A 68086-nucleotide genomic window follows, 5' to 3' on the forward strand; every position below is an offset into this window, starting at 1 on the left:
CCGTTTTCTGTGCTTGGCCTCTCCCCGTTTTGCCGGGGCACTTTACACAGAAGTGGCGGTCCAGGAAATAATGCCATGTCACATCCCCTCCACCCACCACTTTCCTCCAGCGATGCGAGAGCCTTGGCAGGGTCGCAGCGGAGCCGCCCTGCCGCCCAGGGGCTGCAGCAGCCGTCGCGGAGCGGCCGGCAGACACGCCGAGCTGGCCAGCTGCAAGATGAGCCTCAGCACCACGCCGGCAGCCGGCGTCGCCCAGGCTTTCTTCTGCCTCCTGCTCTGCATCCCCTGGGGCAGCTCCTGCCCCCCCAGCTGCCAGTGCACGGAGCGGGCAGGGGCGAAGGCCGTGCTCTGCAGCTCCCGGCACTTGGAGGAGATCCCCAAGGACATCCCCAGAGACGCGGTGTTCCTCAAGCTGGACGCGAACAGCATCACCAGAATCCCCAGCAACGCCTTCAGGCACCTCTCCCACCTGGAGGAACTCGATCTCTCCAGGAACGCCATTGAGAAGATCGACAGGGCAGCTTTCAAGGGGGTGGCTGCTGGGCTGCGGACCCTTGACCTCTCCAGCAACCGCATCCGCAGCATCCCCAAGGAGGCTTTGCTGGCGCTCAACGCCAAGCTCCGGCTGGCCAACAACCCCTGGCACTGCGAGTGCGCCTTGCAGGAGGTGTTGTGGGAGGCGCGGCTGGACCCCGACTCCGTCCAGGACATCACCTGCCACACGGCCCCGCGCCAGGAGTACGTGGGCAAACCGCTGCTCCAGGTCCTGGACGCCGGTGTCAACTTCTGCAGCGTGCGTCAGAGGACCACGGACGTGGCCATGTTCATCACCATGTTTGGCTGGTTCGCCATGGTCATTGTCTATGTGATCTGCTACGTCCGGCACAACCGGGACGACACCTGCAAGCATGTGGACTACCTGAAGTCCCTGCCGAGCCCCCAGGGCCACGCAGAGACCACCAGCACTGCCCTGTAGCCCAGGATGGGGCTGCCCCCTTCCCAGCTCCTTTGCAGGGAGCCAGTGACAACCTGGTGGCCTTCAAACCTTCTCTGGGGGACTTTCCAGTGCTTGCTCCAGTCACACAAAGGAGTTCTGCTGACTTAGAATCACAGAGTAGTTTGGCTTGGAAGGGACCTTTAAGGGTCCTCTAGTCCAACCCCCTGACATGAGCAGGGACATCTTCAACATGGGGAGGACTTCGCCCCTTCCCAGTGATGCTGGACCAAGTGTGAGCAAATGACAAGGGGGATGCCGGGGACACATTACCCAGACCTGCCTATGGCTCCGGGGAGGAATCCCCCTCTCCAGGCCCCTTCTCCCCTGCCAGAGCTGGGCTCGCAGGGAAAGCAGCCCCAGGCACCTGCTCGCGGTCCATGTGGTTTGGAGAGAACAAGCCCTTGGGGGGACATGGATGGCGGGTGGCTCCTGTGAGGCTGGGAGGTCCCTGGAGCAGGGGGTGCAGAGGGATGGTGGTTCTGTGCAGTGGGGACACACCGTCCTGGCTCCAGGAAGGAACTGAACTTGCTGGGACCAGGACATCAGCCCCAGCCCCCCGCAGCATCTCGGCAGCCTCTGCCTGCCACCAGTACCCCCGGGCCGAGCTCCCAAACCTTTGGTTTCCCAATAAAGCTCCAGATGAAGGAAAGCCCTCAGGGTTTGTGCTGCATTGAGAGTTGGGCATCCGGGGTGGGCGGTGGTGCTTGATGGGTTTGTGCTTGTCCTAATTCAATCTCTCCCACAGCAGACAAGCCTAAATTCAATGTTCCAGTTTGATTCCTGTTAGGTCACATCCCCTCCAGCCGCCCCACAGCCTCCCGCGAGCAGGGGCCAGCTGGCCAAACGGTACCTCTGCATCTCGTCTGGTACAACTCGCCTTATCTTGCCCTTCCTCAGGGCTGAATTAGAAATGCAGCTCATGGCTCAGCACGGCGGAAGCAAATCAAGTTGTGCAAGCAAGAAATGGTCCTTCCCAGCAGAACCAGCTGCAGCTGTGGCTGGGCAGGGGGAGGACTGGGGCCTGGACCTCAGGGAGGCTCTGGCCATGACCTCTCCAGCCCATTTTTGGGGGGCTGGCACCTCCTGTGGGCTCACCAGCCCCAGCAGGACACTCAGGGCTGGGAAAGGCTGAGCGATGACCTGGGCTGGTTGGGACGGACAGGGAGTCCCAGGCAGGGGGAGGCAGATGGGCACCCTCCCCCCGGCACCCCATTGTGCTCAGGGCCACCTCGTCCTCATGGACCACCTGTGGCCAGTGACATGGACCTGTCTTGCTCGGGGGTGGCTTGTTGAGGGGAAGCCTCTGCCCGGGCAGAGCAGCTCAGGTACCCGCAGCTCGGGATGAAGTCTGGGTGCACACAGTTTATTACAGCTCTGGTTAAGCAAAAGCGTCTCCCAGATCAAGGCAAGGAAAAGAAAAGAGGCCACGGTTTCACCTAGAGCAGTTTGGGTATTTCCCATGCCTACGGTAGCTGGATTGGTTCCGGTGCACAGCAGGCTTGCTGGGGAGTCGCTGACCTCATGCAAAGATGTGCAAGGACCAACATCGGTGCCTGTGCGCTCCTATGGTTTGTACAATATACACACATCACTCGGTGAGGATAACCAAACCAGCCACGGCGGAGCGGGAGGCTGTGCAGGCACCCATGGCTGTGGGATGGGGTGGCGAGGCCACCGAAGATGCACACGAGGCGTGGTGTGCAATGTCAGACCAGGTGGGTCCTCAGCAACATCATGGCCCCAGGTGCTGGGCCGCCAGAGCTGAGCCCAAAGCCGCCTTTTTCCCCAATTTCTCACGTGCCATTTCCTCCCCCCTGCCATGCACCCACCCCGGCAGCACACGCTCTGCTCAGTCTCGTTCCTCCCCTGGCTTTGTGCGAGCTCTGGCCACAACAACGGCTGCTCTGGGTCCCTCCTCCTGAGACTACCAGGGGTCCTGGTGAGCGTGGGGAAGCGCCCGGGCTCCAGGTAGCCTGGGTAGGACATGACTTGGAGCATGGCAGGAGAAAAGAGCACAAAAGCAGGCTCCCAGTCCCTCTGCCACCCCCCAGACAGGGCTGCAGGGACCCACGGAGCTCCCCTCCTCCTCCTCCTCCCTGTCCCATGGCGCACACAACCAGCCAGCCGCAGGGCTGATGCCACAGCCATCCCTGGGCTCTGTGGTCCATCTTCACCCTGATGTGCAGCACACCCCGATCCCGGTGATGAGCTGAGCGTGTCTCAGCCACCTCAGGTGGTTTTCAGTTTGAGCACCTTGGAAAGCGGCTCCTTGGCACTGGAGTAGAGGAGGTAGGAGCCCTCGGCGGTGTGAAATGCCTCCCAGTCTCTGCAGCCGACGGTGGGGAGGTGGTGAGCTGCTACGAAGCCTTCATAGCCTTGCCACCTGCACGGGAGGGCAGTGGGCTCTGGGGCACGAGGAGAGCCGAGCCGTGGGGCTGGCATCTCCCACCTCCCCACCATGGGCCAGGGTGGGATGTCCCTCACTGGGGCTTCTCATCCAGGGTACTGGTGAGGGGCTGGAGCACAAGTGTGATGGGAGCGGCTGAGGGACCTGGGGGGTTCAGCTGGAGAACAGGAGCTGAGGGGAGACCTTCTGGTCTCTGAACTGCCTGAAAGGAGCCTGGAGCCAGGGGGGGTCGGGCTCTGCTCCCCAGGAACAAGCGCCAGGAGCAGAGGAAACGGCCTCAAGTTGCGCCAGGGGAGGTTGAGGTTGGATGTGGGGAACAATTTCTTCCCCAAAGGGCTGTGGGGCATTGGAACAGGCTGCCCAGGGCAGTGCTGGAGTCACCAGCCCTGGAGGGTTGGACAGACGGACATGAGGTTCTCAGGACATGGGGCAGTGCCAGGGGTGGGGGAATGGTTGGACTCAATGATCTTGAGGGGCTTTTCCAACCAAAACGATTCTATGACTCCTGCCCAGAAACCCCTCCAGACACAGGGAAGAGCCCAATCTGTCCTCCCTAGGGAGATACATCAGCACCCACAGAGGTTGCCCCCGCACTGGGTTCCTGTCAAAGTTGTTCATGCTGGAAACAACCACTCAACCACACCCTCCTCCCCCAGCAGTACCTGTAGATAATACTGTTAACGGCAAAGGTGAGGCCATCGAAGGAGTTTGCTACCACGAGAAAAGAGTCATCTCCCACCGAGAAGAACTCCCAGTCCAGGGCGCTGGGGGATGAAGCAAGCAGAGGGGCTGGTGAAGGTAGCCCCTCCATGGCCAGCCAAGGAAGGGGCTGAGTGTCCACAGGGCTGAGCCCACCCCACACCAATCCCTGCCACCCTGGTGATACACACAAAACCCTGCTCTTCCCACATTGTCCACCCTTGTTCACAAATTTGGGGTGTCCTCATAGCTCCTGCTGGGGTTCAGTGCCAAGGACCTGTCACCCATCATCCTCCCCACCAGTCCGGGTCCCCAGCAGTGTGCAAGCCTGCAGGAACCCTCCTGGAGACCCGCAGGGTGCTCAGGGGAAGGACGTGGGCTGAGGAGCACCCTGACTCTTTGCACAGGTACCTGTAGGTGAGAACGTCCTGGAATTTGACAAACATCTGGGCAGTGATGTTCAGCTCATAGATGGAGGAGTTGATGGCGTAAAAGTTGGAGGGTGCCGGCATCCCACTGTCATAGCTGTGGCTGTTTGCAACTGCCAGGAAGACTCTGTCCCCGATATGAAAGACCTCCCAGTCAGCAGCACCAAAAGTCTATGGGGAAGGAAGCCACATGAGAAGCTGGATGTGGACAAGCCTTCGCAAGCCAAGACCTGCTAGAGGTGCAGCAGGGAAGCTACCCTCTCCTAACGCTCTCCAAATTAAAAATAAACCTTGTTTGGTCAATCCCTAGAGGACAATCAGTGGGAAATTATCACCAGCTTTCCAGAGGACTGAAGATAATCTGTTTCTGTAACTATTTCCTGGCTTGTCTAAACCCAGAGGGGGGACTGAGGAGAAGATTTGACCAGTGGCCTAACCTTACCAGGATAGACTGGAAGAGCTGGAATGAGCCACTAAGCCAGATGTAGATGTGCGAGTAGATCTTAGTGGACGTGCCATTGAATGTGTTAGCCACAGCCAGGAAGGAATACGGCCCGATGGTGAAAAACTCCCAGTCATAGGCTCCAGAGGTAGGGATGGTCTGGTTGGTTTCGAACAAGCCCGTCCTGGGGTTCCACCTGTATATCACACTGTCTATGTTGTGGTTGTTCCCTGGGGGAGACAGACAGACAGATGTGCACTGTGAGGAAAAGGAATGCCTGGCTCCTGTAAGAAGCAAGACCCAGAAACAGCTTCAGCTACACAACTGTTTGCCGGTAGGTTGCAAGGCTGTTTGCTAGTGACCAACTGCTCCACAAGAAGTAGCCAAAGAGGTGCTAGAGCCTCCAACCCTACCTAGAAACTCCATCCCCCTTGATCACGCTGGCAGCTTGTTCCCAAGCACGCGCTGGTGGTGTCACAGCAGCCCCTGGCACAGTGTCACCCCACAGGCACCGTGACGCAGTCCAAGGGTGGCCAAGCTCTGCTCAGGCAAGTCCCTAAGGTACCAACACCATGGGCTGCTGTCACCCTTCACACATTTGGGAGGGCGGCACAGCTGGAACAGCATTTTACTGATGTTCTTCAGTGCTCCTTTGCTAAGTCCCTGTGGTCAGCTCCTGAGTGCTGGAGCTGGCCAGGGACCTTCCTGCCACTGCACCAACTCCAGAGCGAGGAAGGGGGCGCCACAGCCCAGAGCCTGCCCCACGCTGAGCCCACTGGCACCAGAGCACCTGCTCCATCCACCTCCTGGGCTCTAGACAAACATCTCTGAGACCACATCTAGAGAACTGTGTCTAGTTCTGGGCGCCCCAGTTTGGGAGAACAAAATACTGGAGAGAGTCCAGTGGAGAGCTCCAAAGATGCCGAGGGGTCTGGAACATCTTCCAGCATCTTTCAGATGAGGAAAGGCTGAGAGAGCTGGGGCTGTTGAGCTGGAGAAGAGAAGCTGAGAGGGATCTGATCAATGGGATCAATATCTCAGGGTGGGTGTCAGAGGATGGACCAGACTCTGTTCAGTGGTGCCCAACGCCAGGGTGAGGGGCAACGGGCACAGACTGAAACACAGGAGGCTCCATCTGAACATGAGCAGAAACTTGTTTGCTGGGAGGTGCCAGAGCCTGGCCCAGGCTGCCCAGAGCGGGTGTGGAGTCTCCTTCTCTGAGACATTCAAACCCGCCTGGACCGACCTGTGCGATCTGCTCTGTGACCCTGTGTGAGCAGGGGTTGGGCTGGGGGATCTACAGAGATCCCTTCATCTGTGCTGCCGCACTCCGCTTGGCCCCACTGTTGTTTCTGGTGGCTGAGCAGCGGCAGGACCACGTGTCAACAGGTTTACGGGCAATCTTTATTGCAACGGAAGACACTTTGGTAAGAAGAGCTGCAGGGAGCACTGGGTGTGTGGGACAGGGCCACGCGGATAAGTGGCATCTCCTCAGGGACTGACCCTCCACCACCTGCTAAGGGGAACATCCGCGGTTTGGCTTGGCCACGATGGTCTCAACCCCTGAACAATGTGCATGGCCCTTGAATCACTCTTCTGCTGCCACTGCCATGGGAACACTCTTGTCCAAACTGGCCCTGGTGGGGTCTAACAGGTGACACCGGGAGTTTCTAGCCCAGCTCACAGGCAGTTGGTGCCCAAGTGACCTGTCACCAGCTTTGAGCCTGGTGCCGGAGGAGCTGACACTGCATGAGCCACCCTGAGGGCAGGGACCAATCCCAACAGCCCAGCATCTGAACACCCCGAGCATCCTGGAGAACCGCGGCTGTGGTATTGACCCATTGATGGACCCCATGCAGAGGGCTGCACACCCCAACCCAGAACAACCCATGGCCTGGGAGGGCACAAGGCCACCAAGGCCACCAAGGACCACCAACGCCAGCCCCATGGTGCAGGCAGAAACCCAGAGGGGGACTGTGTCAGCCACTTCCCAGAGTGCTTTTCTCTCCCCAAACGAGGGGGTCTGCAAGGATTCAGGCTTGCTGAGGGACACGGTGCTCCGAGCTGTGCGCGCTGACTCTCTGGCTTTGCCCCACGCTCTGGCAGAGGACACACAAGGAGCTGCAGGGTTTCCACAGCAACAGGAGGATGCTCTTGAGCAGAGTGCCTGCAGTACGGTGCTGTGGTTCCCGGTGTCACCCAGGGCCACCTGCCCCGGGCTGGTAGGGAATATAAGGGCTGGGTACCTTGTCGGTGGTTGACCACAGCGAGGAAAGCCTCTCCCTCGATGACAAATGCCTCCCAGTCCCTAGCGCTGTGCGTGGTGATCCTCTGGTATGTGATGAACTTCTCTTTCCTGCGACTCCACTTGTATATTACAGAGAACTCCTGACCCCTGTCATTCTGCTCAAAATTAGCCACTGCTAGGAAGATCTGAAAAACAACAAGCCAGGACATCTCAGTTTGCTGCTCTTGAAGGGGCGTGGACAAGTATGGGCAGGGTGGAGATGGGACGGATGGGGGTTGTGGGGCCAGGGAGCAAGGTGGCTGGTGTGGGGCACGATGGCCCTGGCTGGCCGGGGTCCCTGAGCAGCCCTCAAGCAACACAGTGCACCCAAAATGGAGACAGGGCCTCGGTGGCCCATGGGGGTCTTTGTGCCTGGCAGCAGAGCTGGGACAAGGACAAAACTGCAGCCGTAGCCTTGTAACAGCAGGAAGGGAGAGCCAGGCTGAGCCATGGGGACAGCGGGACAAACACAGGAGGGAGGGAGGGAGGTCCAAGCTACCAATCCTTCCTCATTAAGGAAAGGTTGTTCAGAAGAAAAAAACTGCAGATATAATCATGATAATGACAATGATGGCAATTCTCTGAGACAAAACATTTTCCAGAGCAACAAAACCCCGCTGTGAGCACCAGGAACACGCGTGCAGCAGCAGAGGTCGGCTTGCACGAGGTGGGAGCATCCGAGCTCACGGGAGCACACGGGGTGATGTGCTGTCTCTGTCACTCCGAGTGTTTCGTGTGGAGTGGCAGAGGTTGTGCCCCAGTTTGGGGCACAGGGACGCAGCCCACAAGCAGAAAACAGTCAGTGGGGGTGGTCTCCGGTCTCCTGCCTCCTGCCCAGCGCAGGATCCTGCCAGCACAGCCTGGGGCTCAGCCGCCCCCAAGAAGAGACCTTCCAGGCTCTGTGGGGCTGTGCTGGATGCACACGCCCCCAGGAGGGAAGGTGCATCCCCAGGGAGCAAGCCCTGGTCCAGGGGGTCCCTTCAGGGCATCTCCAGAAATGCAGCTTCAGAGGGAACAGAAAGGCTCGAATCCAACCCTACAGCTCAGGAGGCTGCAGTCCCCTGTGGTCCCCTGCCCTCCATTGACAGGACCCCAGCATTGCCCTTGGGGGCTCTTCCCCCCATCCCAGCAGAGCAGCAGCAGGTCCTGATGCAGTAATGAGGTGCTGACACCTCCAGAGGTGCATCCCCCCTGCAATGTGTGCCAGGGATCCAGGCGAACTGCAGAGTTCTGTACCGCTGCGGGTGCAACGTCCATCTGCTCATCAGCTCCGTGCAGAAACATGCCGAGCGCAGGCAGCTGAACCTGCCTCTGTCCCCAGCCATTCTGGAGCACCAAGGCCAGCCCCGATTAGAAAACCTGTCCCCAGCTGGGCAGGAGAGAGGCCATCCTGCCTAGAAAGTCTGAGTTAGTTTTCCTCAGCCAAGACCTGAAGCCAAATGCAGAGCACATGAGCCTTCGTGAGTACCAACAAGGGTGCTTTGCCATGCAGGAACCACGGGGACCCCCCTCTGGTGCTCTTCTCTGCCCCCACAGCCATGACGGGTGTGTTGTGGGTCCAGACTAACACTGGGGAGTCTCGAATTGGTTCCCATCAGTGGATAAACAAGATAGAGAACAAGTCTGATGAGAAGCAGCTGAGTGACCGGGGGGGTGGTTAGACTGGAGAAAAGGAGGCTGAGGGGAGACCTTCTCATGGCGTCTGCTGGGAACCGCAGTAAAATCTGCTTCCCGGAGGGGGTCAGCCTGTGTCAGGGAGGGGGGCTACATGTCCAGAGCAGGCTGGACCGCAGCCCTGCACGATGCACGTCCACACGTGAAGGACATTTTGACACTGGCACTCACTACATCTAAAGCAGAAACAGCTAGAGCCTGCTAGAAATTAACCTGAACACGGGAGGATGCAGCTCCAGCTTTGGAGGCTGAGCTCACAGCCACCCTGGAGATCCCTGGAGAAGAGATCTGAGCACTTTGGACACACAACTACCTCCGCTGTGAGCATCTGTGCTGAAAATGGCTTGGGGGATGTACTTGTGTCATGGCACATATGGTAAAACAGGGAGGGCTGCCCGCTGATCAGCCCCAGGACAGACCCTCACCGGCTGAACACGTGTATCAGCGTGACCACATCAAAGGCAGGAGAAAGATTCACCCCCTAAACCCTGCCCAGGACTCAGGGCTTCAGTGTTGGGCAATTGCAGTTTAATATACTGAAATATGAAGGCATTGAAATAACCCTCTGGGCAGACTCACCTTCTTTCCTATGGTGAAATACTTCCAGGACTGAGCTTGGTAGGTGGGGATGTTCTGGTAGGGCACAAACTTCCCATCAGTCCACTTATAGACGGCCGATCCTGGGGGGGTGTACCGGTTGGCAGTGGCTGCGAACAGTCCCACCTTTGGGATGGTGAAGACCTCAACGCCCATCGTCTCAGAGTTGGTCACCAGGTTCTGGTATTCCTCCACGTAGTCCAGCCTTTGTTTGACTGGAGGACCACAAAGAAAGAGGGGCGAGGTTAAAACCAGATGACTCTGCCTGGAGAGGCTGCACAGCACAGCTGGCTCCACAGCTGTGTGGAGCTTTATGAGGGGAAATGAAGGTTCTGGTGCTGCTGGTGGTGAAGGGTCAAAACCCAAGGAGGTGGTAGAAGGCTTGACTTGGTCTTGTTGGGCAGCACATCCAGCCCCATCCACCCCAACGGCTCTTCAGCAGAGCGCAGGGCTGCAAAACATTCTGCTGGGCTGTCTCCTCTGGGAGGGGGGAAGAACAGCACACCATGGAGTTTTTGGGTTGATATATTTATCCTAAAAAGAACAAGGAGGAGGAGACCTACAGCCTGTGCCACTGAGACCAGCTGGATTGACCTGTCCCCAGCTGCAGCAGCCCTGCAGCAGGTGTTTGCTCGGGCTGGAGTCAGCATGAGCTCTGGGAGAAGCTGGAGAAGACTCACAATTAGTGAGAAGACACAATTAATACCAGAAATTAGAAGAGAAAAGCTGAGGCTGGTGCCAATGGCAGATGAGTGGGCACTGGAAGGGACAAATGGAAGGAGAAGAGCTACAAAAAGGGCCAGTGTTGGTGGCACCAAGGGGCAAGATCCTAGGACAAGGTCTTCTTGGGAAAACAAGGACTTGGTGCCAATCCTGATGACTTCCAGAGGTGGGTAAAGATGGGGAGGGACTCCAGCCACTGCCAGCTCCTGTGAGGAGCAAAATGGCTCATCCAAACCCACCATGGGGGTGCCAGAAAAAGAAAAACCCCAGGAGAGGGGGCAGGGACAGCTCGGTGACAGCCATGTCCCATCCTCCATGTCCTCACCAGGGGTCCTGGGCAGACCTCTTAGAGAAAGTGGGAGAGCAACAGCGGGTGAAACCCATTTCATCATCCAATAACGTCCATCCCTCCAGGCTCGGGTTGCTTTGCCACCTCATTGCTCCAATGTTGCCTCACTGCTTTCTGCATGAAGGCCACCAGAGATGCGATGACATGGGGACCTGCCTCCCATCGCTCCCTTGGTTATCTTTGGCAGCCAATCTGTCTTTCTGCTCCTTCTTGCCCATCGTGCAAATGCTTCCGCACCAGGAGCCCCTGTGCTGTAGGGACACTGGGGCAGGGACCCCCCAGCACCCAGACAGGGCTCTGTGGGCTGAGCTGTCCTGCTTGGACAGACCGGGAGCTCGTTCCTGACCAGAGAAGCCTCATGAGGGACAGACAACACGGACAAGGTGGGTGGACAAGATGAGTGATCGGGGAGCTGGATCACAGAGCTGCACGGGAAGCGTCAATGTGGGCACTGAGAGCAAAGCAAAGCCCGGCCAGGCAAGCGGGAGGCAGGGGGACACCCCAGCCCCTTCATTCTCCTGTTGCCTGACTCAGTTCCCACCCCAAAGGTGCTGTCAAGGGCAAATCTCTGCTCCTCCTCTGCTCACCATCCCCGAGAGCACATCACACCCCAGTACCTTCCAGCATGGACACCCAGGCGCTGCCGTTGCAGAGGTAGAGCCCTCGCCGGGAGGCGTTGAACCACAACTGCGCCTTCTCCCGCTTGGTGCAGGGGGGACGAGACCCCAGGGTCACCTTCGTGTTGCTCTCTGGGCACGGAGAGGAGCAAGGACACATGGTGGAGGAGCAGCGAGGCCCATCCCTGTGCACACAGTGAGGGCTGGACATCCTGGTCCCATCCTGATGACAGGGAACAGGGGACACAGCAAACCAGCACCGAGCCAGGGAGGCACCATCCGGGCAAGCCCTGTGGCTGACACCAGGGGGGCCCTGACTCTCCATGGGGGTTTTGGACAGGGATCCCCCCAACATGGGGACACCCTTCTGTTCCTGCCCCATGCAAAGAGCTCTCCCCAATGAAAGCAGGAGGCAGCAGCTGAGCCTGTGCTGCCGGGAATTACTGACCGTAGGGGTATTTCAGCACCTCGTTGCTCGCTGGCTTCACAGGGACATCCTGGAGGACAGCAGGGACAGAGAGCGTTGCTACTTTCAAGTTCAAGGCGGTGCATATCCGAGGAGTGGCGTCGGCTCCTGGCAGCAGGACGAGCTGTCTCAGCAAGCCCTGGGGAAGCAGGAGCAGCAGGATGTCAGTCCAGTAAGAACAAGAAATGGAAAATGCAGGTGATTTACGCTCTGATTTCCCTGCTCACTGCCCTACCCCCTGGGCTGTGGAAGCCTCCATAGGATTCACACATGCTTATCAGATCCTCATTACATGCCCAGCCTGCCAAAATCTCCATCCCAGGCAATTTAACAGCTGGTGCGAGGCGAATATTGGCAAGGGGCTTGTTAACTGCAGACGGCTTTCACCACCTCCGCTTTCCACTGCTGCCCAGAGCAGGCACTGCCCCAACTTTCATATCTGTGAGACCGTGCCATCAACTGGCTTTCTGCCACCACACTGCTGACAGCGTCCTCTTCAAAACACATTTGTCCCACAAAGCACCAGTCGCCAGCGCTGCCCCTTGCACACCCAGAGCCGGACGGGAACCGAGCCTGGCAGCAGCACCCATGGCCACCTCTGCTCCCCACAGAGTCACAGAATGTCAGGGGCTGGAAGGGCCCTGGAAAGCTCATCCAGTGCAATCCCCCCATGGAGCAGGAACACCCAGATGAGGTTACACAGGAAGGTGTCCAGGCAGGTTGGAATGTCTGCAGAGAAGGAGACTCCACAACCTCCCTGGGCAGCCTGGGCCAGGCTCTGCCACCCTCACCTCGAACAAGTTTCTTCTCCTATTTAAGTGGAACCTCCTGTGTTCCAGTTTGCACCCACTGCCCCTTGTCCTGTCACTGGTTGTCACCCAGAAGAGCCTGGCTCCATCCTCCTGACACTCCCCCTTTCCATATTGATCCCCAGGAATGAGTCCCCCCTCAGTCTCCTCTTGTCCAGCTCCAGAGCCCCAGCTCCCTCAGCCTTTCCTCACACGCGAGATGCTCCCCTCCCTTCAGCATCACGCTGTGGCCCAAGCCCCATGGCCAGCCTCGAGTGCCTCCGCGCAGCCCCATGCCATGGGGCACCTACCGTGAATGCGCCTTTCCTTCTCCTCCGGTTGCCCAGGTAGAAGCTGGCTCTCTTCACTGACAGAGAAGCTGGAAACGGCGTCTCCGTCACCCTGTGTGTGGGCAAAGAAGAGACAGGGGACAATTTCATGGTGTCTGCTGGTGGCTGGAGGAGACGCTGGTGGAGGAGCATTGTCCTGCCAGGGAGCTGGCACCTCCCGAGCCTCCCACTGTCCCCAACCTACACGTCCTTGGGCACGCTGCAGTCCACCGTCAGCGAGAATGACTGGCCGGAGACAGCCAGGACCAGCGTGTGCCACTGGTTGTCGGAGAGGGAGACGTTGGCGAAGGTGACGCGAGTCTGCCAGCTGCCAGCGCGCTCGTGGCTCCAGAAGATGAAGTGGAGCTTGTTGGTGGCATAGCGCAGCCCCACCAGCACCCTGGGGCTCTCCTCCACCATCAGCGTGAAGATGTACTCGTTCCTCTGCAGGAGGACACGGACTCTGCATGCCGCACGCTGCGGGGCCGGGCTCTGCCCGCTCCGTGCCCAGCTGGCGGCGCTTACCTTGGCGGGGACGCTGAGGACCCGCAGGGTGACGATGATGGAGAACTCCTCGGGGAAGCGGTGGCAGTGGATGAAGAGGCGGGAGGCGGGGAAGGCCAGGGCGCGGGGCTGCGAGGCCGCCAGCTGGAACCCGCGCACCCCCTGCGCCTCGAACACGCGGAGGGCCGGGGCCAGCCCGCCGGCCGGGACCACCTCTGCCAGGATGTCCAGTGGGCGCAGGTCTGTGTCAAGACACAGCAGAGCACGTCACGGCGGGGGCCATCCCCCTGTCCCCCCTGGCTGTGGGGTGCTCTGCCCCCCCGGGCTGCCACCAGCTCCCGTGGGATCCATCAGCAACCACAACCAGAGCCAGGGGAGCGGGCAGGGAGCTGGTGCCTGGTCGCTGGGAGGCCACCCGTCCCTGTCCCCAGGGTGGTGGGACACGGCGCTCCCTCCTCCAGCCTCAGTCCAAGCTTTCCCAACCCAGCACACACTCCCCTGGCAGGCACCAAAACTGCTAATTAAATAATTATCCTCTCCCCAGAGGACAAAACAACGTGCCCAGCCCGAGGGCATCGGCTGGGTGAAGAACAGGCACGGCAAAGCCGTCCCCACATCACCATGCCAGGGCTGCCATCGCTCCAGCGTCTCGGCAGCCGTGGGGAGGGCTGCACTGCAGGGGGGGCTTCCCCAATATCTCGTCTTGTCATCCTCGCAGCTTTTCTTTTTGAATTCTTCCCTGGTGGGATTGCAGTGTCGGTAGCAAAGGGCAGAGGGGTTTGGTGATGATGCCCAGACGATGAACCAGCACTGGGCTAGACTGAAAACCCCTGACTCTGTCCCATTCCCGGTGAGATGTGGCTTTTGGTTATTATTTGTACTAATAAACCTCGGCTGCTGGGGCACAGCGGGAGAGCTGGGAGCTGGACCAGCATGTGCCTGAATCCAAACCAGCTGGAAAGGGGGAGCGCTTCCCCTGGGCACCCCCGCTCAGCCCAAACCCAGATGGGCAGCGCAAGGAGGAATCTGCTCACGTGGCTCCAGCCGCCTGGAGCAGCGAGACCGGCACGGTCCTTCCCACCCTGCCACCTCTGCGTCCCCTGCCCGCCCTGCCACTGGTTTAAGCTGCTCCTAAAGCAAAGCCTTGGTGGGGAAGGTTTAACTGAAATGACTTATTTCAGAAACGCACGACTCATGGAATCATAGAATCACAGAATAGTTTGTGCTGAAGGGCCCTTCCCAGCTCCCCCAGTGCCCCCCCTGCCATGAGCAGGGACATCTTCACCAGCTCAGGTTGCTCAGAGCCCCGTCCAGTCTGGCCTGGGATGTCTCCAGGGATGGTTCATCCACCACCTCTCTGGCCAACCTGGGCCAGGCTCTCACCACCCTCAGGGACAATAATTTCTTCCTCGTGTCCAGCCTGAATCTCCCTCCTTTAATATAAAATCATCACCCTTTGTCTTATCACTACAGACCCTTGTAAAAAGTCCCTCTCCAATGAAATTCTACAGTTAAATGACTGGTTCCTGTTTTTCTCAACAAAAAGCACAAGTTGTATCCAGGCTTGGACTTGCAGAGGGGTTCAGGAACCCCCAATGGCCCCCAAGGCAGCCAGGATGAGCTCAGCTGGGACTGGAGGCTGCAAGGCGGCAAGGGACCAAATCCTAAAACCAACCCCAGATCCCTAAACTCAAAGCTGTGCATCCCAATCTGCCCAGAAGGGACATGGGGACAGTTAAATGTGCTGATGCTGGAGCCTTGACACCCCCAGGACCCCTTAGCTGAGGCTGCTTGGGGACAGCGGGGATGTCCCCAGAGACCGGAGCACCTTGGGGAGGAGGTGATGGGGAAAAAATCTCCGATCTCTCCCAGCTTTCCTTCTCACCATCATCTGGGCTGTAATAACATGTAAATACAGGTGCCATCAAACTGAGACAAGCCCCAAGCATGAGGAGCCTGGGCCCAAGCACCCCAAAATCGGGGCTGAGTGTCACTGTCCACGCACGGACCTCGTGGATGGGAAGAGCCCCGAGATGGGGATCCTCTCCGGCTCGGGCGCTCTTGGCGCTTCCCCGCGGGAAATGCCGTGGGAGCTGCAGCTCCTCGGTGGGGGGTGCTGGGGGGGCGGTTTTGCTGCCTGGAGGGTGGAGGGTGTGCCCGGCGGAGCGCAGGGACCCCGGGGAGTTCCCTGCTCTGCTCCACTTCTTCCAGCCCTTCCGCTCCCCACACGCCGGTCCCCGGCGCCAGCAGAGCTCGGAACGGCGCTTGTGCCGCAGGGACGGGACGCAGCGGTCCCCGCGCACCGCTCCCGTGCCGTGCCGGGGGCTGCGGGTGCACGGACACGCATCGCAGGGCATCGCGCGGTGCTGGCATCCTCAGAGCCAGGCCACCAGAACCTTGGGTGCCCCCCGAAACGGAGCATGGCTTCTGGGGCATCCCGTCACACACGGGGCTCGGCATCTGTCCCAACGCCGGCGTTGACGCCACGCTCCGGCACAACCCCCCCGCCGGCCCGCGCTCCTACCTGTGCAGTGTCGCCAGGTCCTGCCCCCCCGGCCCGGGCCCCCGGCGGTGGCTCCATGGAGGAGGACAAGCCAGAGCAGCAGCGGAGCCGACATCGGGGGGCCGGCCTCAGGGGGTCCATCCACCGGGATGCCCCCGCTGTCCACTCCTCCGCGCCCGGGCAGGCGCCGCTCGGCTCAGCCCCCCCGGGGGCTCTGGCATAGTCTGTCGGTGGGACACCCCCCAGGGACGGGCCACGCCGGGTGCTGCTTCAACGCTTCGGGGTGCTAAGCCCCGGGTCTGCTGTCCCCACGCGTGGGCATCGTCCCTGGGGGCACGGCGGGGGCGGCGGGCGGGCGGGGGTCCCGTGGGGCGGCTGCGGAGGCAGTGCCGGCTGCAGCCGGGGAGCAGACATTTAAATGAGAAGTTGGTGGTGGGAGAGGAGGAGTCCAGGCTCCTTGGAGAGCTTTTATCTTTTGCCCAGCCCTCTGCAAGGCGGCTTTGGGGAGGGATTTTTTTACACTTTTTTTTTTTTATCCTTTAATTTTTGGTGATTCATTTTTCCAGCATCACGTGGGAGTAGGTGGGACATTCACCCTTGCCTGGAGAGACCAAGGTGGGAACCTTCCTGCTCCTAGAAGCCTTGGCCTTTCAGGAGCACCATCCCAGCCTGTACTGGGGGATCCTCTGTTCCCTCCCGTCCGCTCCACCCTGCCCCAAAAAACAAACCCCAACACTCAACAAGGTGCATTTTTCTCTCCCAAAATGGCCTCGGTCAGGGGATGCACAGCGGCTGCCACGAGTGAGGCTCCAGCGTGCTAAGCGTCGGTTCGGAAACCCCTGAGGAGACACAGCAGTGGAAAATCTCCCTGCGCACAGCAAGCTCTGCGGGGCTTCTCCAGCCGCAAAACAAGTCACTTCCACTTCCCGAACAATTGAAACGGGTTCCCATCCCCCCAAAACCTTCCCGCAAGGCGAACGCTGGAATAGAAAGCGGATGGCTGGGACGAAATGCCAGAAAATCGTGTCACAAACCGGGAGTTTCATCAGCAGGGAACAGCCAGCGCCGCTGCTGGGCTGTCCGCACCCCTCGCCGGCCCGAAACCCACCATGCGGGGAGCGGGAGGGCGCAGCCCATGGGGTGCGGGCACATGGCGGAGCCCAGCCCTGCACCTCGCTCCCAAATCCTGCTAGGAGCTGCCACCAGAGACACCCAAAAGGCATCAGTGCCCCTATCTCAGAGTCAAACACCCCTGAGGGCCGGAGGGCGGCTGCGTGTCTCTGGGGATGCTCTGCACCACGTAGGGCTGCACAAAGCTTCCCCTCCCCACAAAGCCTCTTGTTGGGGCTCTACCAGGATCATGCTTAAGCAGAGCTTAAGTGGAGCTTAGTCTCCGGAGAGAGCTGCAGATGCGAGGCACCGCTGGCTCCCCATCCCCACCACTACGGCCACCCCCCAAACCCAAGTGGCAGCTGGTGGTGACAGTGAGGGATGCGCGATGTGCAAACCATCCCACCTCAGCCCCTTGTGCTGCTCCCCACGGTCACCAGCTGGGAGCAGCCATGGCGCTGGGACCCCACGCCGTGCCTGCCGCCCCTCGGACCAGGCGGTGGAGAGGCCGGTGGACGGGAGGGCGGCTGGCGCGGAGCGAGCGCAGCCACCAGCGGGGCCCGGCCTCCCGGCAGGTTGGCACTGGGGACGGCGGCACAAATGAGAATCAGAGCGTTTCCCAGGGCCGCACACATGTGTCAAGTTAAGCGTGGCTTTGGGAGCTGGCAGCGCTGTCCCGAGCAGGGGGCTCGCGGAAATGGACGGATTTGGGGAAATCTCCTGCTGCGAGGGCCCACGCGGCTCCTCGCAGGGAGGGAGGAAATGTCCTGCTGGGGAGAACGGGTTTTCCAAAGAGGACACGGCCACCTTTGAGTGGTTCCTTGGCCAAAAAGCTGGATGGTGGGGACATTTCTAGAGCCCAGGACACAGCCACGTGTGTCCCCTCCAGAAGCAGGGGGATCTGGGAACTTACCAAAGCTCCCATCGATGAGCATGATGTCCACGCCAGGCGGACTCAGCCCAGCACAGCGGGCTCAGGCTGCTTTTCAGCCACGTGCTGTCAATGAACCGTCTCCTGGTGAGAACAGGGACATGGATGGTCTTCAAGGATTTTCTTCATCCTTGGGCTGGGGACCCTGGCATGGCAGAAGGTGGTGGAACAGCTTTGGGCAGTGCCTGGTGCTTTTCTCCTTCCCAGGAGGACCTGATTGGGGAACCGACCTGTGATGGGATCCGACGGGGGCCCATGGCTGTGGCGTTGGGTCTGGGACCTGCTCTGTGTGCCAACGACACGAGGAAGCAGTTTGCAAAACATTCCTGTGTGCACAAGCGAGCGCAAGAGGATGAAATAAAAGAGACAAACAGCGAGACGTTTGCCTAATTCGCATGGGTCGTAAATAAAACCATGTGGCGGCTCTGAACAAAATGATCCTTGGATTTCCACCAAATAGGTTTGGCCATCCCTGGGTTAGAAAAGGCTGAGAAACCCATCTGTAGACAATACGTTTCAAGCAGAGCTTCCATGTAGAGGACAGTGTGAGGAGGGCACCTAATCAACACCAGGGCCAGGCTGGACCCCGCACACAGGGTAACGTCTCTGCTTGTCCAAGACTGTAACTCACTCCTTATTATTTGCAGACACAAAGTCATGTTTCAGGACTCGTTATGCCCTATTCATTTCAGCCTTTATTCCTGACGTCTGCAAGAGCTTTCTCCCACCAAACACAGCACGGACCCCGGCACCAGCCATGGTGAAGCTCCGAGGGCACCGGGAACGGGGCCTTCCCCGGGATGGCTGGATGGAGAGGAACGGGGACTCCGTCCCCAGCAGCTTCCGAGGTTCCTCCCTCGTCACCTCCGTCCTTTCACCAAGGCTGAAAATCTTCCCCATGTTTCCTGGACCCACTTCAGCTCCCCGAACCCAACGCATTGACACAAACTAAGGTCACAGCAAGAAATCTCCACACCAGGAAACCTGTCAGCGTCCTACAAGAAGTGTAAATGTCCACAACCCCATCGCCTTTCAAAAACTTAATTCCCAGAAGCCCAGCTGGCAGGCTCTGAAAGGGCCCCCCAAAAGTGGCTGCTTAACTTCTGCCAGTACAGAATCACAGAATCATTTAGGTTGGAAAAGACCTTTAAGATCATCAAGTCCAACCATTAACCCAACACTGCCAAGTCCACCATTAACCCATGTCCTGAGAACCTCATGTCCATCTGTCCAGCCCTCCAGGGATGGTGACTCCAGCACTGCCCTGGGCAGCCTGTTCCAATGCCCCACAGCCCTTTGGGGAAGAAATTGTTCCCCAGATCCAACCTCAACCTCCCCTGCACAACCTGAGGCCGTTTCGTCTCATCCTGGTGCTTGCTCCTTGGGCAAGAGACCAACTCCCTTCACTGCAACCCCCTTTGAGGCAGCTGTTGAGAGCAATCAGGTCTGCAACAGTGATAATGCTGAGGGCCTTTGCAGGAAGGCAGGGAAGGGTGCAAAAAGTAGGAGCAAAAAGATGAGCTTTAAGGCAGCTGAATATGCAAACCTGAGGGCTCCGTGTGGGGACCCGTGAGCAGGAGGGTTCGGCTGAGCAAACCCTGTGCCCAGTGCCGCAAGTGTCCCAGCAGCCTCCAGCTCTGGGACAGGGACACCGAGAGGAATCTCCCCCCACCTTCGCCTCACAGCCCTTTGATCCCGGCAGTGAGCACAGGTCCCAGCTCACAGCAGGTGGGAAATGGCAGAAAAAGCCAGGGCAGGGAAGCCTGGAGACTTGTCTCCACATGCTTGGGCCCATCAAGGACACAAAAGGGACTGCATGATGCTGCTGGGACCAGAAATGATCCCATGGCTGCCCAGTTAGGCACTGGCCAGCATGTTCTCTCCCAGCTGAGACCCACGCGGGAGCACCCAGGGCAGCAGGAAAAGCTGTGGGCAGCACCAGCCCCTCACCAGCAGAGCCCCCAGCAATCCTGCTCTGGGCCGGGCCAGCTCCTGGCTGCTGCGGCAGCGGCCGAGCGCCTCGTGGCCAGAACTGCAGCTCCAGCGCCGCTCTGCTCTGCAGCCGTAACAAAAGCCTCTCGCCCCACGACGGAGAGAATCACAGGCCAATTTTATGCGTCGCCCGTGCGACAGTGTAGAGCTTTCATGATTCAATTAGCGATGATGCAGGCTCTGAGGAGCCGGGGAGGGCGGCAGAGCAGCCAGCACGCAGGGGGCTCCCCGGGCGCGGGCAGCCACGCTCGCTCTGCCCACCCGCCAGCAGCTCCGTCCCCTGCGCCATCCGGGGCGGGAAGGGAACAAAGGCGGAGAACAATTGCTATTGTTTCTCAAGACTTTCTTCGGGCCGGTGCTGCTGCCCAGCTACTCTGGCTGTGGCGCGGTGGCCCCGCTGCGCTCAGAGCTGTGCAGACACCAGCAGGGACACCGTCCCCATCCACAGGCTCCTGTCACCCAGCCCTCGGAGCCTGGTCCCCGCTAGCACAGACAGAAGGAGGCAGCATCCTCAGCAGGGTTACCCCAGGCACTGCAGCTCCTGCCCCACTGCCCAGCACCATTGGGTGTCCCCAAGATGCTCAGGACATCCAGCCTCCCGCAACCCGCTGAGGCTCAACACCTGTGGTGGGGAAGAGGTGAGCTCAGCCCGTGGTGACAAGCAGGAGGGAAGGAGAAAATTGAAGCAGACTGTCCCGGGGAACCTGGCTTGTACTCCCCTTCAGTGGTGCTGCACAGCCCTGGAGAGCAGACCTTGCTGGCAGTGAGACCATGCATGAGTAGGACAAGCATCCCCTTGATTGCTTCCTAATTACAGCAATCCATCCTGTAGGTCAGAGAGGTTCTCCTGCCCCTGTACTCTGCCCTGGGGAGACCACACCTGGAATCTTGTGCCCAGTTGTGGCCCCTCAGTTCCAGCAGGACAGGGAGCTGCTGGAGAGAGTCCAGCGCAGCCACCAAGATGCTGAAGGGAGTGGAGCATCTCCCGTGGGAGGAAAGGCTGAGGGAGCTGGGGCTCTGGAGCTGGACAAGAGGAGACTGAGGGGGGACTCATTCCTGGGGATCAAGATGGAAAGGGGGAGTGTCAGGAGGATGGAGCCAGGCTCTTCTGGGTGACAACCAGTGACAGGACAAGGGGCAGTGGGTGCAAACTGGAACACAGGAGGTTCCACTTAAATAGGAGAAGAAACTTGTTCGAGGTGAGGGTGGCAGAGCCTGGCCCAGGCTGCCCAGGGAGGTTGTGGAGTCTCCTTCTCTGCAGACATTCCAACCCTCCTGGACACCTTCCTGTGTAACCTCATCTGGGTGTTCCTGCTCCATGGGGGGATTGCACTGGATGAGCTTTCCAGGGCCCTTCCAGTCCCTGACATTCTGGGGTTCTGTGATCCTCCCCCAGCCCAGCCCCGCAGCAAACAGCGATTGCTGCCTTTGAAGTCTGGACTTGCAGAAGCCACCACAAGGCTGCTCTGTATCACATTTTGCAAGAGCAAGGAGGGATTAGAGGCAGGAGGAGACAGGTGAGGGTGGTACAGGGGCTGCTGGGGGACAGGGAGCCTGGGTCCCACCCCCAGGGTGCTCAGCATGTGGCATCACCCCTGGCTGATCCATCTCCATGGGTGCTGCAGGGGGACAGAAGTGTGTCTGCAGAAAAAGGGTTTATGCAGAAAAAGGGCACCTGCAGAAGAAGGTATCTAACGCATGAGAAGGAATCCAACCTGAGTCTTATTTGACAGGGATTGTAATTAATTGGTAAAATAAATCAGATGCTCCCTGGTTACTGACCGGGTTTAACAGGACAGATGCATCAAAGGGTAAAAGTGAGGCTTGTGTAGGGACAGTTCAGGCAGGTGGCTTCAGCAACATAAAACCAAGTTTCATTGAGAGCCCTAAGACCTTAGCGAGGCTCTCAAACACCAGCACTCCCAGCAAGGCCATGCCCAGACTGCAAAGCAGATCTTGAGCCAAAGCAGGATCTGGCCCAGGACAAAATGACCTAATGACCTAATGACCCTAATGACCCTCCAGCCAAAGTGGATCTGAACACCCCTGTCCTTCTGTCACCCCTCATTCCACGCAGGAACTGGGGAGCAAAGCCCAGCTCTGGCTCAGCGAGGTCCCTCCTGAGCCAGCCTTGCAGCACATGTGTGCACAGCAAGCGGGAGGATCTCCAGCCCCAGAGACACGGCGCCACAGCAAACTCCTCGTGCCTTGGCCACTGCCCTGCGTTCCGCCAGCTCCCGGATGCATGACGTGGGGAAGCCGTACAAAACATAAAGCCCTGGGGATCATCTCTGCAGTTCAGTGTCAGCTTGGAGATGCACAAACCTCTTGGCCTTCAAACACACCTGCCCAAAGAGCACCATTGTCTGGAGAAGAGAAGCTCCAGGGACACCTTATTGTGGCCTTTCTGGACTTAAAAGGAGCCAATAAGAAAGATGGAGACAGACTTTTGAGCAGGGCCTGTTGTGATAGGACAAGGGGTGATGGGAGATTCAGGCTGGACATGAGGAAGGAATTGTTGTCCCTGAGGGTGGTGAAAGCCTGGCCCAGGTTGGCCAGAGAGGTGGTGGATGAACCATCCCTGGAGACATCCCAGGCCAGGCTGGACGGGGCTCTGAGCAACCTGAGCTGGTGAAGATGTCCCTGCTCATGGCAGGGGGGGCACTGGGGAGCTGGGAAGGTCCATTCAAGGTCCCTTCAGCTCAAACTGTCCTATGATTCTGTGATGTCCCCAACACCTATTGGCTGCTGCTGACCAAGCTCGGAGGGATCCACGCGCTGATCGATGGCAGAGGACAACAGGGATCCCAGTGAAGCAGCACGCCAGGAGAGGAGCCCACGCGAACCCATCGCGGGCAGACTCGGCAAAGAAAACCCGATTCACCTAACGTCATCATGCCAGCCCAAATTTGGGTTCAATTTGCCAAACCATTTTGGCACGGGAAAAGCTGTTTTGGGACAAAACTCCCAACGCGGCCGTGGGTGGAGAGCCTCCCCGCGCCGGGCCCAGCATCCAAGTGCGTGGGTGTCCCCCGGCGTGTTGCATCCTGCATCTCTGCCGCTTTGAACCCACCTCCCGCATCACCTTGCAGCCCCCAGATGGGTCCCACAGCCCCGTGAGCCCTGTCCCGGGCACCCACCCTCCTGGACACCCCCAGCCCCTCCGGCCGGGGTGACCCAGCTCCTCTCGGAGCTGTGACAGCAGCACGGAGCCACAACCTCTCCCTGCACCGCGCACACACGACTCCCGCCCCCATCCCCTGGTTAAAGACACTCGTCCAGCGCCCCATGCACAAAGGGGACTCAGCCCAGGACTGGGCTCATCTCCACACGCCCTTCAGGATCGACGTGATGAGACAGACCCCCTCACAAACGGCTCCCCGAGAGCTCACGCACAGGCTGCTGACAGCCGCGGCTACCCTGTAATAACCCACCCTCTGTATCATTACCATTAATTATATATTAACACACCCCATAATCTGCAAAGTTCCATCTGGGGGGTGTGAGCCGCTTTCCAGAGCCACCTGGGCTGGTTTTCCTCTGGCTCTTACAGGATGAGGATCCAGCTGCAAGGATGAGGGCTGGGTTGGGCACGACGGTCACGGGAGCTGGAGTCACAGGGACACAAGGGTCCCCCAGCGCCCCGAGCACGTTGTGCATGACGACCAAGCATTCAGCATGGAGCAATTCCCTCCCCAGCACTGGGTCTCGCCCCTGCAGCACATCGTGACCCCAACAGGGCTTTCGGTGACATCGCGTGGGACCTGGCTGCACAAAAGGTGGCACCGGGAGCCCTCGCTGGGGCTGCTGTTCCAGCAGCTGGTCCCAACCAGACCCTCAGATGCCAGAGGGATTCTCCCGATTCCTGCCCTGTCCCCGTGCCACCCCCAGCTGGCAGCAAGACCCCCCGCGTCCCTCACCTCGCGCTGCTCCCAACTTGCTGCAGGCAGAGGGATTTGCTTCTTCTGTCGAGGGAAATTTCAGAGAAGTGACACGGGGCAGCATCACTTCCCACATCTCACCCCTCCATGCCAGGCCGCTGTCCCCCAGCACACGCAGCCCTCGCCCCACACCACGGCGGCTCCTGCATCCAGCTTCTCATTGAGCTGCCCCTCAAAGCTGCACCGATCCCACAGCCGAGACCACCCCAGTATAATCCCATCCCTGGAGACACCCCAAGCCAGGCTGGACGGGGCTCTGAGCAACCTGAGCTGGTGAAGATGTCCCTGCTCATGGCAGGGGGGGCATTGGGGGAGCTGGGAAGGTCCCTTCAAGGTCCCTTCAACCCAAACTATTCTATGATTCTGTGATGTCCACAGCACCTATTGGCTGCCATTGACCAAGCTCAGAGGGATCGATGCGCTAATTGATGGCAGAGGACAACAGGGACCCCGGTGAAGCGGCACACCAGACCATCCCAGCACGGGTGGCACCAGGGATGGACATTTACGGGCCTTTCTCTTGAGTCTCATGGGGCGAAACACACTCAGCACCCTCAGCGACACGCAAGAGAGAGCAGAGCTCTCGCTATTTCATCTCGCAGGCCGCACGCACCTTCCAGCCACGATACAGCTCCAGTCAAAAAAACCCAACACAAACCAGCTGGAAAGGAGCCTGGGGCTGGCTCCGCCAAGCTGCAGCCCTTTCATGTGGCTCCAGCGCCGCTCGCGCTTTCAAAGTACCGCCGGCCTGCACACAAAACACAATTAGCAAACGTCTCGCATCCCGCTGTGTGTGTTCTGACACTGCCCCATTTGCCGGGGAAAAAAAACCCATGCGTGTGGATGGATGTATACACAAAGGCTTTAAATAGGACCTTGCTTGCATTTTTGCAGCTTTGTTTAAGGGTGTTTGGTTTAATATAAAAGCCTAAAGCAAATATAATGCAGAGAAAGGGTGTTTTTCGTCTTTAATACTCTAGCTGCGTAACACCTGCAGAGCTCCACCACCCCCCGAGGAACAGGTTCCGCAGTGTTTCAGGCTGGAAAAAGGCAACTGCTCAGAAAAATGTTGCTACCGGGCAGTGTCCCGCACGCTGGTCCCTTTGGGACGGCGGTGCCAGGTTTAAGCCTTTCAATACACACAAACACTCGCTGAGCAAACACAGCTCAGGACAGTCCTCCTCACCTCCACGTGGCAAGGTTTAGTCCTCAGAGACGGATTTCTGCTTGGCTTCTCTCACCTGCAATGTATGCTCACCAAGCGGCCTAAAACACCCGCCTTAGCAAGCCTGGGACTTAAAAAGCAATGATTCTCCTTCTAAGCACAGAGATTTGGGGGGTATGGGAATCCTCAGTACGAACTGGGCACCTGTCCTGCTCAAATCCAAGAGCTAACATCAGCACATTTGGAGTGATGTATTAAAGCTCATGATTCACCCGTTGCCACAATAAGACCAGGTGCAAAGGTCTTGTTATGATCCACGTAAGATGCAAACTGCATCACAACTGCCCGATTCTCAGTTTTCTTTGAATTCTCAAGGCATTGCCATCATTAGAGACAAGACACTTACCTGGAAAGCCCTGTGTTTTCATCGTGTTAGAATAAACCCTTCGAGTCCTTTAGATCAAGTCAGAACTGGCCACTCTTGACCAGTCGGTTACCCATATAAAACACTCACTGCGACGTATTTTCATACAGCTATGAAAGGAGAAAATAGAATCACTTTATTTTCAGGATACAGACCAAATCCCACCATAAAATAACGAGTGAGCACACACGAATAAAATACCCCGTGCCAAAAAAGAGCCCGTTTCTGCCCTGTGTGCCAGCGCCGCTTCCCGGGAGCAACACCCCGCGACTCCAAAGTGCTCCCAGTTCACACCAAGTGCTCCATCTTCCTGTATGCCTCGAAATACTAGTTAGGTACAACACTACTTCATCACCTCTGCTCCCAAGCTACGTCAGTGTCCTGCTCCCATCCTTGCGCCAAAGCAAGAAGAATTCCTTCTGCAAGGAGGTGAAAGAACCAGCGAGCTGCAGCAGTTGAGAGGCAGAACGATGGCACGCTGCGACGGCGAGACGCAAACACCGATGAGCTCGTTGTACACACGCACGTCTTCACCTCCGGAAAGCTTTCTGCACGTTGCAACTCCTTCTATGCCATGTGCTTTTCACACGATTTAAAAAAAAAAAAAGCCCTTCTCGGATTTAGCCCATTTAAAGCTGCCAATAAGATCGGATTCCGCGTGCTAAATGGGCATGTTATTGCTTGTAGTAAATGGGAGAAGATGTGGAGCCACACGGGCGATTCGCTCGCGAAGCACAAAGGTCACCGGTGGCCCCACGCGGTTTTACAGACGGGTGGTTGCGGCTGGCACCTCCCGCACCCCCCACACTGCAGTCGTACCATCCTCTACAAAGCACAGGCGGCGTCTTCTCCGAATCGTATTTAAATGCGCAAGAGCAGTCAGCGTAAAGAAGCGTTACGGTTAATTTTACGAAGTTCATCGCGTTAGTCTTCGCTGGTTCACTTGAAAAGCAGGTGATCTGTGCGGTCACGGCAAAGGCCAGTGGTGCCAAATCCTCGCGACGCGCACATCCAGAGAAGAGGAGCCGATGCTGGTGCAGCGATGTCCCACACGCTCGGCGCAGCAGACACGCTCTCACGGGGTTTTCAGGCTGCCGATGACCTGCCTTGCCCACGGCGAACCCAATCAAAGCGTTTAAGAATCCAGTCTTAACATCTCACACCTCTAATTGAGCGTGAATTTTACAATTAAGTGTCTTTAAGGAGTAATAAAGCAGCTCTTGGGATTTCTTCCAAGCGAACACTGACTCAAAGGCTCAATACAAACTCACAGCGTTCCGTGGGAGCTCCAGCCTGTTCTAGACCCTCAGCCCGTCGCTGGTAACAACTCTCTAGATCTTCTCTTGAAGTTACATCCTGCACAATCACTTTCTTCGCTGACACATCCCACCTATCACCTTGTTTTATAGCTACCTATTCTCTTCAAATCAGTTCTGACTGCAAGCGCTGTCCTTAATACATCGAGTATCATAAAACTGATCTATTATTTCCTGCCTACTGGTGCTCCAGATGCAATGCTACCTATAAAAACACACAACTAATCCTTGCAGGAGGTGATCAAAAGCAGCTCTGTTCTCAAACAGCAGATTGGCGAAGGCGGGCTGCAGATTGCAAAGTCTCCAAGTTTTCCATGCCATGAAGTGAGGTAGCAACAAGCAGCCTTTGAAACAGCATTGTCTCCATATTTTTCCCTAATATTAAATCCCTTTTCCACACAATTTAGTGAGTGAACTAAAGGCTTCTCTGGAGCAGCGGAAAAAGAAAGGAGATGGCAAATAAATAACAAATGATAAGAAGAACTAGGCCAATAGTTTTGCAAAGTTTTCCTTTTTGGTACCAGCACTGAGCACTGCTCGTTTTCAGGTGGAGAGAAATAGAAAACACCTCAGTCTCTTTGTGAGCTTAAAGTCCAAGTGACTTCTGCACAATCTGCTTGGCAATCTTGTTAAATTGTTCTCTGTCTTCCCGCCACATCTTGGAGGCGTCTACATTGGCTCCGCTTTCATCGTTTGGCTCTGAAATGAGAAAGACTGAAAGGTAGGTGGGCAGGTGACCGAGCCAGACCCACGCGCTTTTTCTGAAATGCCCCCGTGGTGCCGCTTCCCCCGCTTGGGACTGAAGAAACGCCACCAAAAACCCCCCCGACAGCCGCTGGATTCCCAAATGGTCCCATTTAACTGGTGGGAAGAGAATATCACAAGGTAAGACACAAGAGCGCAATTTCTTTTGCTCACGGCCCCAGCAGCCGAGCGCTGGCGCGCACATGGGGTAACACAATGTGGCACCAGAAGCGCCATCAACGGGTTTTCAAACTGCACGCTGCTTCCTGCAAAAGGCTTTTTTCTGGTTCTGCGGCTTCACAGACACAAAGCCCTCCCGTCCAGGCCACCCAAACAGGCTCTGTCACTCTTTGGGATGGCTTGTTCTATTAAAAAACAACAAAACAAACCAAGGAAACCCATAGAATGCTTTCATTTCTGCAACGTCTTTCATCTGAGGATTTCCGAGCGCCTCACAAAGCGCATTAAGCCCCTGCAGCTCCAGCGCTTCTTTTTGCACAGAGGTAAACGGGATTCCTCAGGTTTGTGGCCGGCATCCAGCGGGACAACCCTCACGGGATCACTCGAGTCACTGAGGCAGAACACATTCCACCCAGTTTGCTTCTCATACTGGTCCAAACCCAACCCAGACTTCTCAGGCTCACGTCTGTCTTGACACCCTTAAAAACCAGCAGACATGCAGGTCACCCAGCTTGCTGAGCGTGGGCTCACACGATCTGTGGAGCCAGAGCCTGAGATGCGCCGACCACTGATGTTTTGGACTAATTCCCCCAAAAGCTGTGGGGGAAACAGGACGCGCAGGCAGACAACAGGAAAGAGCAGGTGGGTTTAGGTAAGGCTGCCCCACAAATGCAGCTCTCAGCGGCCAGGGAAGCCCAGCGAGGTGCTGTTTGTAACCTCCCAAGAGTAGGTTACTATACTGAAGCTCAAATGGTCCCATGGAAGAACCTGTTGCTCGCTCTTTGATCGCCTCTGCTGCTTCTAAACCCTCTAAAATCTTTTCTTGCTCAAAACTGATTCTAAGGGAGCTGGCTCTGGCCTTTTCAGGCAGTTTGGTGGCTCCATCCACGATGTGGAAAAGGATCCATCTTTCAGAGAGCTGATCCACAGCCCTTGCTGGATTTAGGCAAAGCCATTTAAAAAGTTGTGCCAAAAGATTTTGACACCACCCTTCTTCTCAAGAAGCCTTCCTCTGCAGCAGAGACAGCAGAATGGGGTCCGCTCCCAGGCAATAACAGAAACAGGGGGTGCTGGCTTGTGAAACACGGAGGCCGTGGCCTCCAGTTTACGGTGCTGGTTAGGTCTGGCTGGCAACCCTTCAGCTGCCAAAGCCAAACCCAGCACAGGCTGTAATCAATAGCACCACGACCTGCGAGAGCTGAACAGACATCAGAGCAAATGCAAAGCAGGAGGACAGGTTTTGTGCAGGAACAGGGAGCCAGCTGAGCATCCAGACCATCCTCGTCCACTCAGTCGGTGCTGACCTGCAAGAACTTACTAATTCATATACTAATTCACTCTTGGGTTGTTTTTTTTCCAATTATTTTCAAAGAACTGGTTTATTAAATAAATCCTAGGGCTTCAAGCACTGTGGTTGCTGCTGAGCAGCTTTAAATATCCTTTGCTCGCTTCAGAAATCAAGCAGCAAGAAGCAGCTCTAGCTACCTCAGCAGCTGCTAATAAAGCGCGGTCCTTACCTGCCAGCATGCTCACAACCGACAGCAGGATCTTCTCCACACTCTGCACGGGGCTCCACCGCTCAGCGCTGCTCTCGTACCCCATGGGATCATCCCCGGGAGCATGAAGAATAGAGATGCAAACTCTCCCGTCTGGGTAAACTGCAGAAGGACAGGGGATTGATTGTTACTCAGTGGAAACATTTGGCATCTCCAGATCTTTAGCACAGGTGAATGTTTGGACTTGGGCTGAAGCTAAACCCGGTTTTAAATTTCCTCTTCCAAAGGCAAGGGGATGCAAAATCTGGAAGACAAAAATCCTTCCCCAACAGACACCTGCTGGGAGCATCGTGTCATTCAGTAACCAGCGACAGGCTCCACGGAAAAATAACGAGATGCAGCCTGGTGGAAAGAGGCAAGTATTCATGCACAGACACAGCTCCAAGGAGGTAACCAGTCCTGCTTAAACCAAAGGGTAACAGTCGCACAGCGCCGAATGCACGCTGGAGTCCTCCCCTGCACCGTGGCCATAAAAAGAGCGAAGCAAACTTGCTGTGCTGCGGCGAGGAGGGAAAAGGGTATGTTCCAAACAACATAATTGATCTTATTTTGAACATTACCGAGGTGCAACCAGAAGAGTTCACACTAGTTGTTTTTAATATTGCTTAAAGCTCAGCTGCATTAAAGTGCACGGAGACAAGGTAACCGATCAAATAAGGATGCAGACACCTTCCCCTCCCACCCTTAGCGTCAGCAAAGCATCTGCAGCAGTACCAGTCACCCTCACAGACACAGAACTCCACTGATGGCATAATGAGGCCACAGAAATAACGACTGACTGGATAATGAGGCCAAAACAGCTGGATCACAGCAGCACAGCCAAGACAGCAAAGGCCAATCCAGGAAGATGTGCGCATCTTCCCACTTTGTCACTAAGTGCGAATGCAAGACTTGCCGTTACTCGCTACTTTGAAGTTATTTTTGCCAAGAGCATCCATAACACCATTTTATTTTTAAAAGAAGGCAGTCTGTGGTGTCTCTGTTCCCCCAGCACCTAATTCCAACTGCAAAAGGAACACATTTTCCTTTCAATTTCTCTCAAGTGGAGGAGTAAGTACTTAAGTAATAGAAAAAGCACAGCACAGCTGCCCTTTCTCCAGCCTCTCAAGATAACCAGACCACCGCAACCCCATCCAAGAAGAAAGATTCAAGTGTCTACTCCAAGTGATCTTGACTCAAGATTAACATGACCCAGAGTCACGGGATGTAAAATTTAGAGCTGAGCTGGCTGTCCAGTATGCTCCAGTTAGAGAGCAGTGTTGGGGAAAGGGACCTGGGGGTCCTGGGGACAGCAGGATGACCATGAGCCAGCACTGGGCCCTTGTGGCCAGGAAGCCAATGGTACCTGGGGTGGGTTAGAAGGGGGTGGTCAGTAGGTCAGAGAGGTTCTCCTGCCCCTCTGCTCTGCCCTGGGGAGACCACACCTGGAATCTTGTGTCCAGTTGTGGCCCCTCAGTTCCAGCAGGACAGGGAACTGCTGGAGAGAGTCCAGCGCAGCCACCAAGATGCTGAAGGGAGTGGAGCATCTCCCGTGGGAGGAAAGGCTGAGGGAGCTGGGGCTCTGGCGCTGGACAAGAGGAGACTGAGGGGTGACTCATTCATGGGGATCAATATGGAAAGGGGGAGCGTCAGGAGGATGGAGCCAGGCTCTTCTCGGTGACAACCAGTGACAGGACAAGGGGCAATGGGTGCAAACTGGAACACAGGAGGTTCGGCTTAAATTTGAGAAGCAACTTGTTCGAGGTGAGGGTGGCAGAGCCTGGCCCAGGCTGCCCAGGGAGGTTGTGGAGTCTCCTTCTCTGCAGACATTCCAACCCGCCTGGACACCTTCCTGTGTAACCTCATCTGGGTGTTCCTGCTCCATGGGGGGATTGCACTGATGAGCTTTCGAGGCCCCTTCCAACCCCTGACACTCTGGGATTCTGTGATTCAGAGTTGTGGGACAGTAAATTCAGAGCTGAGCTGGCCAGCCGGCCTCAAGCCAAGACCCCAGCCAGAGCTGCAGAGCATTGCAGGGACACGGATTTGCTCATGGGGACAGGTCTTGCCAAGATGTTCAGGTGAATTAGCACAGCCGGAGCAAGGTGCCAACACGGCCACGCTGCTGCCAGGTGCCCCACGCTGCAGAGGTGACAGCACAGTGCCCCGGCCACACGGTTCTGCGCTATGACACGCAGGTGCCTCTTCCACAGGAGAGCAGAAAGACGGGGATTAAACGGGCAAGAATTTGCGCGAGTGGTGCTTCGAGGTGGGAAGAACAGAACGACTTCAAGAAACTGCAAAATTCCTTGCAATAGGATGAAATACGTCGATTCCCAGCTGAGATTAAGATTTGTGTCCTGCAGGTGGAGGAACATCAGCTGGGAAGGAAGGACTAGGCAAGAAGGCAGCATCTTCCTTTGCTTGCTCTCAAGTGGCAGAGAGATAAGAGCCCTGAACACAGATCCAGCCCGTCAAATCTGGGTGATGATGAACAACCTTTACACAATCCCTGTTGATTTAGCAGCAGTTGTACAAAGAACGCCAAGCCTGACCCCAGAAAGCAGCGCTCCAGGCTGCAAAAGGCGGCTTTAAGGCTTTCACCTGAGCCAGGCTCAAACTTGTTAGCTGTGCTTGTCATTCCTTCATTAACTTTCACTGACAAATTTTAAGAGAATATTGTCGCCATCAGAAGTGCAGGGAAAAGGCCAGCAAAGCCTTAATATTAAACGCCTGCAAATGTGTCATCTGCTCGGACAGAGCACTCTGTGTTTCAGAAAGATGCCATCAGAAATGTTACTGGACTTAATGAGGCAAAAGCCATGCTGCCTAACGGAGCTGCATCCACACTTTGGTGAATAGGAGCAACTCTTCACTCGTTAAAATAACATCAAACTACTTCAATACAACCCGCAGAGCAAGGCTGGAGTCTGTATTTATTCATCAAACCTCACACCATGTCCAGAAGATTTATCTTTAGACTATTTACACAATAGTTACAAGTATTCCTGAAAGGCAGGGAAATTGTTGGAATCTTTAGTGGACCATGACCAAAAGTTATACTAGGAATAATGTGATAAAGAGAAAGCGACCCCTAACAGAGCATAATTGCTGGGCAGCTGAACACTCCTATGACATACAAAAGGTTGGAAAGGAGAGAACCACCCTTGATATGGGTGCAAACCTTTGTTTTTAAGGTGCATGAGCAACCCGCTCCCCCATGTGTCCCGCTGCATTGGACTCACTGTTTGGATGGAACATCTCGCACGTGAACCTCATCTTCGGAGGACTTAACGGGTAGTCCAGCGGAAAGCTCAGAATAGCAGGGAAAACCCCGTACTCGAAACAGGTGTCTTCAGGACCCCTAGAAACAGATAAAAAGTTCTTCACCGGAGGTTTAGACAGTTCTTCAACTCAAATTCTTGCCTAACGAGACATTTCAGGTTTGGACTATATCGTTTTCTCCAGAAGACAAAGAGTTAACACATTCTTACCCCACACCCTGTAAACTTAAATCCAAATATGGGGTTTGGGAGGGAAGGGGGAAATCAAAGCTTGCACGCTAAATTACTAGGAAGGTCACAACACTGCTTAATTAGCAGGGTGTGTCTGGATATAATTGGAGTATCTGGCTCCAAGGCATGTTCCGGGATTTGAGCATCGGCACGTCGAGAGAAAGCAGAGGCAGGTGTGGGACCCCGGTGCCTTTGAAGATGCTGTTAACGCTGCACAAGACAGAGACGTCAAATGCCGTAGCTCCAAAATAACTTATAAAACCTACAGAGATTCAACCTGTCGGTATCGAGCGTAACCACACGTAAACACTTCTCGCAATCTGATGCGAAGAACACAGTGATGCTTTGTAAAGATAACAAACACAGCTCGGGGACCATAACAGAGAGATGCGGGACGAGATGCTGCTTTGCAGACTGAAGGTTCTGTAGCCTGCGCTCCCGTGAGTGCCCGCGGAGAACAAACGGCTTCGTCGGGGCTCTTGTAGAAACATTTCCTTCTTGTGTTCATCACGTAGTTCAAAGTGCAATCGAGCTGAGAATCTAAAGGCAAGTATTTTATCCTCCCTACATAAAATATTTTTGGAAGGTGAGCAAAAAAGATTATTAGGCATGATTTATTCACACTTTAAAGTTCTTTCTGGCATGGAGAATGCGGGTTGGAAGGAGGAGGCATTTGGAAGTTGCACCCTAAACATGATCTCCCTTGATGGGAAGGATCACCAAACAAGTTTCATCACCGAAAATCTTAGCCAAGGAAACCTCATGTATTTAGTAAAAAGCTCTTCAGGCAAGGGTTATGCTGCCTGGGAAATATAGTTCAGGAATATAGCTCACGTCTCCTCCTCCTCCCAATCCACGTTCTCTGCGCCAGAGAGAACATAAAAGTTCGAGGACTCCGAACAGTTAAACTGCAATTGGTAGCCTACAGAAAATCAAGTTCAGCAAAACCTAAAGCCCTGGGAGGCTCAACTCTCTTAAACTTTGGGATTCAAAAGACTTGGCTGGTAGATAAACACAGGAACTACATGATTTAAACCTGAATATTGACACTGGCAGGTAAGATGAGAGAAATGCATCAAAATCCTGCAAAAATGAAAGCTAAACTGTCTCAATCATTTTGTTCCCTTTCTGGCCTTTTCCCTTAATTTAATTGGGATTCAGTTCACATCTGAGAGTGAACTGAATGCATTTTTTTTTTTTTGGTAAATATTTTAATTGCAGCTGCATTTGAAAGGCTTATTGTTGAACTTCTAAGAGTATGTACATACACACATTGAAAAGCTGGTGGGTGTCTTATGTTCTGTTTTGAGAGCAAACACGCAGCCCTTAAGGGCTCTTCTGTCAAATACGTTAACCCAACACACTCCATTTTACGCCCTGTATTATGCGAGAAAAATGCTTTTGTTTTAGCCATTCAGGAGCAACTTCAAAGAGATTATTCAACTAATCCAAGACAGCATTTGCGGGTACAGAGCGCTCAGGAGGCTGCAACATTTAAACTTGACAGCATCACTTTCGGTTCATAAAGGACATTTAATGCCATGTAACGGCCCTGCTGAGGACTCGTGAGACATCCAAACGCTTCGGTCGTGCAGGAGATCTAAGACAGGGCAGGAAAATGAGCTGGCTATCTGCTTAGGCGGCTATCTGCCCAAATTAGGAGGGAAAAGTGCACTGACAAGGACAATTAATTCTATAATCGTAGCTTCACATACATTTGTAAAGGGCTTCTTATTTGCTAATGGATTCTTATTTGTAAAAAGCCCAAACCCCAGTCATTAGATCCCAAAAAGGGGAATTCCACGCTAAACAAAAATCACAAGCCTAATTATAGATCTAATTCCCTTTCTAGACAGGTTTTGGATAAGCGGACTTCAATTTATACCATTTACCTTTCAAACAATCTTAAGGCTAATAAAGTTTTTAGCAATTACGTGGTTTTTCGTCTTTTGGGGAGAAACTTCAATAGCAACACAAACTTGTATATGCCAAGCAAAGGCGGCAAAACTTGGTCTTGAAACGTTAAATTTGCTAATTTGCACAATACGATGCAGCACTGAGGAACCGAGGGCACCGCGCTGAACGCTCCTGACGTGCTGGGGATATTTATTGTCACAAATAAGCCACCGGTTGCAAAGATCTGGCTTTCATAAATACTCCAATCCAGCTACTGTTTGAGGTCTTACCAAAAGGGTGTGTTTTACACCAGGCTCCGAGCCGACGCTGTTCAGGAAGAGTTTCACACTGTATTTTCAGTTCTGGATCTATTATACTCACCTTGGGAGCGCAGGAACTGTTCTATCGTTTAGACATGTCAATACAGCCTTAACATTTATATATTGAACATTTATCCAGCACTGCTGCTGCAGGCAAGAACACCAGAAATACAAATTATTACTATAATTATTTTAAAAGGCATTATTTTTATCTCCGAGCCAAGCTCCTGCATCACTCTGTGTAACATTAACCAGCCCACTCCTGAACTGATAAACAGACAATGTCTTGTCTCTCTTATGTCTCCTTTTTATCTTATTTTCTTTCCATTTATTTGCCATTCCATGTGCTCTAGTTTTACCTAAATCGAGGGGAAAAAAATAAGTATTCCATTCTCTTCATTATTACACTACTTACCTTTTGTGCTTCATCTGTCTGCAAATTGGAAGCCACCTTTAATTCCCCATCTGCACCCCTTCCATTCCCAGAATCTCACACAGCACATTTGAGATTACAAAACATTTGAGATTATCACAAATACAAACAAGTCATTTAGCTCCGTAACGTCCGTAAACACTTCTGCTCACGGAGTTTTGTAAAGAGATGAAAGTGGCCCAACATGTTTAGGGTAAACATGTTGCTATTGTACCACAGCTTCAGAATGTAGATCTTCAAATATAATTTCATTATGACACACACACAATACAGAAACCAAAATTAAAGCACCTCCGCCTCTCATTTTGTGCTGACAAAGACCTGAAGCTCAATACTCAGCACTTTAAAGGGCTTTCAAGTCTGCAAGCAGCTCCTCTGTGTTTAAGAATCTGTTATGGGAAACATCAGAAAAAGTCTTTTCAGCGAATCAAATCCAAAAGTATTCTGTGTCCCCCTCACAAAAGCTCCACTCAATCTCTGCTACAAGAAAGCACCAATAAGCAGGAATTTCCTTCCATAAGTGCATTAATTCCTCCGGGAATTCTACGCTCCAAGCTGGCTGAACTGAAATCTGGCACATCACCACGTGTTTCAGAAAAACGACGACTATCCCATTTGCAGGGAGAGAAAGCACAAGACACTGGAGCCAAAAATCTCTGGTGTCGGGCAGTAAATTACCTCTGCTAAGTGTTTGTTTTGAGAGGACTGCGCCACGGGGAGCACCAGCTGCTCATCACAGAGAAATCCCTGCGCGCAAGCGAGGCGTTTGCCAACTCTTCGTATCAGTCAGCAAACAAGCAGCGCTAATCCTTACTTACCAAGGCCTAAAATAGCTCAGCTTGCCCTGAAGTAGGATCACCCACGCGGGCAGCTTGTGTGGAATAAACGATGTGCTGCGGCTCGGGCCGCTTTTGTGTTGGTTGCGTGCTTGATCCCAAGAGACAGAAATCTGGGGTTTCAGCCCTGGATAACACGCTCGGAGCAAAGCGGTGTAGGAGGATCCCACCAGCACCCACGCGAGCTGAGAATGTCCCCAGTCAGCAGGGAAAAGCTGCCAGAGGGTCACGCTGTCCCCCGCACCCCTGACCCTGCCCGGAGGAAATCCCCAGATCTTCATAAAGGATTCAGAGAATCCCAGAGTGTCAGGGGCTGGAAGGGACCTGGAAAGCTCATCCAGTGCAATCCCCCCATGGAGCAGGAACACCCAGATGAGGTTACACAGGAAGGTGTCCAGGTGGGTTGGAATGTCTGCAGAGAAGGAGACTCCACAGCCTTCCTGGGCAGCCTGGGCCAGGCTCTGCCACCCTCACCTCGAACAAGTTTCTTCTCATCTTTAAGTGGAACCTCCTGTGTTGCAGTTTGCACCCATTGCCCCTTGTCCTGTCACTGGTTGTCACCGAGAAGAGCCTGGCTCCATCCTCCTGACACTCCCCCTTTCCATATTGATCCCCAGGAATGAGTCCCCCCTCAGTCTCCTCTTGTCCAGCTCCAGAGCCCCAGCTCCCTCAGCCTTTCCTCCCACGGGAGATGCTCCACTCCCTTCAGCATCTTGGTGGCTGCGCTGGACTCTCTCCAGCAGTTCCCTGTCCTGCTGGAACTGAGGGGCCACAACTGGACACAAGATTCCAGGTGTGGTCTCCCCAGGGCAGAGTAGAGGGGCAGGAGAACCTCTCTGACCTACTGACCACCCCCTCCTAACCCACCCCAGGTACCATTGGCCTCCTGGCCACAAGGGCCCAGTGCTGGCTCATGGTCACCCTGCTGTCCCCAGGACCCCCAGGTCTCTTTCCCCAACACTGCTCTCCAACAGCTCGTTCCCCAACTTACACTGGAACCTGGGGTTGTTCCTGCCCAGATGCAAGACTCCACACTTGTCCTTGTTATATTTCATTAATTTTTTCCCCACCCAACTTGAATCTTCAAATCCAGAGCCTGGATCTAACCTGACAACCAACCAGCAGCTTCAAGAGACGTTACCCATTTGGAGCTTCTTCATCTTTTAATTCTGCAGCATTTGTGGAAATTGTCAGAACTGAGTTGACAAAGGTCTCTTTTCCTCTGCTGTTTTAGAGCTTATTTTGTAAAAATTACCAGTTATTCCACATACTCAAAATTCCCAAGGAAGGGCACAGCATGAGTAAGGGAGTACAAGCAAGAGAGAAGATAAATGCTAAGCTGTTGGGCAAGATTTTGTCTTTTCACGGCATGTTCTATAATCGAATGTGCTGCAGTTGAGTCGTGATGGAGATTCAAAGCACATATCACTCTCTGCAACTGCCTGAAAGGAGCTTGGAGCCGGGGGCGTCGGGCTCTGCTCCCCAGGAACAAGCGCCAGGAGCAGAGGAAGCGGCCTCAAGTTGCGCCAGGGGAGGTTGAGGTTGGATGTGGGGAACAATTTCTTCCCCAAAGGGCTGTGGGGCATTGGAACAGGCTGCCCAGGGCAGTGCTGGAGTCACCATCGCTGGAGGGCTGGACAGACGGACATGAGGTTCTCAGGACATGGGGCAGTGCTGGAGTCAGGTTATGGTTGGACTCAATGATCTTGAGGGGCTTTTCCAACCAAAATGATTCTATAGTTCTCTGGTTGCTATGAACAGCTGTGCCCATCAGTTGGGGAGCAGAAGGGTGAGGACGCAGATTTGTAAAGAAGTCTTCGTCCCCCCCAAAAACACAACAGCTCTTCACCAACATAAGAGTTTTCTACATGGAACCACTGCACCCAAGGTCTTTACACCACCAGCTGATGCAGGAAGTGTAAAGCATTTCAAAATATATTTTGTTTTAAATCTGAATATTTGCTAAGATCAATTCCCTTCCATTTTTCTAGAAAAAATTTGAATAGCAAGTAACCTAATTTCAGACACTGATTTTTTTCTCCTATCACTGGTAATCTGTGTATTTTGCTGCACTTCATACATGAGAAAAACCCGTCCTGTATTTGCATTCGAGTAATGTTCCCAACAGGTTTCTGTGATCTACAGGCAATTCATTGTTTCCTGCTGCGTTAGTATATGTGATGTATATCCAAGGGAGCTCAAATGAGGTTTGCTTTCGAATTTTTAAGTTACTTACGCCCAGTGTTGGGCAGACACCTGTGCAACAAATGGTCACGTAAGTCCCAATGTTGCCTCTGGCACACTGTTTAAATTACAAATCTAATTCCCAACCACAGGTAGGCCAAGGCTGATGTCACGCAGAACTGATATTATTACGTTTTACATTCTAGTTCTCCTGGAAGGCAACCATAGCATGCAAGTGCTGATTTCAGATACAAAACGGTATCAACTCACATTATCAGAGCTTCCCATTCGAAGAAGTTCTCTTCATTCATGGGACCTACGGAAAACAAACCAAAACCAACGCTTAGAGCTGGCTGAACACAGGGCTGCGACGTCACCCAGCACAAACCCGCTCAGCTCCTCACCTGCGACAATCCCTTCTGGCGGGTTCAGCGTCAGCTCTGTGGAAACAAAAGCACAAGGAAGGTTAACAAAGCTTGCAAACCTGAGCACTTCAGCTGGAGAAAACACCCCTGGAGAAAAGCCCGAGGACACCATGGGAGGACTTTTCTGGCCGTGCTTTACTGGGCAGGCTCCACATCCCAGTATCTCACTGCTGACAGTTTAACTTCTTCATGCAAGACATTTTTCTGGGTAAAATCATTTGGCATTTTGTGGGAACACTTTAAAACTGAGAAGGAAGAAAAAATCCTCATTGCACACAGCACGGGGAGATCTGCAGGTGATGGGTTGTGTTCCTGTAACCTCTCTGCACCACCTCAGACTTGACAGCATCTCAACACAAAACCCAAAACGACACAAGAAGCTGGAGAAGCAGAAGCAAGAGGTATTAGCAGCTCTGTTCCTTGAATTCTACCCGACTCCCCCGGTGTGGCCTGGAAAGCATGAGTAAAAAAAGCAGCAGCAACAAAGCAGGCGCAGCAATTTCGGGTCCATTAACCCTGACTTTCTATAGGAAACTGGTAAAATTACCAATTCCTACAATCGCCTTCAGCATCAGCACCTCATTTCAAGCCTCTGAAGCTCAGTGCTCTGATAAAATAATAACCAGTTTTTCCTACTGTCTAGTGCAATGACCATCAACTTCCACTTCATAAAGTCCTGTGGGCTGGTAGCAACCAGCGAGGAAATAGCCTCGAGTTGCACCAGGGGAGGTTTAGATGGGATATTGGGAAAAAACTCTTTACTGAAAGGGTTGTGAAACACTGGAACAGGCTGCCCAGGGGAGGTGACGCACCATCCCTGGAGGGGTTGAACAGACGTGGAGATGAGGTTCTCAGGGACATGGGGCAGGTTATGGTTGGACTCAATGATCCTGAGGGTCTCTTCCAACCAAAATGATTCTATGATTCTACAGTCCAGGCATGCACAGGCAACCCCTAGAGCTGCGGTCCAGGGGGCTGGACCCCAGCCCCGCAGCCCCAAGCCAGACACGGGGCAGCTGGTGGGACCGGTGGCAGGAGGTGACACTCCCAGAGTGTCAGACTGGAGAAGGTGGCAGTAATTAGGTCAACTTAATTAAGGGCTGTGAGCTGCTTAACTAGAACAGTATTTCCTAAGTGGTGGCCTGTGGAGCGCTAGTGACCCGTACCACACAACACAGGACTGCACAATGTCAGGGGCTGGAAGGGACCTGGAAAGCTCATCCAGTGCAATCCCCCCATGGAGCAGGAACACCCAGATGAGGTTACACAGGAAGGTGTCCAGGCGGGTTGGAATGTCTGCAGAGAAGGAGACTCCACAACCCCGCTGGGCAGCCTGGGCCAGGCTCTGCCACCCTCACCCCAAACAAGTTTCTTCTCATCTTTAAGTGGAACCTCCTGTGTTCCAGTTTGAACCCATTGCCCCTTGTCCTGTCACTGGTTGTCACCAAGAAGAGCCTGGCTCCATCCTCCTGACACTCCCCCTTTCCATATTGATCCCCAGGAATGAGTCACCCCTCAGTCTCCTCAAGTCTCCTCTTGCAGCTGCAAGAAACACCACACGTGTTCCCACTCATGAAAATGAGCACGAACGCAGATCCGAGGAACATGGGAAGTCACAAACCAATAAAGAGACACCCGGCCTCGCTTCTGTTAAGCTATATGTGAAAATTGTTGGTAGCACTGCAGAAAAAGCAGCTAAATTACTGTTGGATTCAGCAACTCACTGAGATAGGCTGGAAGGGAAGAGAGCAAAGCTCTTCGGTTTGCTCAGACCGCCGGGAGCTGCGCCGCAGAGCTCTGTTCAAAAGCCCAGCAGCAGATGGGAACGGGGTGTTACGGTTTCTCCCGACGTTAAGGAGCCAGTTTTTCCAGCTTGGTAGCAGGTCTCCACCAGCTTTTCGTGTTGATGTTTTGAGAGGCAGAAAGAGGGAGATGTCAAATCCAGGAGCTCCTGGAATCACTTTGCTCCATCTTGTGGCTCTCTCTAGAAGGAAGAGCCAAACCCGGCTGAGCTCGGGGTCTGTATGAGGATGGAGATTCAATTCTCCGCCTTGCTCACCTCTCCCCTCAAGAGACAGGAGAGAGAGGTTACCATCCTTACAAATCGAGAGAAGCGGTAACTGGGCAGCACAAGAGCACATGAGCTTTGATTTTTGAGTGAATGCTGCTATACCTGGCCAGTGAGGAAGGAAAAAATCCCTTTTCCACGCGGGTGGTCATGTCCTACCCCGTGATTTCTCTAGAGTTGCTCCAAGGGAAATTGGGAGCACAGCTTTCGGGAACTACACAGCAGGAATCACCACTTGCTGAAACAGCACCAGCCTCTTCAGTCTTACCGGAGCCTCCAAAATGGGGTAATTTTAACAGAATGGCAGGGTGGATCTTTCCAAAAAGCGTGTGATCGGTGCGTTTATTTTAACCTTTCGGTGCTGAGGTCAGCTAGGCCAAACAGTGTCCTGCCCAATCTCCTCGGCCACCCCGGCCCCCCGTGGTGTCCTCTCAGGTGAGCCGCGTGGCACAAAAGGACCGTGCCAGGGAACCCATCCACACTTCTGCCTGCACTGAGTTTGGGCTCCTGGTCTACAACACACAACCGCCGTGGTTGGAAGTGTTCCCCAAGAAAGCTGTCCCTCCTGCAAGTGCCACCCCATGCTGTCCCCTCACCTGGCCCCTCAGGACACTCTGTGCCAGCGCATGGTCACACTCCAGCCAACACCACCCCATGGCCTCAAACACCGACCTGCCGCTGCCGTTCCTGCGCACGCTGGTTCCCTGGGACAGCAGGAGCTGAGGCCTCTGCCTGTGCAGAGTGGGGACAACATCCAGCACAAGGCGCTGATGGGGAAATGTCCATCCTGAAGCGACACCAACTACCTGAGAGAGGCAGCCTGCACAAACTCAGAGCCACCCCCCTCAGTCCCCTTTCTCCAAGTGGCAAGAACGACTTTGCGGGAGCCCTTGGTGCAGCAGCTCCTTCACGGAATCCGAGTGTCAGGGACTGGAAGGGCCCTGGAAAGCTCATCCAGTGCAATCCCCCCATGGAGCAGGAACACCCACATGAGGTTACACAGGAAGGTGTCCAGGCGGGTTGGAATGTCTGCAGAGAAGGAGACTCCACAGCCTCCCTGGGCAGCCTGGGCCAGGCTCTGCCACCCTCACCAGGAACAAGTTTCTTTTCCTATTTAAGTGGAACCTCCTGTGTTCCAGTTCGCACCCATTGCCCCTTGTCCTGTCACTGGTTGTCACTGAGAAGAGCCTGGCTCCATCCTCCTGACACTCCCCCTTTCCATATTGATCCCCAGGAATGAGTCCCCCCTCAGTCTCCTCTTGTCCAGCTCCAGAGACCCAGCTCCCTCAGCCTTTCCTCACACGGGAGATGCTCCACTCCCTTCAGCATCTTGGTGGCTGCGCTGGACTCTCTCCAGCAGTTCCCTGTCCTGCTGGAACTGAGGGGCCACTACTGGACACAATATTCCATACGTGACTGTGGGTCCAGGGACAAAACCTCCAAGGAGTGGAACTTTGTGGTCCGTGTGACAGCCAAGGCGCAGGTGGAGCCGCTAACAATGGGCAGGCAGAGCCAGGCCAGCACTGTCCTGGGCATGTATGGCACATGGTGCTAACAGGATAGAGTGGCCCCTAGAGCACCCAGTGGGTGGGAAAGCCCTTGGCATTCCTACGGAGCAACCGCATGAGCAGCAACATCCTATTAAGGGATTCGAAGCTGTGGAAGGATGAGAACATGGAAAAAAAAAGGTTAAAACAGAAGGTCAAATAAGGGATCAGGTTTGAAAGAGGTAAAGGGGGATGGGGATAGGAGCAGAGGAAACGGCCTCAAGTTGCACCAGGGGAGGTTGAGGTTGGATCTGGGAACAATTTCTTCCCCAAAGGGCTGTGGGGCATTGGAACAGGCTGCCCAGGGCAGTGCTGGAGTCACCATCCCTGGAGGGTTGGACAGACGGACATGAGGTTCTCAGGACATGGGGCAGTGCCAGGGCTGGGGGAACAGTTGGACTCGATGATCTTGAGGGTCTCTTCCAACAAAAATGATTCTGTGATTCTAAGGCCATGAAAAGTCTCTGTGGAAAACAAAGGAGCAGCAGAGTCAGGAGAAGCTGAGGCTGGGAGCTGCTGCTGGGAGGAAGAAAAGGCACTTGAACATCACCTCGAGCCGAGGCCCTGGGGAGGGCTCTCTAACTGCTCACACGTGACGGGTGCCGGTGACTCAGAGCAACATCTCTCTCAAGCGTTTGGAGCGGGTTCCATCTTCGCATCCCCCACGAGGCAGCTGGCTGGGCTCGCTGGGTGCTTTTGCTGCACACAGTCAGGGGATTTGCTTCCAAATTCTAACACAACAAGGTCCCAGCTCATAGAACCACAGCTACGCTTCACTTTAAAGCTTTGCTTATAAGCTGAGATTGAATGAACCGGGGCTGTCACTTGTGAAGTGTGATGCTCCTATAAAATCTGGGGTGGATTTGAGTGCGCACACAATCAACGCCTCCCTTGTCACTCCACTGCTCGTTATGGGGTTATTATAAGGCCAATTATGCCATGGCCAAAAGGAACTGAAAACCGCACCTCCTGGTTAAAGAGGTTAATAAAAAGACTGATCACATTCTTAAAAGAGAAGTTCAACAGTATGCTTCCTAAAAACTGCATCAATTCAATGTATCTCCATTGCAATTACGCATACAAGGCTCAGGAAATATTCAGGGCACGTACACACTTTGGTGTCTGATAGCACCCGGACTGAGACCTTAGAAACCAGAACCTGCTTCTTTCTACTCTGTCAGAAATTCTGTTTTCTCCTCTCTTCTCTGACGACACATCCAAAGGGCACACGGTGGTTTGAGCTCAGGCGGGCGCGGGCGGCGTTGGGGATGTTTCCTCAGCGTCCTGCTCGGGAAAGGGCATTTTGGAAGCGGTTAATGTTCCTCCCCATCACAACCCACACCCGTGGCTCCACACCAGCTCTCTCCGAGCAATAAGGACCCACCGAAGCGCTGCCAGGTTCTGTACGTGAATTCTCAAATCTCAGAATTAACGCAAATCTAATCTTTTTAGAGGCAACAGCACTCCCAGTGATACCTCTTGACATTACAGTCTGCTGCTCTATTGCCTGTTTGTACCAGAAGCGAAATAAAGTGCAACTAGGTGCTAAAATTCTTGCATCTCTCCTGATTTAATACTTTTAAAGTAACCCATTTTAGATTTAAAAGCTCAGCCAGTGATAAGACAAGATCACACAGCCAGGAAACAATAAATGTAGATAAAGGAGGTTTCCATCTCTTAACTCTCACAAACATAAGCTGCTATTGAGAGACTAATTTCAGGCTTTAATACTCTTCTAAATCCAGAATTAAGAACAAACATATGCTCTAACACAAATTATGCCCCTTTTTTATACCTGATATTTTGGAAATCTTTATCTAAATTAATTCTGGCAGAGTAAAAAAAAATAAACTTGAATAAAAATGAGACAGCAAAAAGTCATCGTACTCTAAACATGCAGGGATCTAAATGAGAACAACAAGAAAAAAGGAAGGGAAAATGGTGTCATTTCACAGTCTCTCCCAAAATGGATTCATGTATTTGGGCTCCAACAGGCAGCAACTCCTCACAATGTCCGGCATTTTTCATATAAGGTAACAATAAACCTTTATTTAAAGATTTAAGCATGTGTGTGTGCGTACAGAGTAAATCAGACTGAAAAAAAGAAATACATCAGGAATACACACGGTGAGGAGTTCACTGAGCCCCAGCCCTGGAGAAGACTTGCTCTTTTTCTGCAAAAAGAGGCAGCACACCCCCCTACAACTAGAAACTAGATTCTCTTTTCCAAAATAACTTTTGCTGAACAAGGACAAAAAAGCTTCTGAAGAGCTATAATGAACCGCCTAGTCTAAGGAAGGGTTATAATTCAGGCTCAGTTCTGGGTTTTGTGGCAAAGCTGGACGAGAGCACCCACTAAAGGGCAGTGACAGCCCTGGAGCCGCACACGTAGCACAGTGAAATCCATGGAAAAGTTTGGCTTGTTGCGCTCCTGCAACGTGGCGCTCCAGAAATCAGAGCATCGTACTCTTAGTCATTGTAGGTCAAGTTCATTTCTAACGTTATGTTTAATTAGAGTCAGGGAAGTATTTATAAAGGAAGACCAAAAGCGAGAGGTTACCTCAGCTCGTGTGTTACCCTGGGAAACCATGCGGAGAAGCTTCACGTAACATCTGCCTGTAGCATTAAGCCAAATACTTTTTGATGCTCTTTAAAAATCACTTTTTGCTCCAGAATTCAGCCACACAAGACATTCTAGTAAGATCTCAGCACTTCCTAACAACAACGCTTTTTGGGACTAGAGGGTATTAGATAAAAGCCGAGTCTATTTGCAGCCGCCTTTCTGGTCAGCGCCCTGGATTACAACAGCAAACCACAGGTTTCTGGGACACGCTCTCATACCAGCTTTACCGGCACGACGGCCCCAGCGGGGCCAGCTCAGCACCCCGAGAGCTGAGCCCCAGCAAACAAACACCCACCGGACGGTGCCACTCAGAGACCCATGCTCCGCACAGCGAGAATCAACGCGGGAAACACACCGATAAATCCTCGATTTTGCACAGGTTGGAGTCTTCCACTCGATGGGAAAGTGTGAGAGAATTCCTTGTCCCTGGAGAACCTCGGAGGCTCTGGACAACTCGGGGGCTCTGTGAATCCTGGACATTTCCGGGGCTCTGTGGATCCTGGACATTTCCGGGGCTCTGTGGATCCTGAACATTGTGGGGTCTCTGTGAATCCTGGACATTTCGGGGGCTCTGCGAATCCTGGACATTTCGGGGGCTCTGCGAATCCTGGACATTTCGGGGGCTCTGCGAATCCTGGACATTTCGGGGGCCCTGCGAATCCTGGACATTTCGGGGGCCCTGCGAATCCTGGACATTTCGGGGGCTCTGCGAATCCTGGACATTTCGGGGGCTCTGCGAATCCTGGACATTTCGGGGGCTCTGCGAATCCTGGACATTTCGGGGGCCCTGCGAATCCTGGGCATTTCGGGGGCCCTGCGAATCCTGGGCATTTCGGGGGCCCTGCGAATCCTGGGCATTTCGGGGGCTCTGCGAATCCTGGGCATTTCGGGGGCTCTGCGAATCCTGGACATTTTGGGGGCTCTGCGAATCCTGGACAAGTCGGGGGCTCTGCGAATCCTGGACATTTCGGGGGCTCTGTGAATCCTGGACATTTTGGGGGCTCTGTGGATCCTGGACAACTCAGGGGCTCTGTGGATCCTGGGCATTTTGGGGTCTCTGTGAATCCTGGGCATTTTGGGGGCCTCCGTAAATCCTGGACAACTCGGGGGCTCCGTGAACACCCTTCATGGGAGCAAGAGGCCAGTTCTTACAGCCTAACTCCATCCTTCCCTTACCAAACATTTCCTATGCTCTCCATTCTACTTCCCTGCCTCAAATAAAAGCCAGAATATCTGAGACTAAAAACAATTAAGTAAACAAACAAACAACAATATTCTTGCCAAAAAAAAGGCACCTTTGGACACCTCGTGAGCTCACGGGGGGACACGGGGTGTCCGGGGGCTCCCGGGCCGGCAGGGCCACCACTGCCTGGTCACATCTCAACAAACAAGTCGCTAAATCCCAGTTTACACGCAGTCACTAACCGCCGCCTTCGCATCAACGTCTTGACGAACACCTCTAATTGTCTTTGAGGTGTAACAGGGGCTGCCGTGCCTGCATTTTGTTCCACATGGAAAATTTAGCCAGGAATAAAAAGAATCGGCCGCTCCGCCCGGTGCCGCCACCCCCCCGTGCCCGCGCTGCACGGACCCGCCGCCGCGACACCGCAGGTCGGTTCCCCCGGGCCTGGTGCCACCGCTGCCCCGTAGCCCCCGCCCTGGTGTCGCTGCGGGGCACAGGGAGCGGCCCGCGGCCTGTCCCGACCCCAGCCCTCCCGCAGGATCCCATGAGGAGCCCGCGGTGACCCCGGGACTCACGCTTGTACTCGGCCATCAGCCGCTTCAGCGCCGTCCCCGCCATGGCGCGGGCCCGCCGCCACTTCCGGGCGGGCGGCTACACGGGCCAGGACGCCTGCACCGCAGCGCCGCTCCGCCCCTTCCTCCTCCATGGTGCGCGGCCGGTCCTCCAGCTCCCGTCTGGGCCGCGCATGCGCAGCGCCGAGCACCCCCGTGGGCAGGGAAATCGGTTAGAGCAGCAGCGCATAACTGGGGCGGCGGGCGCGTCAGGGCTGCAGGAGCGCCGAGAAACACCCGGCTGCAGAAACCAGAGCTGCTCTGCAGGGAAGGGAGGCGAAAAGAGCGCAAAAGAGTTGTGTTTCGCAGAAAAAAGTTCTGTTTCGCAGGAAAAAAACTAAAAAGGTTCTATTTTTGCAGGTGCTTCTGCCACCTCGGGAGTCTCAGAGGGGGACGGGAGGGTCGGGGTGCAGGGAGCATGAGGCAGGAGCCAGAGTACCAAACTAGATTTACTGTGTACACGAGGAAAGGACGACAAATAAATGTACAAATCGGTGAACAGACGTACAAGAAAATGAAAACAAGGGCTTTTCCAGCAAGATTTCCAGCAAGCAGGAGATGATCCAACAGTCACAGGGGCAGGTAACGATCCCGCGGAGCAGCGAACAAGCTACGGAGTGACAACAGGACAGAAAAAGTCACCTGCAACAGACTCCACCACGGCACAGGGCTCAAACCCGGCACAGAAACGCACTTACAACTCACTTTTGGGAGGCAGCAGCACAGAGAATCACGTTTTTTTTGAACACAGGCACACATTTATCCCTTTCCCTGCTCACTGGGTTCGTGACGGCTCTTCTGCGCAGCTTGGGGACATTAAAAGGTGCTTTTATTTCCACACCCCCCCCCCCCCAATTTATCACTTTTCTCTACCAAAAACAAGTATTAAAATAAAGTGGAGGCTGCACGCTTCTAATTGCCGCTGAGGAATAAAGAGCCACATGAAAGGCAGCGGGAGGACGGCGACAGGTTCAGCTCAGCTGCAGCGGCAGGTTTCGCTTTTTATAAACTCTTTTTATAAACTCGTGCAACAAAAGAACGCCGCCGCTCCATCGCGAGCGGTGGGTTTTGGACCAGCTGCTCTGCTAACTCCAGTTCCAACAATAATTCAGCACAAATCTCACCCCTGCATTTAAAAAACAAAAAAAAAAAAGGTATATTTCAGATGACTTTATCATAATATGACAAAGCACGTGTAAATGTTTCAAACTCCAGCCCTATCTCAGCGTCGGATCTTGTGTTGGAAGGAACTGTGCCTGCAAAATGTGCTAAAAATTTAAAATCAGCATCTTTTCTCCTTCTCCCAGGCATATCTTGAAACTTTTACGCTCACAAGTGGCATGAAAATATACTGAATTATTTACACGATAAGAATTAAACAGAGGGGTAAGACAAGAGCCAGGAATGAACACTCCATGTCCCAACACATGGATGAATGTTTAGGCCACCGGTTTAAAGAAAAAAAGACAACACAGCAGAGAGACAACGCATATTACTTAATCTAAACTTAAATCAAATTGGCCCAATTTAAGATATAGATTAATCCCTGCAGAGACTGTTTTGACTCGCACACGCAGTACGTCAAAGACAACAAGTGATTTTGGGAAACGTCCTCTAAAGTTTCGAAGAGCCCCGTGTGATTGGCGTGTTAATTTGTTCACTGTTTCATAGCAAACCCGAGGACAGATGAGAGCGAGGTGTGACGAGGATCCCGGAGCTCCTGGTGTCTTAACACACCCCACCCGTCTGCTGCTGGAACACGTCGATAGTGTCTTCATCTTCCATCTCCAGCTGTCGGAGCAACACGGAAAACACAAGATGTGAAACGCACGTGGTTATATCAGCGCTTCGCTCTCTGCTCCTAACCCATACCAATGATCGAGGTGTGATTTTAATTAATTAATGTGTGAAATGCTTGATTTATAAACCTTGATTTATATTGGGAAAAACTTATTTCCCAGAGAGTAGTTTGAAATAGGGATCAAAATATTGTTGCTTCCCCCTCACCCCTGAACTGAAATTACAGAATAAAAGCATTGCTGTCCTCATACAGTACTATGAAAAAGAAACTGCTGTGAATTAAAGGAGCATTTAATGCAAAGCATTAAAATGCAAAGCATTAAAATGGATTTCTTTACTTGCAATGACTGCTTAATTCTGAACGAATTCGCTGTGAAACTTCACGGTCAGACACAGCACCGAGTAAGCAGCTCTGAAGGTGCACGGGTAACTTCTCTACCCTTATGAGCACTTCTCACATGGATTAATTAATAAAAGTCTCAACCATGCTCATAACTTACAGAAATGGTATAATACCAGCTCAGCGCCTTCCGCCACAAATCCCCGGCCGAGCGGCCCCTTCGTTCCCCACCAGCCCCAGTATCTTTTTGGTTTCAAACCCCTTTGATCCGCACACAGACATTAAAATATTTTGCAGTAAATGTGTTTTTCCTACCTGTGCAGGTGTATCTGATTCACTAATTGGTTGTCCATCAAATCTGAATCTAATCTGCCTCATCGACAAACCCTGCAAGTCAAAGGTAATTAACATGAGAACCACGCTCTTGTTTCTGAATCCAAACAAAACAGTTAATATTTATTCTGAGGGTAAATCATTAACAAAATTAAGACTCAAAAGCTTTAATCAGACAGGAAATTTGGCGTGTGTGTCTTGTTAAATTGAGGAAGCAGAGCCATTAATTAGAGCAATGTCCCGCTGGGCTGCAGTCACAGCACGGACTGTATGGAACCACAGGTGTGGGTTTGGCGCCCAGTTCCGACCCTGCTCTGCAAGGCACAAATATCACAAGTTAATTTACAAAGGTAATTTAAGAAGGGATCAATCAATGCACCATTCCATACAGACTTGAAGGACACGTCAGGAAAGAGCAGTAATTGAATCTCGCAGTCAGAGAAGTAACGGTAAAGTTGACTCAAAGGAAAACATGCAAAATAATCTCAAAAAACTACTTTTTTGTGTAACTAGCTACCAGTCCTGCCTACCCACAGTCAAGACAAGTTTTCACTCATGCCAGGCAACCGCTCCCAGTTCTGGTTCTTTATCTTCTGATGAAGAAAGGCACCATGAATACAACTGTTTGAGGAAACAAGAACGTGCAGGACCCGATGCATATTTTACTAGCAAGGTTTATTAGAAAAAATGCTGGGATCTAACTTTAGTAAGTTGGCATTACCTTTAAAATCCAAGTTGAAATCCCAACTGTTTTCACAGCGTTTAATCACACAAAGTAGCCTTTACTCCCTGTCTCAGGGATCGAGATCTTTACTCTGCCCTCCGAAAGCCTTCATGATGGCTGCACAATTCACACTTGGAGCCCCACGAACACAAAAACCCCACACGCCTCCCAAAAGACCCTATGGATTCAGTTTCCATTCCTGGCCCAAGAAATCTTACGCTACATCAGGCACAGGACTGAGCACAAGGTTCATGGTAGTTAGGAAAGAATCTACCAAGCACTGAACAAGGGGAAATGCCAGCAAATAAAATCCGGCTCCACTTCTGAAAGGCATCTGCATCCCCACACTCTGCTCTGCACCACCTGGTACGGGGTGCAAACCAGCACTGAGGGCTACACGCTCCAAACACAATGGGAGACATGAAGGGAAGAGAAAAACAATCCCCAAATGCAAGTCGGGGCATAGGAGAATTCGGTTTGGGCCGTTTTCCAAAGAGAAAACACCCTCTGTATGCAGTTGGTAAAGTTTTTAAAGATGACAGTACTGAGGGATATGAGGCTAAAAATTCACAGTGAGTTGGTCTCAGAGGCAGGATCAGAACTTGTGAAATTTTGGTAACGCTATCATGGGACACTTTTAGTGCACCTGGTGAGGAAGAGGTCGTTTTCCTGAACTGAAGAGAAATCCCTTAACACTTCAGAGGCAACAGCACCCTGAGCCTTTGCTCTCCTCACGCCTGGCCATATTCACCCTAACACCCTGGTATTTTTAGAGTTTATATTTTTAATGTTCCAGACTGCAAAGCAGCAGTTTCCCCAGCCCCACCTGCCGCTCGCAGTACGCCTTCATCAGCTTGCTGAGCGGCGTGTGCCGCTTGATCTTGAACTGCACCACGGAGCCGTCCTGCCCCGCCACTTTCAGGTTGATGTGATCATTCTCTGTTTTCACGCTTTCCTGGGTGAAGAAATGGAAGAATCAGAGAAGCGTTTGGTTAGAAAAACACTCAATATCATTGAGTCCAGATGTTAATCTAACGTTGGCACTGCCCCATGTCCTGAGAACCTCATCTCCGTCTGTCCAGCCCTCCAGGGATGGTGACTCCAGCACTGCCCTGGGCAGCCTGTTCCAATGCCCCACAGCCCTTTGGGGAAGAAATTGTTCCCCACATCCAACCTCAACCTCCCCTGGCGCAACTTGAGGCCGTTTCCTCTGCTCCTGGTGCTTGTTCCTGGGGAGCAGAGCCCGACCCCCCCTGGCTCCAAGCTCCTTTCAGGCAGTTCAGAGATCAGAAGGTCTCCCCTCAGCTCCTGTTCTCCAGCTGAACCCCCAGGTCCCTCAGCCGCTCCCATCACACTTGTGCTCCAGCCCCTCACCAGCTCCGTTCCCTTCTCTCCACTCGCTCCAGCACCTCAAGATCTTTGTTGTCCTGAGCGGCCCCGAGCTGGGTTCAGAGCCGCCCGGGGGAGCTCCCAGCGCCCGCGGCTGCCGGGGCCTGTTCCTCCGCCTCCTCCCTGCCCGGTCCGGCCCCCCCGCCATGTTGCGCGCCGCACGCTGCCGGGCGGGGAGGGGCGGGGCGGGGCCGCACGGGCAGCCCTGCCCCAGGGTCCGGCGGAGAGGCCTGTTCCCCCCCGCCGTGCTGCCCCCGCCTCGGTCCCGCCGCCCCGCTGTTCCCCGGCCCCGCCGGCCTCACCTTGGGCTTCTCCTCAGACATGGCGGCGGGGCCGGCGCGGGGGGAGGGGAGCGGAGGGCGCGCGCGCGCTGAAGGAGCGGCCCGCGCGCTCGGGCTCCCGCCACCGTCCGCGAGACAGCGCGCAGCTCGGCCCCGCCCCTCGGCCGGCCGCCGCGCGCGCCCATTGGCCGGCCCGGCCCGATCACGTGACGGGGTGGGGGAGAAGCGACCGCGCGCGGCTCCCCGGGCGGTTCTGGAAAGTGCGTCACGGAGAACCGGAAGGCCCGCGGGCGGAGGGGCGGGGCCGCGGCCGGGGGCGCGCGATGGGGCCCCCGGGGGAGGGAGGCGTGGGCGGGGCCGGCGGGGCGGGGCCGGCGGGGCGGGGCCGGCGGGGCGGGGCCGGCGGGGCGGGGCCGGCGGGGCGGGGCCGGCGGGGCGGGGCCGGCGGGGCGGGGCCAAGCGCAGCCGCTTCCTCGCCGAGCCGCACGGGGTCGCTCCGCACCGGGGCCCACCCGCCTCGGCACCGCGCGGCAGCGGCAGCCGCAGCTGCCGGGGGGAGCCCCCGAGGCCATCCAGCCCCAAAGCGCAGCCCGGAAGGGTCTCCAGTTCGGGCCTGCCTGGGTAGCCGGAGGGCAGGAGCCAAGCGGGGCTGGAGGGCGCGGGGAGCGCACCGGGTGTCCCTGAAGAAAAGGCTCCCGAAATAAGAGGTGCATGGCGGCTGGGGCTGTGCCAGGGCTGCCTCCCCCGTACCGAGAGTGCCACGGTGGTTTTATTGCAGAATAAAATCGCTGCGCTTTTCCGCCTAGAATGTAGGAAACAGTTATTTTGCAAATATAATAGTCCCAGGCAGCATCTCTCAGCAAAGCGTATTGTAATAACGATTTTGCAAGATTTGGTGTTCTACCTAAAGGTCGGCACACATAGTAGGGCAAAAATCCCCTGCTTATATCCCCCAAAATCCCGGCCGCTCTTCCCCTCCCCTGTTCCCTGTTGGTTGGTACTGCAGGGTTTACAGACCACCCGACCTGCCTCAGTTTACATACAACACCCTTCCCCTTGTCAATCTAGTTAAAATGTGGATTCCTGGTACTTTGGCTACCCTTCCCACTAAATTAACCTGTAAATACAGGTATCAGTATGCGTACAGGTATCAGTATATATTCTGGGAAAAGACTGTTTTACATTAAGGATTCATAGTCCAATGCCTCTCGGTCCTTCCCCCCTGCTGGGGTCAGGTGCCAGGTCCTCAGTTACGTAAAAACAACAGCTCTTCGTTAAACGTTCCTTACAAGAATAAAGTCTGGTTTGGAACTTGTTTTCCACCTAAAACGGATTTTGGGGTGCCTCCGTGACACCACCTAAAATCAACCCCCCACACTGCGTGAAAACAAACTCTGCCCTGCACTCTGCTGCAAATGAACAGAGAAAAATCCTTTAGAGAAACCTGTGCCACATGCGTTGTGTACAAAGGTTTCTATCCGGATCTGTCCCCTCCTGACTGTTTGGCCCACAACTGATTATCTCCCACACAGCTAATTCTCTCAGGAACCGGATACCTCTCTCCACAGTATTCCATTTCCCTGGATGACATACACAGCTTCCTTGGAGGGCAACCTTGCCTTCATGGCAGTCAGGAGTCTTTCTCTCTTGCAATTGCCCTACCAAGGATCCCATCCTTTGACAGAGACCCCAGCTCTTGGAGTCACTGGTGTCCAGTTCCAGACAGTCGACTCCATTGTCCCCGAATTGGAGCAGCCAGGTTACCACATTCTCACCCTCGTGACTCCCACCGCGGTGTCCCCTGGGCGGTGTCTCCGAGCGAGGCTGGGGCCCATGTCCCCATGGCCAGGAAAGCTGGGGACAGGCCAGGCAAGTGGCGCCTCCGAGGATCTCGTGTCAGGGCAGGCGGCGGGCAGCAGGGACAGGGACACCCCTGCTTGCTCCCGAGGGGCTCTGTCCCGGCTCTGGGAAATGCTGCTGCCGCCTTGCTGCGGCTGTTCAGAGGCAGAGGGCCCCATTTGTTGGCGTGTTCCTGGTCTGTGACAGCCTTGGGGCCTGCGGGAGTGTGGGCCTGGCTCTGCGGGGCCGGGGAAGCTGAGAGCAGGGAGTGTTTGAGGAGAGGCTGCCGTCTCGAAGGGCTGAAGCAGCCCTGGAATCCCTGGCCTGCGGAGCCGGGGGCAGCGCCAGCACCAGGGCTGGGGAGGGTTCCCAGGCCACACCTGTCTGTCTGGAGACCTTCATCCTTCTCTCCTGGTTCCACAGCCATATATCCCCCTCTCTTCCCCAGTTCCATGGGTGCCGTATCCCTCCCTCTTACCCACATCACAGCTGTATCCCTGTGTTGAACCATTTCCCACATCCATATCCCTGTCTCTCCCCCGATTTCTGGGCAATATCCCACCCTCTCTCCCTCTCCTTCCCATGAGCCATTTCCCTCCCTGTCCCCAAGTCCACAGGCACTCAGCTGCCTCTCCCCCAGTTCACAGGGCCACGTCCCTCCCTCTCCCCCAGTTCCAACATCCACATTCCTCCCTCTCTGCCGGTTCTTGAGCCATAACCTTTGCCACAGCCACATCCCTCCCGCTCCCCAGTTCTGCAGCAACAAGCAACCATCCCGCAGAACCCAGGCCCGGCTTCTCTCAGTGTCCCAGTGCTTTTATTGCAGAGGGGCCCGGGGGGCCCGGCCGCCCCGCTCAGAGGCGCAGCCAGGGGAGACGCTGCGCATGGTCCCCTGAGCCCGGCTCTTCCTCCTGGAGCCTGTGCAGCCACGACGGGTCTTCGCCAGGCTCCGGCAGGTGGAGGAGCCGGCTGTGCCCGTCCCTGTCCCTCTGCCCGGATGGGCTCTGGACACGCTGGAGGGGACTGGGGCGGCTGCGCTCCCCACTGCCAGCAGAGAGCGTCCGGTGCCGCGGACGCCCCCGTCCCGCGTAGGGATGGAAGCGGCCGTGGCGCCGGGCGGCCACCCCGTCACCGTCATCCTCCAGCTGCAGGAGGCGGATGGCCATGACGGGCCCCCGGCAGAGCGGGCAGGTGGCAGCCGCGGCGCTGGCAGCCCAGTGCTGGATGCAGGCGCGGCAGAATGTGTGCCAGCACGGGGCCACGCCAGCGGGGGCTGCCAAGGGACCCCGGCACATGGGGCACGTGTCCCCCTGCCGGCACCGCCTGGCAGCTGGTGGCACCGCTGGGTCAGGCCTGGATGACTCCATTGCTGCTGGTGCGACTTGGTTTCCTGGGACTTGGTGTGTTCTCTGCTGCTCACAGGACTTGGTGACCTCAGCTGCTGCTGGTACGTGGTGTCTTCTCAGAGCTGGAGGCACTTGGTGTCTCTGCCACCAGCAGGACTTGGTGTCTTCTCTGCTGCTGCCGGGACTTTGTGTCCTCCCCGAAGCTGCCTGGACCTGATGTCCTCTCAGCTGCCGGCGGGACCTGATGTCTCGTCTGCTGCCGGCAGGACCCGATGTCTGTCACTGGTGCAACGCGAGGGCTCGGGTTCCGCTGGCGGGACTCGGTGGCCGCTCGGCTGCTGGCCGGTCACAGCGTCTGGTGCCACTGGCAGGACTCGATGGCTCGGGTGCTGCCCGCAGGACTCGACGTCTCGTGTGCTGCTGGCAGCATGTGACACTGGCTTTTATTGGCGCCCACCGCAAGTGACGTCATGGGGTGACTGTGACTCTGGTGACGTCACAGGGCTCTCGGGGACACACCTGGGGACGCACCCAGGAGCTCCCCAGCCTCAGACAGACCCTGTGATGCAAAGCCCACCTGGCAGGGGCTCCAGGGGTGGCCTCAGCACTGCTGGTCACTCCCTGATCCGCTGCCAATGCTCCTCCTGGTGCAGCCCAGGACACCCTTGGCCGTCCTGGCTCAGGCTCAACATGGAGTCCAGCAGGACCCCCAGGGCTCCTCTGCAGAGCTGCTCTCCAGCCGGACACCCCAGCGTGTCCTGGGGCCTGGGGCTGTTCCTTCCCAGGGCAGGATTGTGCGTGTCCCTTGGTGAACTCGGGAGTGTCGTGGTTTAACCCAAACTAGCAACATAACCATGATAACCCCTCACTCAGTCCCCCCCACCCCCTAGACAGGGGAGAGAATTGAAAGGGAAGGGAGGATCTTGGAATGAGATAAACACACTTGAATAAAATTAAAAAATACTAGCGCACTACTAGCAAATATATATATATATAAAATCAAAATGGAATATGAAATAAAAGATACTCAATGCAGTTCCTCATGACCTCCATCCGCACCGAGCAGCCGTTTCCAGGCAGCAGCACCTGGTCCCAAACAGCCCAGAGAGAAAAACAGGTAGAAAGGCGCAGAGGCCTCTGCAGAAGCCGAGGTGCCCATGGAGCACGGAGCAGAGCGAGAGGAGACGCGGTTTGGAAACCATCCAGCCCATGGATTAAGAACTGGCAGAGAGATGAGTGGATCAACTTTCCAGACACTCGCAGGTCTCAGCCCACACCTCCCAGGGCTCCGTCCTGAGAGGGCAAAGGGAGCTCTGAGCTGTCCCTGCTCCCTGCCAAGAGCCCGGGGGGTGTCCTGGAGCTGCGCTGCTCCTTCTGCAGCTGTGGGGTGTCTGCTGGAGCGAGCCAGAGCTGGACCGTGCTGACATCTCCTCGGGCTCCCCAGGAGAGGCTCCGTGGGGCTGTCCTGTGCCTGTGGAGCAAGTCACTGTGGTGCAGTGGAGAAAGGTCATGGAGAATGCTCATGGCAGGGGTTGGACTAGATATTCCTTGGGAGCAGAGCCCGACCCTCCCCGGCTCCAAGCTCCTTTCAGGCAGTTCAGAGATCAGAAGGTCTCCCCTCAGCTCCTGTTCTCTAGCTGAACCCCCCAGCTCCCTCAGCCGCTCCCATCACACTTGTGCTCCAGCCCCTCACCAGCTCCGTTCCCTTCTCTCCACTCGCTCCAGCACCTCAAGGCCTTTCTTGGTGTGAGGGGCCCAGAACTGCCCCCAGGATTGGCGGTTTGGCCTCCCCAGGTCCCAGCACAGGGACGGTCACTGCCCTGGGCCTGCTGGCCACACCAGTGCTGGGACCAGCCAGGGTGCTGGTGGCCTCTTGGCCACCTGGGCACACGCTGGCTCATGTTCAGCCGCTGTCACCAACACCCCCAGGTCCTTTTCCTTTCCAGCCGCTCCTCCCCAGCCTGCAGCGTTCATGGGGTTGTTGTGACCCAAGTGCAGGACCCAGCACTTGTCCTTGTTGAACCTCAGACAATTGGCCTCAGCCCAGCCGGTCTAGATCCCTCTGCAGAGCCTTCCCATCCTCCAGCAGATCAACACTCCCATCCAATTTGATGTTACCTACAAACTTACTAAGGGTGCACTTGATCCCCTCATCCAGATCATTGATGAAGCGATTAAACAGAACTGGCCCCAGTACTCAGCCCTGGGGACACCACTTGTGACCGGCCAACAACTGGATTTGGCTCCTTTTACCACAACTCTTTGGGCCCGGCCCTCCAGCCAGTTCTTTACCCAGTGAAGATTATGACCTGCAGGTCCTGTGTCTCTGAGTATCCTTGCAAACGCTGGGCAGACCCCAGCAGCAGCCGGGTTTCACAGCCAGGTTACCTTCAGCTCGGGCACTCTGTGTGCGAGGGCCGTACGCCTGGCAATGCAAACAGCATTTCACATGAGCCCACCCACAGAAACATTGCAGCCCAGAGGCACTCACCCCCCAGCAGAAGGCAACGGTCAACTGTTCTCAGACAAAACTATCGAGGTAGATGCATTCCCTCACACTGCAAAGCCTTTCTGGTCCAGCACAGGACCACACAAGCGCAGCCAGCTCCCATCCTTCTTTCCCCATCCCCAGGTCCCTCACACAGGCTGCACAGTGCAGAGTTTGGGCTGTGTCCCCAAGAGCCCCCAGCCCACTTAGAGAAGGGCTCTTGGGTGCCAGGGGACACAGGCCAAGCAGTTACTCCCAAGACTCAGTTTTCCCAACACCTGAACATCTCCATAGACAGACTCCTTCCAAGCCCAGCAAGAGCTCTGTGCGGCCTTTCTTCTGCCCCCCCCAGCGACCCCGTTGAGGCCATGTCACAGTGATGACTCCATCAGCCAACGCTGCCAACCCGTACCTGGTGCGGACGAGAATTAAACTCTTTCAGGTTAGGATAGTAATCAAATCATTTTAATATATAGTCAATAAGTTGTAAATGCATCCGAATCCTACAGCATTGCTACCAGCCGTGGCCATGGCGCCCGGGAGACCACCCTTCTCGAAAGGCACAGAGAGGTAGGAGAGTTGGGGCATTTCCCCAGATTAGTTGCAAGCAAGAACGTGCACATGGAACCTTCCTCTTGGAGGCCTGAGACAATCAGAAACTTGTGCGTTGTGCAAGGAATGCAAATGTGCTGTACAGGCACCTGGAGTGACAGCCAAGGCCTCCTGCTGACCAATGAGTCAAGAAACTCTTGCTGGTTTTTGCCTATACTAAAAGAAAAAAAAAAATGAAAGAAAAGGGGGGACAGAAGAGGCTGGTGCTGTGTGCATGAAGGGTATGTGGAGAGGCAGGAGCAAGAGAGATGCACAAGGCTGCTTTAGCCCTTGGCTGGGGACAAGGACTGTTATTTGCATTGCTTAGGACTCCGTTACCACCCCAGGGGTCAGTGAGAAGAAACGTGTCATCCTCTAACATTGCCACCACGTTTTCCTGCACCAGCAGAGCAAGAGCAAAGCTCCGGAGCAAACCAAGCATCTGGAGTGGGGACAACGGTGTCACCAAGCATTTGGCTCATCTTCTGTGGCACCACGGTGGTCTCCTCGTGGCGGGGGAAGCATGGAGTCCTGTGGCCCTGCGGAAGGCACTGTTCACCGGGGTGGGCAGGTCCAGGGATGCTAGTTCTCAAATTTCGCATACGGGTTCTCTTCCTTGAACAGGCCTGGAAGAGCAAAGAGCATCGTTCAGACAGCAGCTGCCCTGCCAGCCACAGCCAGCAAGAAACCTCATTCTTGGTAACAACTCTGTCATTCGTGCTTCATCCAGTGCTGCAGCCCTCCCGAAAGAACGGCTTTCGCTCAAGCTGTGCGCGCGCTCAGCCCTCTTGCGCTCTCCTCCTCTGCACAAGAGGACAGAGCCATTAAGAAGCTCAACCTCATGGCAAACTCCTCTCCCATACAGTCCAAAGTCCAGGTAAAGCAGCAGGACTGATCGCCCAGAGCACCCCTTCTGCATGCTCCGTCTGTTGGGCTGAATCGGCAGCAAAGAGCACAGACCCAAATGAAATTAACACTCTTTTTAGACTTGCTCCCCTGCTCTTACATCCACACCTAGGAGACAGCAAGGCAGGGGACGGGGCTGACCTGTGGTGTGTGACAAGCCCCCATGTCACTCCACCGGCTGCTTTCCCAGCCCCAGCCCAACACTTTTAGAATCACAGAATCATTTTGGTTGCAAAAGACCCTCCAGACCACCTGAGCTTATGGAATTATTTGCTGTGCCGCTTCTGGTAGAACTTGGTCAGAAACTGCTCGTATAGAATTCACTTTTCCTAAGTAAGTTTGCTCAGTGTAACTTCTGCAAGCTGTGAAACTTTGAACTTTCTGCTTCCTTAAGTTAAAAAGGCCTCAGAGTCTTCAAGCTGGAAGATCAGGGAAGCTGCAGCCCTGGAGAGAAGACTCTAATTTTGCAACTGGCCCCAAGTGACACAGGGGGGGCAGGGGCTGGGACCGGGGGGGTAGAATTGTCCAAGTCTTTTCCTGCTGAGGGTCCCTCTCCAGGAGGCACCAGCTCGAGCTTCTCTACGCTGTGCCTTGGGAATAAATTATTGACTTTAGAGGAATTTCTGGGATCCATGCCCGAGTCTGCAGGAAACCCAGGGCAAGGAACTCCTCCAACAAGCGGGCAGCAGCTGCAGGCAGAGGAAGGGTCTCCAGCTTCCCCTGTGGCCCCTCAAAGCCAGAGATCACCTTGCTCAGCATGTGTGAGCCTGGCTGCTCCCTGCTCCACGATGGCACTCCTCCCCAGCTCCCCCCTTCCTTCCAAGCCGCTGTTCCCCTCAGGCACACACAGCCGAATCTCCAGGTCTCCTCTGCAGCTGTAACCACAGCTAGGAACACAGCTACCGAGGCTGCTCCATCTAAAGCTTAGCTTGAATCGCTCATCTCAGCACTGTACCATATTTTCTTCGGATTTCATCATGCCGTGATTTCATCTCTGCTCTCCTGCAAGAAGCAAACAGAAAAACCACCAGTTAGTGACTGGTGATACAAAACCAGGCAAGAGAAGCTACAGCTCCTTGTTCTTTCCAATCTGGGGAGCCCCAGGCTGCCAGCTTTGCTCAGCCCCCCCACCTCCCCAAGACACTGGGGACCACCAGCACCCACACACGCCAGCAACCCTCAGGATGCCGGATACACAACACTGTTGTGATGCTGCAACCACGAGTCACCCCAGAAAGACATTGCTGGTGAGCTTTACATTTGAGTGAGGGCTGAAGCAGCCCCTGACCACGTGTCGAGCCCCACGTGCCTCCTGGCGTCACGTCTGATGGCACAGACAGGAGCCAAATCCTTCTGTAGCCGGAGGCGGCGGGGCTGCGGGACACGCTCACCTCTCCTCCTGCCGCACCCGCCTCTTCTCCCGCTCCCTGGCCGCTCTCTCCTCATCCTTGTCTGGCCTGACAGACAGAAGAGCCTGTTAGCGCTTGGCACACAGTTCTGCAACAGCACGTGGCTGCAGCTGAGCCGCTCTGAGAAAACAGGGAACCCCTCCGATACTTGCTTTTTGCTCTTTTTCTTACAACAGCAGCAGCAGCAGCAGACGCCCAGCATGATGAGGATTGTTCCTCCCACCACGGACATCGCAATGATCAGGGCTTCGAAGTCCACTAAAAGATTTGACAACACACATTTAGCACACAAATGCATGGCTGCCTGGAGTTACAATATTTACAGGCACATAACTCCAGTAACCAGCAGCTTCGGTCACTGCGCTGGAGACATGTAACAGCCTGGGAAAGCAGGATGGACATCATTTACCTACACGGAGACCACATGTTGGCACCAGCACGTACCACATACACACCAACTGAGTATATGCAGCTGCAGAGCACGGTGCTCAGTTACTGGCGATGAAGAAGGGCAAGAAGGGACACACTCGGGTCAAACTCCTCCAGCAGGAACAGGAGCAAAGCCCTCTTAATCACTAACCCAGGTGAACAGTGACCCATGAAGGGATCCTGCAGTGCCGGGATCCTTTCCTGCTGGAACGCAGGCTTGCAGAGAGGGACCTGGGAGTCCTTGGGGACAACAGGGTGACCATGAGCCACCAGTGTGATCTGTGGCCAGCGGTACCTGGGGTGCATGAGGAAGAGTGTGGCCAGCAGGTCGAGGGAGGTTGGAGGGTCATCCTCCCGCTCTGCTCTGCCCTGGTGAGGCCACATCTGGAGTTTTGTGTCCAGTTTTGGGTCCCCAGTTTAAGAAGGACAAGGAATTACTGGAGGGATTCCAGCAAGATGCTGAGGGGTCTGGAGCATCTTTCTTGTGAGGAAAGGCTGAGAGAGCCCAAACTATTCTATGATTCAACGATGGGATTGGAGACCTGCCTGTCCCCAGCACTGCCTCACCCTGCAGCAAGGTGAAGCTTTCCCTGGCTGCACTGCCACAGACCCACTGAGTCTGACCCCAGGACCAGAAGTCAGCCCAGTGGGGCCGAGACAAACCCAAATGGGCTCTTCAGCTCAAAAGGGAGTATTGGTGCTTCTGAAACCTTGGCTTTCAGGGCAAGCCTGGGGTTCAGATCACCAAGAGCTTCTCTACCTCATGATAAAGGCTGAAGTCACACACGCCAAAAATGCAGACTCATTGAAGAGCTAATCTCTCACAGGACTAATCTCTAAAGCGAGTTTCACAAGTTAAGGAATGCATTCTTCTATAATGAAACCTTTTGTGAAGCTACTCACATACAAACTAGTATTTCAAGGTCCTACCCAAGGCTCGGAGAAGCGTGCTGTAGTGCTCACAAAGAGGAGATTCTTCCTCCAGAGGGGATGGGAGTGGTTTCAGCTCTCTTGTGGGTAGAGAAGAGAGCACAGCCTCAAGCACAACACATGTCAGATGACCACAGTTCAACTCCAAGCTCCCCATCAAGGGGACAGGGAAGAAAAATGAAGCCCCAGCTCCCAAAAGCTGAGTCCTGGCTGAAGTCACCAGGCACGCACCAAGGCTGGTCTAAACAAGACACTCATTTCTGCAGAAATCCACCAGGAAATGGAGCACCAAGAAGGAAAAGCAGCCAACAGCCAGCTGTTGGTTGGAAAAAGGTCCTGCAGGTGACCTGGCTGCAGGCAGCTCATGCAGGGCTGGTTTTGGAAGGGGGTGTTTTCTCAGGTGGGAAAGAGCTGAGCAGGACCCCAGCACACTCAGCACTAGAAGCCTAAGCAAGGCCTCCAGAGAATCAGAGAATCATTTTGGTTGGAAGAGGTGCTCAAGATCGAGTCCAACCACAACCTGACTCCAGCACTGCCCCCTGTCCCTGAGAACCTCATGTCTGTCTGTCCAGCCCTCCAGGGATGGTGACTCCAGCACTGCCCTGGGCAGCCTGTTCCAATGCCCCACAGCCCTTTGGGGAAGAAATTGTTCCCCACATCCAACCTCAACCTCCCCTGGCGCAACTTGAGGCCGTTTCCTCTGCTCCTGGCGCTTGTTCCTGGGGAGCAGAGCCCGACCCCACCCTGGCTCCAAGCTCCTTTCAGGCAGTTCAGAGATCAGAAGGTCTCCCCTCAGCTCCTGTTCTCCAGCTGAACCCCCCAGGTCCCTCAGCCGCTCCCATCACACTTGTGCTCCAGCCCCTCACCAGCTCCGTTCCCTTCTCTCCACTCGCTCCAGCACCTCAAGGCCTTTCTTGGTGTGAGGGGCCCAGAACTGCCCCCAGGATTGGCGGTTTGGCCTCCCCAGGTCCCAGCACAGGGACGGTCACTGCCCTGGGCCTGCTGGCCACACCAGTGCTGGTACCAGCCAGGATGCTGGTGGCCTCTTGGCCACCTGGGCACATGCTGGCTCATGTTCAGCTGCTGTCACCAACACCCCCAGGTCCTTGTTCCCAGGTGCCAGTCTCATGCAGAAGCCTCCATCACACCAAAGCAGGAGGAACCTATTTAGAGCAGCATTAAGCCCAGCAGGTCCTTCTTGCCAGAAGGCAGGAAACTGCTCACACTGTGCCTTCTCGCCCACGCTTCAGGAAGTTTGCAGAAACTGACTGACTCCAGCCTGTCACTGCTACACCGTCAGCGAGAAAGGGAGGCTGGGGAAAACTCCCCTTCCCACCGGTGTGAGCAGCAGGCGGTGCCGTTTAGCAGCTGTTGCTTGAGTGCAATCTACTCACCCCAGCAGACTCCCCAGCGCGCAGAGCGGAGCTCGCAGAGGTCGGACGGTGGGAGGACTCTTCGCGCGGGGTACTCCACACACCTCCCGCTGCTGGCGCACCACAGGCACTGGGACACAGGAACCAGGCAGCACAGCGTTACTGGTGCACAGCAGCACTGACAGCTCGCCATGGCAACAGGATCCCGGCCACCTGCTCCCAGGGACCAGGTACCACCCAGCAGTACCAGGATGCTCAGGAGTAACAGTTGTGTTCAGTCAGCACAGGCTTGCCCCCAGCAGGAGAGGCGTTCCTTATGGGGAAAGGCTGAGGGAACTGGGGCTCTGGAGCTGGGCAAGAGGAGACTGGGGGGGGACTCATTCCTGGGGATCAATATGGAAAGGGGGAGTGTCAGGAGGATGGAGCCAGGCTCTTCTGGGTGACAACCAGTGACAGGACAAGGGGCAATGGGTGCAAACTGGAACACAGGAGGTTCCACTTAAAGATGAGAGGAAACTTGTTGGGGGTGAGGGTGTCAGAGCCTGGCCCAGGCTGCCCAGGGGGGTTGTGGAGTCTCCTTCTCTGCAGACATTCCAACCCCCTGGACACCTTCCTGTGTAACCTCATCTGGGTGTTCCTGCTCCATGGGGGGACTGCACTGGATGAGCTTTCCAGGTCCCTTCCAGTCCCTGACATTCTGGGATTCTGTGAGTGCAGTTTTCCAGAGTGAGCAAAGATCCTGAGAACCCTTCTCGTGGCTTGCATGATGGTGGTAATCACTAAGTCACCATCTCCTTAACATATTGAGGTTGCATTGAATTTGTTTTGCATAACATCTCTGTTTTCAACATGGAATGAGCTTTTGCAGTGGTTTCAGGTCATTGTTGAACCAGCTGACCGGGAAGACAATGAAAGAAGTGATGGTAACTTGGGGTTTAGTAAATCAGCCACTGTCTGTACTGGGGCTAAGGAACCCCAGGTTCATGTAGCTGTTTTCTCCATTAAGTTAACATAATACAGCTAATATTTTTGTTTTAATTGGGATTAGATGCTAATAAGGAAAAAGGAGGGTTTTATGCATTTCTTGAAAGTGCTGAAGTGCCACAGAGCTGGCTCAGGTATAAAACCTCCCTGGAAGAGTAAAGTAGAGGATGCTTCTTGTGTTGGCCATGGATTCAGAAGGACAGTGTGTCATTAGATTACATGTGTTTGGTATTTTACGGTTTCACAACAACCATAAAGTAGAATGTTACTCCCTGAAGAATGAAGTTCTGCAGTTTAAGAAGCAAAACTCTGCCATAAAATGTATTCCATAAGAAATTCTGCTGCTGCAGAAAACATGGGGCCTTGCCAGAGACCCTCCCACCCAGGAGAGAAACTGTTTACCTGTTTACCTGCATGCAGCATTTTTGGGAAAATAATAAAGCCTTTGAGGCAGGTGCTCAGCACAGAGCTGATGGGCAGAAGAGGTTTGTTGGTGCCTTCACCAGCCTTTCCCAGCCAGACTACCTGCAGGAGCTCTGCACCCTCCGCTCCCGGTGGCTCCAACACCCAAGGCCGGCATTCAGTTGGGTTTAGTCAAACTGGTTCTGGTGAGATCTCCGAGATCTGACTCAAGTTCAAGTTTGCTGATATCGGAGATAAGGCAGCGGAAGTTGGCAGGACATGGGGACGCAACCTGCACCCACAGACAAGCGGAGGGGCAGTGTGACCAGCCACTCCAGCCTTCTCAGCTCTGTCACGGCACGTCCCCCTGTCCCATCTTTGAGGAGGACCTTTGCAATTCCAGTGCTCAACTCAAAAAGCACACGATAAAACCCAAACGGTTTCTGGCAACCTCTTTCCAGAGCACCAAGCGGGGCTGCCCTCTCCCTGTCATGGGTGGGTGGCACCCACAGTGTGCTCGGGACAATGGCAGGGGAGGGAGGAAACTGCTCCGTAAGAGCCCCGCAATGCCCACGCTGTGTTTTCAGGCAGTGTGAGAGGTTGCGAGTTTTACTGCTGCTACTTACGGTGACATTTTTCAGACACTCCTCGCAGCTCCTGTTCGTATACTGGTGACACTCTACAGGAAGGAAAAAAAAAAAGATACCTCAGTACTTCTCAGTGGTTTAAACCTCCAGGCTCCTCAGAGCCGGGTCCTGCCCGCTGCAGGAGGCGATTGCTCCCCTCGGAGTGGCAGCAGCGCTGGGGAACGCCGCCGTGGGAGCTGCCAGCGTCACCACACACTCAGTGCCACACTGGGGGACACAAAGGCAAATGGAAGTCATCTGCCTTGTCTGTGCGGACCCAACGCCCCGAGCTGTGAGCTTGTATCTCCCTAAAAGCCTGAGCATCTGCTGGGGACACAGCTGGGGTGGGTCCGCAGGGACCCTGCAAGGACAAGGACAAGCACCGCTCAGGCAGTGCAGTCTCATATCTCCGGGTGATGGAGCAGCTCAAGCAAACAAGCCTCAGACAAGGAAGTTACTGTCAGGGAAAGCAGAAGCAGAGGAGCACAAGGGGGGATACGCAGCTACAGTCCCCACGGGAGCCCACACCCCGTGCTGGTGAGTGCTGTGCCCTGCCCCAGCCAACTCCCCAAACCCTCCTTCTGCAGGAAACGCTCCAGGTGGAGTCTCCTTCTCTGCAGGCATTCCAACCCGCCTGGACACCTTTCTGTGTAACCTCATCTGGGTGTTCCTGCTCCATGGGGGGATTGCACTGGATGAGCTTTCCAGGTCCCTTCCAACCCCTGACATTCTGCGGTTCTGTGAGGTGATGGGAGCAGCACCGCAGCTGAAATCTGCACCTGCATTCAGGACCTGTTTCCCCCCCATCTGGCAGAGGAAGCTGCTGCTTTATAGACACGGTGGCACCAGAGCCACCGCAGACGATGGCATCCCGGGGATGCGGGTCAGTGAAACAGCTCAGGTTTGAGCGCAGGATGTGGTGGCCCAGCGGGCAGCCCCCGGCCCCACCAGCTCTCTGGGCAAGTCCTCCTACAGAATACTCACCTGCCATTTCTCTGGTGTGCTCCCCGATCCTCAGGAAGGGTGGTTTGCCAGCCCTTGAGGATCAGCCATTTAAACCTCACCCCCACCTAAAGAGTGTTAGAGGCAGCTTGTTTGACTGTGGTTCGAATACAAAAATCAAACCAAAACAACACAAACCAATTTGCTAGACTACTCAGTAACTGCTAGAAGAAGGATCACTGCTTCACAGCACCCTTAATCAGGAAAAAGAAATAAAAAATCAGTCCCAGAGGTGCTTGTTTTTCACACTCACAAGCAGCAAAGCTGCATTTTCTCTCTCCAGCTGGCAGGAACCCTCAGCTGTGACCCACTGTCACATGCTCTGCGCAGCCCTCCAAACAACTGGGCAATTTATTAACATAGCTCAGATAAGGGTGTTTACACACCGCCCAGAGAAGCCGAGATTGCAGATTTTAAGCACTTCAGGAAGCTGCGTCTTCCCTGTTTCTCCAATTGAGGCCAGAGAAGCGTCGCTGCCCCGAGACTGTTGCTTACAGCGAGTCACGGAACAGCCGCTCACCGCTCCGAAGCCACCAGCAGGCTAAAGGAGAGCCTGTGGTTTTAACCAGGCTTCCTACTGACATTGCACTTTCCCCTGGGGTGTCCCCTCTCCTGGCACCCCAGACAGGATTCATCCTCTGAGCCATTAAGCCAGAGTCACCCCCCTACAGCTGCACGAGAATGGGCCATTTCCAGGAACTGGCATCCCTCCAGGATCGGGGGTTTGCTCCAGGATCGGGGTTTTGCTCCAGGATCGGGGTTCTGTGTGAACGCCTCGCACAGGACAGTGCGAGAAGCACCACAATCCCCAGGGACAGAGGTGGAACAGCAGCTCTTGCTGTGCTAGAAGCCTCTCGCCATTTGGCTACAAGAGAAGAAGTGAATGGCTTGGGGTGGACACAGGACAGCGAAACACACACAGATCCTTGCTCTCCGCCCAGCCGGAGCCACCACGCAGCCGTCACAGGGCTGGTCATCACGTGGAGAGCAGCTCCTTCCTCAGAAGAGCGGGCAGACTTCTCGGGACACCAGACTTCTCGGGACACCCCTGAAGGGGACTGTCCCCCACCTTTTGCCAGAGCTTGGCACCCACAGGACTACGCTACATCCTACCCCCACCAAGGAGAAGCTGGCGGACACCTACTGCTCCTCACCCAGCCCTGACAGCACCCATCGTCTCCCTGCTCCCCCAGCCAGTGTCCCCTGTGCTGAAGGACGATCTTCTCCCAAGGGCCACTGCTGGGGATGTCCCCCCTGCCCAGCATAGCCACCCAGCTCCCGCCTGAGCCCTTGGCACCACTGAACGCACAGCACCATCACGGTGGCAGCTGGAAAAGCCACAGGTAAAGCCTCTCCTGCAGCACCCAGCTTGCAGAGCACAGTAGGACACACCGGTGCCCCGGGCAGGATCATAGCCTGCTGAGCTCCCACAAGGATGTGACTTGACCTCCCGCTCCCACTGCCCAGCTGCACCCCCAAGGCCGCACTGGCCACCCTGTGCGTGCCCGGAGCTGCTTCGTCCAAGCCCTCCTTCCGCAGGAAACGCTGCAGGCAATGGGAGCAGCACCACGGCTGAAATCTGCGCCCATGGTCAGGACCCGGTTCCCCCTATCTGGCACAGGGAGCCCCTGCTGCTATGGACACATTGGCACCAGAGCCACCACAGACGATGGCGTCCTGGGGATGTGGGTCAGTGCGGCAGGAGAATCACGGAGTCACAGAATGTCAGGGATGGGAAGGGCCCTGGAAAGCTCATCCAGTGCAATCCCCCCATGGAGCAGGAACACCCAGATGAGGTTACACAGGAAGGTGTCCAGGCGGGTTGGAATGTCTGCAGAGAAGGAGACTCCACAACCCCCCTGGGCAGCCTGGGCCAGGCTCTGCCACCCTCACCGGGAAGAAGTTTCTTCTCATACTGAAGTGGAACCTCCTGCGTTCCAGTTTGCACCCATTGCCCCTTGTCCTGTCACTGGTTGTCACCCAGAAGAGCCTGGCTCCATCCTCCTGACACTCCCCCTTTCCATATTGATCCCCAGGAATGAGTCCCCCCTCAGTCTCCTCTTGTCCAGCTCCAGAGCCCCAGCTCCCCCAGCCTTTCCTCACAC

At 54.9% G+C, this 68086-nt stretch overlaps 5 protein-coding genes across 5 annotated transcripts in view; 1 reads left to right on the plus strand and 4 right to left on the minus strand.

The window, feature by feature from the left end:
* LRRC3 (leucine rich repeat containing 3) overlaps positions 1 to 1589 on the plus strand; it is a 3091-nt gene extending 1502 nt beyond the window's left edge. Inside the window, exon 2 of the mRNA XM_082055891.1 lies at positions 111 to 1589. Within this exon, the coding sequence (XP_081912017.1) occupies positions 113 to 976 (864 nt within the window). The 5' untranslated portion in view covers positions 111 to 112 and the 3' untranslated portion in view covers positions 977 to 1589. The remainder of the gene's footprint in view (positions 1 to 110) is intronic.
* Positions 1590 to 2344: 755 nt separating this feature from the next.
* On the minus strand, positions 2345 to 15949 carry TSPEAR (thrombospondin type laminin G domain and EAR repeats). Its single transcript, XM_082055921.1, has 12 exons — positions 15832 to 15949; positions 13329 to 13549; positions 13009 to 13247; positions 12786 to 12876; positions 11669 to 11825; positions 11221 to 11352; positions 9514 to 9746; positions 7220 to 7406; positions 4974 to 5203; positions 4515 to 4702; positions 4067 to 4168; positions 2345 to 3380 (listed from the first exon to the last, which is right to left on the minus strand). Exons 1-12 carry the CDS (start codon positions 15923 to 15925, stop codon positions 3227 to 3229), a joined length of 2028 nt encoding a protein of 675 aa, XP_081912047.1. The 5' UTR covers positions 15926 to 15949; the 3' UTR covers positions 2345 to 3226.
* Positions 15950 to 25486: 9537 nt separating this feature from the next.
* On the minus strand, positions 25487 to 46899 carry UBE2G2 (ubiquitin conjugating enzyme E2 G2). Its single transcript, XM_082056906.1, has 6 exons — positions 46754 to 46899; positions 38737 to 38772; positions 38603 to 38648; positions 32394 to 32512; positions 29131 to 29271; positions 25487 to 27388 (listed from the first exon to the last, which is right to left on the minus strand). The coding sequence occupies exons 1-6, from the start codon at positions 46794 to 46796 to the stop codon at positions 27276 to 27278; spliced, it is 498 nt and encodes a 165-aa protein (XP_081913032.1). The 5' UTR covers positions 46797 to 46899; the 3' UTR covers positions 25487 to 27275.
* Positions 46900 to 47220: 321 nt separating this feature from the next.
* On the minus strand, positions 47221 to 51838 carry SUMO3 (small ubiquitin like modifier 3). The gene is made up of 4 exons (XM_082056907.1): positions 51678 to 51838; positions 50813 to 50941; positions 49245 to 49316; positions 47221 to 48580 (listed from the first exon to the last, which is right to left on the minus strand). The coding sequence occupies exons 1-4, from the start codon at positions 51696 to 51698 to the stop codon at positions 48518 to 48520; spliced, it is 285 nt and encodes a 94-aa protein (XP_081913033.1). The 5' UTR covers positions 51699 to 51838; the 3' UTR covers positions 47221 to 48517.
* A 5940-nt stretch (positions 51839 to 57778) lies between these two features.
* PTTG1IP (PTTG1 interacting protein) overlaps positions 57779 to 68086 on the minus strand; it is a 10741-nt gene continuing 433 nt past the window's right edge. Inside the window, exons 2-7 of the mRNA XM_082056005.1 lie at positions 64980 to 65032; positions 62989 to 63097; positions 60388 to 60493; positions 60218 to 60283; positions 59782 to 59828; positions 57779 to 58546 (exon numbers count right to left, since the gene is read on the minus strand). Of these exons, the coding sequence (XP_081912131.1) occupies positions 58503 to 58546; positions 59782 to 59828; positions 60218 to 60283; positions 60388 to 60493; positions 62989 to 63097; positions 64980 to 65032 (425 nt within the window). The 3' untranslated portion in view covers positions 57779 to 58502. The remainder of the gene's footprint in view (positions 58547 to 59781; positions 59829 to 60217; positions 60284 to 60387; positions 60494 to 62988; positions 63098 to 64979; positions 65033 to 68086) is intronic.

Source organism: Streptopelia decaocto (genome assembly GCF_964273445.1).
Source record: "Streptopelia decaocto genome assembly, chromosome: 6".
NCBI classification, from domain to species: Eukaryota; Metazoa; Chordata; class Aves; order Columbiformes; family Columbidae; genus Streptopelia; species Streptopelia decaocto.

What these genes read in the sequence shown, in the direction of transcription:
- TSPEAR (XM_082055921.1), bottom strand. Translation starts at nt 15,925, where the DNA reads ATGTCGGCTCCGCTGCTGCTCTGGCTTGTCCTCCTCCATGGAGCCACC. An exon ending in TCCTCAGCGTCCCCGCCAAG is followed by an intron (nt 13,248 to 13,328) that starts GTAAGCGCCGCC and finishes GTCCTCCTGCAG; the next exon opens with AGGAACGAGTACATCTTCAC. An exon ending in ATTTCACCATAGGAAAGAAG is followed by an intron (nt 7,407 to 9,513) that starts GTGAGTCTGCCC and finishes GTTGTTTTTCAG; the next exon opens with ATCTTCCTAGCAGTGGCTAA.
- UBE2G2 (XM_082056906.1), bottom strand. Translation starts at nt 46,796, where the DNA reads ATGGCGGGGACGGCGCTGAAGCGGCTGATGGCCGAGTACAAGC. An exon ending in GCCAGAAGGGATTGTCGCAG is followed by an intron (nt 38,649 to 38,736) that starts GTGAGGAGCTGA and finishes TGTTTTCCGTAG; the next exon opens with GTCCCATGAATGAAGAGAAC. An exon ending in GGTTGTGAGCATGCTGGCAG is followed by an intron (nt 27,389 to 29,130) that starts GTAAGGACCGCG and finishes TTCTCATTTCAG; the next exon opens with AGCCAAACGATGAAAGCGGA.
- SUMO3 (XM_082056907.1), bottom strand. Translation starts at nt 51,698, where the DNA reads ATGTCTGAGGAGAAGCCCAAG. An exon ending in TGTCTGAGGAGAAGCCCAAG is followed by an intron (nt 50,942 to 51,677) that starts GTGAGGCCGGCG and finishes TTCTTCACCCAG; the next exon opens with GAAAGCGTGAAAACAGAGAA. An exon ending in AGGCGTACTGCGAGCGGCAG is followed by an intron (nt 49,317 to 50,812) that starts GTGGGGCTGGGG and finishes TTTGACTTGCAG; the next exon opens with GGTTTGTCGATGAGGCAGAT.